Source organism: Myotis yumanensis, unplaced genomic scaffold (assembly GCF_028538775.1).
Source record: "Myotis yumanensis isolate MYYU_CA2020_CCGP unplaced genomic scaffold, mMyoYum1.0.hap1 SCAF_5, whole genome shotgun sequence".
NCBI lineage: Eukaryota > Metazoa > Chordata > Mammalia > Chiroptera > Vespertilionidae > Myotis > Myotis yumanensis.
This window is the reverse complement of record NW_027223756.1, coordinates 68,064,095-68,136,183: the sequence shown is the minus strand read 5'-3', so window position 1 is coordinate 68,136,183 and position 72,089 is coordinate 68,064,095. Positions and strand designations below refer to the sequence as shown.

The following is a 72,089-nucleotide window of genomic DNA, read 5'->3' as shown; positions in this document are numbered from 1 at the left end:
TCATGGATCTACCTATTTTATTATCAGGCAGTTGTTTACATAGACTAAGGACACTGAGACTGTCTTCCCAAATCAATGTGTTACAAGACCAAAGTCATCTTCTCTTCCAGCCACCACAACCCTCACCCTCTGCCATCTATCTGCAGCTTATACACGTTAAGGTAGAGGGCTGTGATTCGGGACTCTCCTCCACCACACACACTACAGGGCTGAGTGTGGGTCTTCCCACCCAGCCTGCCTGCTCACCACTTAGCAGCCATGTGACCTTGTACGAAGTCCTGAACTTCTCTAGGTCTCAGTGGCTCCATCCATCAAATGAGAATATTTATAGTGCCCATCTCATAAAGGTGTAAGGATGTCATTAAAGAACCCATGTAAGTTGTTTAGCTCAGTACCTGCATTTGTATGTGCTCAACAAATGCTGTATTGTTATTCCCAAGTGTTCTTATCCTAAAGTCTCCACTTGTGAGAGGCTTTGAGAGCCATGGTGTTATGATTTAATACATGCTTGATAATAATTGATACCTTCTATGAAAGAGTTTGAGTATGAGTTTGTTCCAATGCAATGATGCTTTCTGTTCCTGGATTTTGCAGGGACCCCACAGAGATATGCTCTCCTTGGGAGCCAGTCTCACACAGATGAATACCATTAATTCTATTGAGCCTGTGAAAGTCAACCTCTACCTACTTTGATCCATGAAATTTGTTTATATGAGGGCAAAGTCCTTCATCACTTAAGTGACAACACTTAGATTGTAAAAAATTCCTTTTCTGTGCACACCCTCCACCCTGGCACTAGGAACACTATGAACACAAGTGATCCTTTGTTTCCTTTTAAAATCTGTCTCAGTATCACTACAGTATACTAGAGGCCCAGTGCACAAATTCGTGCACAGGTGGAGTCTGGCCAGGCTGGCCCAAATCAGGGTAGATCGGGGCCAGGCCTGTCGGGAGAAGGAGATGACGGGAGGTTGGCCAGCCGGCCCGCCCCGATAGGAGCCGATCAGGGCCAGGCTGGCTGGGGGGGAGGGGTCTCGGGCAATTGGCTGGCGGGGCCCACCCCCAATTGAGGTCAGGGGTCGATTGGGGGAAGGGCCGGCCTGGGGGAGGGGCTGCAGGCCAATCGGGGTGGTAGGGGCCCATCAGGGGCGGGTTTGGCCAGGGGGAAGGGCCACAGGAGGTTGGCCGGCCAGCCCCACCCCCTGATCCAGCCGGTTCGCTGGCTGTAGTGGGCATCATAGCAACTGGTCATTCTGGTTGTTACGGCGTTCCTGTCGCTGGCTTTTTACATATATAGATAAAGAGGAGGCAGAAGCCTAAAGGGGGGAAAAAATTGTATACTACACATTCTTCTCTGTCTGACTACTTAGACAAAGATGGTAGTTGCCCTTTCTACATGTAAGATTGGTAGGAAAAGGTCCTTCTCTTCTTATCATGGTTAAACCCCAATAAACATAAACAAGGAGAACCAGCCAAGTGTGGTCTTATGAGAAAGCTTAGAAGAAAGACACAATTCTATGCAGGTGGTACAAGGAGGAAAGTATTGTCTCTGTAAAAGTTCTGAGATACTCTCCAGGCCAACGCTGTGTGAGTAAGCCATTGTTGATCAAAGCAAAGACCCAATGCAGAGAGAGCCTGAGGCTGACATGAGGAAGTGAGCAAGCCAGGGCAGGTCTGCAGGATGGGGCAACTAAGGACAGAGAAAACAAGAGATAAATGGGAGAAAGAGACCACTGAGACTCGATGAACTCTGCACCCTTTGGATTGCCACATAATCCCAGTCCATGTGAGTACACAAGATTTACAAGTATTTCAACAAGTCTGCACTCTTTATTACAGTGTAGCCTAAGCAGATTTAAAAGACCTGTGATTATACAGTCCCTAGGATATTACTTCACATCAGGGATAATGATTATTCAAATGATATTTGTACGACATCAATTACCTTTGTTCAAGAGCAATCTCAAAAAGTGGATTTCAAGAACAAAGAAGGGGGAAAAGTGCCAAAATATCTAAAATGATGGATAGAATATACTTTTTCAAAACTGAAAACTAGAAAATTGCTTTCTCCATGTGATACTGCGTAAAAATGATACAACGATCACATTTGAAATTTCACAGCTAAGTTAGCCAAGTCCATTAAATCGTGCATGCTATAAACTACATTTTCTAAACTAAGAACAAAAATACAAATAGTCGTGGTGATGTTGTGTTCTGCCACCATGTTCACAGAATCTTAAAACACATCATAACTCACTACCAATAAAGAAACTGCAGGTGTCTCCTCACCTCTCCTCAAATCAACTGCCCCGGCTTCCATAGGGCCACCTGTGAACATGGTGCCCCTCTGGTTGACGCCAAGACTTACAGCTGGACACCAGGACATCAGCCAAATTACCACAAAACCTTCTGCTACCACCCTAGCCGGCTTGCCTCATTGGACAGAGCGTCGGCCTGCGGACTGGAGGGTCACGGGTTCGGTTCCCGCGAAGGGCACATGCCTGGGTTGCTGGCTCGGTTCCCAGTTGGGGGGGCATGCAGGAGGCAGCCAATCAATGATTCTCGCTCATTATTGATGTCTCTCTTCTCCCTTCCTCTCTGAAATCAATAATAATATATATTTTTTAAAAACACACACACACACAAAACCTTTTGCTACCCATGACTGTCTCTTAGATGCTCTTTGGTTTAACATCAGGGTGGGGAACCTCTGTTCTGTCAAGGGCCATTTGGATATGTATAACACCATTCGTGCGCCATACAAAATTCTCAACTTAAAAATTAGCCTGCTGCCCTAACCGGTTTGGCTCCGTGGATAGAGCCTCGGCCTGCGAACTCAAGGGTCCCAGGTTCAATTCTGGTCAAGGGCATGTACCTTGGTTGCAGGCACATCCCCAGTAGGGAGTGTGCAGGAGGCAGCTGATCGATGTTTCTCTCTCATCCGATGTTTCTAACTCTCTATCCCTCTCCCTTCCCCTCTGTAAAAAAAATCAATAAAATATTTTTTTAAAAGATTAGCCTGCTGTATTTGGCCAAACTCCTAATGAACTCCCCCCAATGCCTTAGCAGGGCCAGACCTAGTGATTTCTGGGCCTTATATGGCCGGCGGGCCGGATGTTCCCCGCGTTTCCTGACAGAGCTCCTGGGGGTGGGGAGTACAGCACAGTGTTTCCGAGTCTAACATCTCTAGAGCCAGTCTACCCTGGGCCAGTCCTGGCTTTCCTCGGTGTCTCGGGAAAGCTACTTAACTTATTTTGCCTCTGTTTTTTGGGTTTTTTTTCATCTCTAATGGGCAGGCGATGCCCACTTCAGCAGCCACCCCCCACACACACCCTTTACCTGCAGTGCCGCTTCCTGTCCTTTTGAAAATACGGAATGGAAATGCCAGAAATAAACCTCCCAGGTTTTAAACTGTGCGCCATTCCGTGGAGCTCGATGAAATCTCGCGAGCCCTGGTGAATTCCCGCGGCGTCTGAGGGCGTGTCCACGCGGTGGACGCTCCCGCGACCCACAATCTCACAGTAGCCGATCTCGGTGCCTGTGTTCAAGTCGCCCGCACAGTCGCCTGACGCTAAGGCACGATGCTGACGTCATTCACCTCACTGCGTCTCATTGCATCATCACAAGAAGAAAGGTGAGTACAGCACGGTAAGATATTTTTAGACAGACCACCTTCACATAACTTTTATTACAGTATATTGTTATAATGGTTGATCTACTTTTTATTAGTTATTATTGTTCATCTCTTACTGTGTTTAATTTAGAAATTAAAATGTATCATAGGTAGGCATGCATAGGAAAAAATGTGATCTACTTAGGGTTCCGTACTATCCACAGTTTCAGGCATTCACGGGGGAAGGGTGGGGCGTCCTGGAACACAAGGGCGGACTACTGTACATCCCTTCTATCTTAGGACATGCCCTATCATTTCTTCACTATTTGCTCCTCTCAGATTCATTCTATACACCAAGCTAGAGAGATACTTCTAAAATGCAAATCTGCCTGCAACTCCTTTGCCGCTGATATTTCGGTAAATAAAGTGTGGAGCATTTTCCCACATAATTTCTGGGCTCCGCATTCCCATTTCCTTAGTTCTGGACTCATTCAGTTTCGTGAGACATTAATGTTCCATGGTCAGGAGATTGCCACCTCTGACTCCAACTCTGCCACTAGCCAGCTGGGTGTGACTGAAGTCATGGGACTAAGTCATCTTCACATCCCTTTCAGCTCTTTGACTTGGCAGAACCAGTGAAGTAGAATGGAGAAAGTCCGATTTAGTTTTGAGTCCTGGCTTTGCCAATTATCAGCTGTGTGGCTTTGTGTATGTACCATTAGCTTCATCACAAATAATATGGTGGTATATAACCATAGTATATAAAATATGCAGAGATATAATGGAGTTCTTCCAGTATAAATATGGTGATATAACAATATCTTCTAAATTGAGTTTTTAGATGAATTAGTTATATGGTAATAATTATTTACACACTGATTTCTCTTTTCAGTTAAACCTTGTTTGTTGTAAAATTGGTTGTCTGCCTTGTGGATTATCTGAGGAAATCCAGAACTTTGTATTCATTCCTACACCACATTAAGCATGAGTTACCAACAGAAATATTGAGTTGGTAACATACTGTGGAAAACATGAAGTGCTTTGAAAAAGTGCATGCTCTCATTAATTCTCTAAACCTGATGAAAATTATATTTTATTTCCTGGTACTTTAGATTATCCATGCCTTTATCTCTTTTTGTTGGTGGTGTTGTAAACAATTAAATGTTGAATAGCTTGTCTAATTGCTGAAGTTACTATATTAGGAATGATTCACTCTTCAAGCATTTATCGTGGGTGCCATGCCAGATTCTAGGAATATCTAATATAATAATAGAGGAATGTGCAAATTAGCCGGGAAGCCGTAATGTCACAACCAATCTACAAACTGCGGAGAGCTACAGGAAGGCGGGGCAGCGGGTGGAGAGCTACAGGAGGGTGGGGCAGTGAGCTACCAGCAATGGAGAGCTACCAGCGGCGGTGGGCGGGGTGGCCAGCTGAGGCAAGCAGCAGCAAGCTACTCATGCACAGATTCGTGCGCAGGGCTACTAGTAAATACATAAAGTCACTAACGGGTCCTGGCTGGTGTGGCTCAGTTGGTTGAGCATCATCCCATGCACCAAAGGTTTGCCAGTTCAACTTCAGGTCAGGGCACATGCCCAGGTTGCAGCTTCAATCCCCAGTCAGGGTGTGTACAGAAGGCAACTGATGATGTTTCTCTCTTATATTGATGTTTCTCTCTCTCTCTTTCCCTCTCTTTCTAAAAATTAGCTCTCTCTTTCCTAAGAGCTGCTGTTGGAGAAATACATTTTATTAGCTCTTCTGGGAGAAAAGAGAGAGAAAAATATTATGCACATACAATAGGCTTCTAAGCAGAAATGGCCTTCATTTGAAAGGATTGCGTTTATTGGTTGACATTTGAGAGATCTAATTTCACTTTGAATGGCCCTTCAACACCTTTTTCCTTGACCTAGTTGTTAATCACAAACTTCAAGGACTTCTTGAATGGCAAGCTTGATTGTTCTTATCCTGCAGGGTTAATACTCTAGGAGGAGGTAACTTTTTTTAATGTGGGTTCTGTAAATTTACCTTATTAATACCAATTAGCAAAAAATTAAGTAAGGCTATTAAGGCCTCTGCTTCATGATAGAAAACTATCTCTTAAGGAATTGAGGAATTAGTAATTCTGAGCACAATATACTGTATATGTGTACACATAGATATAGATGTAGATTTAGGTATAGGTATAGATATAGACATAGATATGTATACATATATTATTTACTATGATGACATGTTATTCATAAGTTATAAATACAAATTCCACTAATATCAGTTAGACTTGAATTCTAAAAATGTCACTGAAAAATTCTAGCAGTAGGTATAATTATTACTATTTTATAGATCAGAAAACTGAGGTTAGAAAGGCTGGAAAATTTGTCCAAGGTCACCATCTTACAGAGTCAAGTCTCATAACTCAGGTCTGTCTAGCTCTGAGTTCCTCCATTCTCCTCTCTGCCAAACTGCTCTGCCCATGGAGGGTACAGATTGCATAATGTGTCATTCTATCTGTTTGCATAAAAAGCCAGGCCCTGCCCTAGCCAGTTTGGCTCAGTGGATAGAGCGTCAGCCTGCGAACTGAAAGGTTCCAGGTTCAATTCCGGTCAAGGGCACATGCCCAGGTTGTGGGCTCGACCCCCAGTGGGGGGCATGCAGGAGGCAGCCGATCAATGATTCTCTCTCATCATTGATGTTTCTATCTCTCTCTCCCTCTTCCTTCCTCTCTGAAATCAATAAACATTTTTTTTTTTTTAAAAAGCCAGGCCCTGATGCAAAGGACATGCATGGAATGGGCCTATCATTCACTCATTTATTCATTCACTGAAAATGAGTTTTAATGAGAGACTACCATGAGCCAGGTACTAGGTAAAAGGGTGAATAACAGACAAAAACCTTATCCTCTGTAGTTTACATTTCAGTGGGGGTTGTTAGGCACTGAACTAGAAAACAACACAATAATTTCAGTTAGTGGTGAGTACCTTGAAGAAAACAAAAGAGATGATGTGATCGAAATTACTTAGGTTGATCAGGAAAGGCCTTTCTGAGAGGGTGGCATTTGAGCTACACCTCAATAATAAGGAGTCAAACACTTGAAGATGTGAGGGAGAGAAAAGTGAAAGTGCAAGACCCCTAAGGCTGAAGATTGACTGGTACGACGACCCATGGGGCAGGAATATGGTGAACCGGAGGGAGGAGATGTAGTCAGGGGCTAGCTAATGCAAAGCCTTGCAAGCATGGTAAGGAGTTTATGAGGGAAGCCACTGGAGAGTTTTAAGCAGGGGAGGGAAGCCATGATCTGATTTCTATTTTTAAAAGATTGCCCTACTATGTATAGAATGAATTGAGGAGCAAGAGTGAAAACATAAGAGCAGTTAGTAAGTTGTTGCAAAAATCTAAGCAAGAGCTGACAGTGTACAGATGTGAGCTGTATTTTGAAGACAGAACTAATAGGACTTGATTGACCTTGAGGAATGAGGAAAAGAGAAGAAACAAGGACCCCTTGGTTTGAGACTAAAGTAATTGGATGGATAGTGGTGCCATCTGAACTGAGGTAAATGTTTCTACATAGGAAATATTAAGTTTGAAATGCCTTTTAGCTACCCAAGTGGACACGTTAAGACGGGTATTCATGTCTAAAGCTCAGTGAAGATATCCCACTAAGAGGTCTGGGAATCATTGGACTAGTAATGGGTTTTAAGTTGTAAGCTTTCTTGGGAGTGTGTACAGAGGGAAGAGATGAGAGAATCAGCCCAAGAGCTCCAGTTTTTACTAGGTTTACCATCTTCCTCAAAGATTTTCCTATTTATTTGTAATTCTTAAGAAATGCTTCAAAAAAAAAAAAAAGAAAGAAATGCTTCATATTTGAAAGCTATAGAGCATACTATTTGCCATTTGACATTAGACATATTTCTTCTACATCTTGATCCAATAATAGCATAGAATTTAATTATAATTTCAATGCCTCGGTGCTTTCACCATTTCACATTCTTTAAATAATTCCACAATGTCATATTAGTTGAGGAAAAGGAAAACTCATAGCTGAAAGTTTATTTGTCTTCGTTTTCTCTTTGCATTTACCAAACACATTGTCTTTGTCTTTATTTATGCTGTATCTACATTTTATGGCCAAGTCTCCTGGCCAGATGCTAGTGTTTCTCATTTCTTTCTCCATATTCAGATGCAAACATGAAAAGGCATGATGTCATTTTGAGTACATTAGTACATTTAGATAAATTAGACTTATAATATAGCATTTTCTTGGAAGATGTATTATGATCAAGAGGAAACTTAGAATGTGCATTCAACACACTTTGGGATTTTTTAAAAATAACTATGCCAATAGTAGGCAAAGGATTTTATATTATATTCTGGACAACTATGTACACTAGGACTTATCTCCTTGATACTGTCCTTCACTCCACCATCCTATCTAATAAAGAGTAATATGCAAATTGACCATCATGCCAACACACAAGATGGCCGCCCCCATGTGGACACAAGATGGCCGGCAGGGGAGGACAGTTGTGGGCTATCAGGCCAGCAGGGGAGGGCAGTTGGGAGGGACCAGGCCTGAAAGGGAGGGCAGTTGGATGCGATCAGGCCTGCAAGGGAGGGCAGTTGGATGCGATCAGGCCTGCAGGGGAGGGCAGTTGGGGGCGACCAGGCCAGGAGGGGAGGGCAATAAGGGGCAATCGGGCCAGCAGGGGAGCAGTTAGGCGTCGATCACGCTGGCAGGGGAGTGGTTAGGGGCAATCAGGCAGGCAGGCAAGCAAGCAGTTGGGAGCCAGCAGTCCTGGATTGTGAGAGGGGCCCCAGATTGGGGAGGGTGCAGGCTGGGCTGAGGGACCCCCCCACACACACGCATGAATTTCGTGCACTGGATCTCTAGTTATATTATAAACAACTTGAGATTAGGGCAGGGCTATGCCTGTCTTTGCATACCTTGCATCATTAATTCATTTACCCATTCATTTTTTTTATTTAGTGTACTAACAATTATTGAAGACCTACCATGTGCAGGATATACAAGATGAGTCCTTGAGTTTATAGTCTAATGTGGAACTCAGAGAAATGAACAGACCTAGTATTCAGTGCAATCTGACAGGTGTTGTGATGGTGACATGGCCAGGGTATGATGAGAACACATAGGTGAAGCTCTTAGACATGGAGGTCTGGACTGCTTCACAGCTGCAGCTTACACTTCAGGGCTCCTCAACTGTGCCGACCCCTTCCAAAACCATGGTAATGTGTTCCCATGCTCATAAATCTTTGTGAATTTGGTACTTTTGTCTTAAATAGGAGTGCTAACATTGCCTTTGTTTCATGACCCACCAAAACTGAATTTTACCCAAAGAACAGTTCATGAAAATCTTCCAGAAGGAGATGACATAGGGCTGGATCTTGATGAGGATGGGTCGAGAGAGGAGGAGTCCAGGTGGGTGGAGGCAAAGTCAGGAGGGGCATTGGCATATGGAGGAATTCCTGGCATAGGAATATTCCCGGTGTAGAATGCAGTGTGGGGAAGCAAGTCTGTGTACATGCAAGCACCTGGGTGTTTACTGGAATCTTTATGCTTAGTCTTTAGACATCCTTGCTTAAAGGACACTGCAGATGCATGTGTCTTCTCAAGGATGCCTACCCTACTGATAGTATCGAATAGTTAAGTTTAGTTCAAGCTAGTGTTACAATTAAAGTCTGAAGGCAGGCGAATGGGGCTGTTTGGTTTCTTTAGCCAGGCAGTCCCTTAGCCCTCTCGTTCACAGAAACGTGTGTCAGAGTAATCATTCATCCATTGCTCGGGGTCTGCTGGTCAGCCCTGGCAATGCAGCATGTGCAAAGGCTTGGAGAAAAGAGCACAAGATCTCTCAGATATAAGCCCATATTTTACTGTGGCTGTAGCATAGGCTGCAGGATGACAGCTTGAAGTGAGACTACAAAAGTAAGCAGGACTTGGACGGTGAAGGGCCTTGCATGCTATGCTAAGAAGTTTGGATTTATTCTGAGGATTCACTGAAGATCTTAAACAGGAGAGGAACTTCATTATTTTATGTGTTAGAGAGATGACTCTGGCAACAGATTGGAAATAAGTTGAAAGGGAGCAAGAACGGAAAGCAGCAGTGAATTCAAAGAGGAGATTGTTGAATTATATGCTATAAACCTCTATTTGACTGGATAACCCCTACTAAAACTGCTGGTTCCAACATTTTTTTCTTAGAACTTTGGTGTCTTTGACTTTTATATTCAGCTGCTACCATTTCTTTCATTCTTTCTTATGAATACCCATGAATTCATTGCATTTTTCTACTCCTTTCCTATTGCCACCACTCTGTCCTCTGGATACCAAATCTACTCCATCTTACTTCCCTTGATTTTTTTTCTCTAGTCATTTTTACTTATCTAAAAATTATTTTATCTTACTACATTCTTTAAGTCTTTGTGAGTTTCTGAAGGAAAAATAGATCATTATTCTTGACAAACTTCTAGTAATCATCTTGCCTGTGGTTTCCTTCTGTATTAGATAGGGTAGGCTAAAGAAACACTGTTAAAAAAATTCTCATAGACTTAACAGAAGTTCATTTTTCAGTCAAACCAAATGTCTATAGAAGGTGTTCTACAAGTGGCCTTCCACATGGGGTGTCAGGGACCCAGGGTCTCTTAATCTTGTAGCAATGAAGCCTATTGTCAAAGCACTGCCTCCAGAGTTGCTGCAGAAAGAGAGAGGGAGGGAGAAAGAGAGAGAGGGGGAAAGGGAGAGAGGGAGAGGGAGAGGGAGAAGTATACGTGATGGTCTTTGTTTATCCAACAGCACTGAGAAGTTGCAAAACCAAACCAAAGGTTATATGAGTTGTAAGGTATGCTTAGTGAGGAAAGGCTCAGATATAGCCAAGAATATGTGGACTTACCTAGACATTCCAAAGGGAAAGTTAAATTAGTTTATTGGGCATTTGTTGCTAAAATAGCTTTTCTCATTACATTCACTTACATGTTAAGCACTAGTGCTTAATAATGACACAGTGAACATTTGCTAAATGTCCCTTCAACTCTGTGGGTTTTTAGCACTTAGGCTGAAATTAAATGTGTTTTAATGTGACCAAATGATATCAACAAAATTTAAACCAATGTAAATTGAAGTGTGACCCAGAGAAATGAGTTTTTTACTATTCCTAAAGATCTGACACAAGATATGGATAAAAACTATTCCTAGAACACCCTTTCCTATGAAGCAGCTACACTAAAAAACAGATGCTATTAGCAGAAGTGTTAAATAAAATTCCTGTGACAAGAGGGAGAAATAAAGTGTGGCATTCCTATGACATCTAAGGTAACTAGAACCTGGTAAATATGTGGAAAAATTATCAATCAATGTATTCATTTAGACCTTGCACTGAATTGCCCCAAAATATCATATGTCTCAGGGTATGGTTTGTTTGTTTTTTAATTTTCTATTGTGTCAAAAAAACATAACATTAAATTTACTATCTTAACCATTTTTAGGTGTTAAATATAAATCACATTGTTGTGCAACAGATCTCCAGAACTTTTTTTTATCTAGCAAAACTTAAACTATTCACATTAAACAACAACTCCCCATTCCCCCTCCCCTACCCACTGGTAAGCACCATTTTAGTTTCTGTTACCTCAAGTTTGACTGCAGTAGATACCTCATGTAAGTGGAATCATATGATATTTGTCGAGGGGTTCTCAACCTGTGGGTCTCGACCCCTTTGGCGGTCAAACGACCCTTTCACAGGGGTCGCCTAAGACCATCCTGCATATCAGATATTTACATTACAATTCATAACAGTAGCAACATTACAGTTATGAAGTAGCAACAAAAATAATTTTATGGTTGGGTCACAACATAAGGAACTGTATTTAAAGGGCCAGAAGGTTGAGAACCACTGTATTTGTCTTTTTGTAACTGGCTTATTTCACTTAGCTTAATGTCCTTAAGGTTCATCCATGGTGTACCATGTCAGAATTTCCTTCTTTTTTAAGGCTGAATAACATTAATGTTAATGCGTAAATGGACATTTAGGTTGTTTTCATATCTTAACTATTGTGAATAGTGCCGCAATGAACATGGGAAGTGCTAATATCTTTTCAAAATCCTGCTTTCAATTCTTTTGGATAAATACCCAGGAATGGGATTACTGGGTCATGTTAGTTCTATTTTTAATCTTTTGAGGAACCACCATAATATTATCTGTTGGGTAAGGGATTTAATACACTTTTCTCCAATCATTCCTCTGAAGAATTAGGAGCTACAATTTACTTTTCATTGAATGAAAGATAAAAGAGGAATTAGACCCAACTCTGAAAGGAAACATGGTAAGAGAACCAAGAAATTAATCAAAGACAAGGAGCCTCGAATTCATAGACCCACTCCCCAAAATTCTGATCCATGATATTCATGACTCTGGTGCAGACCCAGGCTTGGGAACCATTGCTCTAGGACAGGGGTGGACAACCTTTTTATAAGTGCGTGCCAAAACCAGCAAAATCTCTGACTCAAAATTTTTCTGTGTGCTAACCCTAATTTTTTGAGAACATGTTACACCTACTTGATATCTCTTAAGGTGTACGTATGTGGAGAACCTTGAAGAAATAATAAAATTCATTTGAGCGACAAAAACACACTATATGATGATGAAAAATACATTTATTTTTTAATGTATACATGTACACTGATAGTCCGACAGATAACTTTATGACTCCGTTTGATATTATCAGTGGGACTTTTGCTGCTGCATCACTGATGACAGAGATTTTACATCAGGTTTATATTTTGTGACCTTCAGAGATATGCACGAGCTACTACTTTCATCCGTCAGGCTATTCCTATTACGAGACTTAACAAAATTCATCACTGAGAACAAAGATTCACAAGCGTATGTGGATGAAACCAAAACACTGGTCGGATCTAGGAAGGCAGGGAGAGTTAAGGCAGAGGCATAGAAATTGCTCTTCCCCTCTCTCGTCAATCCATGTCTATGGTCTTTAAGATAACTTGTTATGTAAAATTATTTATTTATCTAAGATGCACCTACACTGAATTTATCTGAAAAATAAAAAAGTCGCTATTAAGAAAAAAATTGTAAATGGAAGATTATAAGAGAGGGTTTCGCGTGCCAGCAAAAGTTACTGGTGTGCCATGTTTGGCACACGTGCCAGGGGTTGCCCACCCCTGCTTTAGGATGTTACTAAGATGATTGTCACAACAGTCAGTGTTGCAGCTACAACAGGCACAGGTCTGGTGAGGCAGAGATTAGGCAAGGTCAGGTCAGAAGTAAGTCAAACAAACAGGACAGAATTTGATTCAGGCAGTGGTCACTGGCTCCTTTTTGACAAAATGGCAAGTGTCAGGGCAAGCAGAGCCTCGAAACAACTACAGTCAGGTCTACATGGTCAGCATGTGCTGGAAGAGTACAGCACCATGGATAGCTCCCTGTTGGCAACATTGATTCAAGCAAGCCTTTTATTATCAGAATAGATGAGTTTACAAAATAGTTTCCACCTAGCAAAAAGTTCCACACATATGCCTCATATAGTGGCTGTAGCATAAGGGAATTATACTTATTCCACCACCACTACCACTGTCCAAGCTTTTGATATCTCTACCAAATGGGAAATTTATCTTCCCAGGATGTACCTTTCCTAGGTGAATGCCAGGTTCTGCCAGTGTCCCCTGTGACATTTAACTCTATCAGTAATATTGAAAGCAACTGCTATCTGAAGAATGAATATAGATAAATTGATAGCTAGGTACTTTAACTTTGGATAATGATTATTTCCAATGACACCTTCATTTCAAAGGCAGGCCTCCAATTAAATGAAAGAGATCATAGTATTGAAAATATTCAATGAAATATGAAAGCTATTTTCACTATCCTCTCTCACACACAGAGGGAAAGTTACTGTTTTAAATGGGCATTGATACAAAAGTCCAAGAAGAAGCAATAGTATTTTAAACAAATGAGTTATCTCAGAATCCAACACCTTAAATACAAATGTATTACAGAGAGAAGATACTCACAATGATGATTCAAACATGACCTCTTATGTCATTTTTGTTCTTCTGACAGATCTTAACTCAACCTGCAACCAGCAGGCTCTGTGATACAATTAGGTGCAAAGTACTAGAATAGGATCATTAGTAGTTACCCGCTGACAAATCTGGGAGTTTTCATGAAATCTCTCAAGTAATATGTGCTATATAGACTTTCACTTGGGGAGAGTGAATTGATCCCTTTAAGGATGTTTCATTTAAATCAGTGGTTCTCAACCTTCCTAATGCCACGACCCTTTAATACAGTTCCTCATGTTGTGGTGACCCCCAACCATAAAATTATTTTTGTTGCTACTTCATAACTGTAATTTTGCTACTGTTATGAATTGTAATGTAAATATCTGATATGCAGGATGTATTTTCATTGTGACAAATTGGACATAATTAAAGCATTGTGATTAATCACAAAAACAATATGTAATTATATATGTGTTTTCCGATGTCTTAGGTGACCCCTGTGAAAGGGTCGTTTGAGCCCCAAAGGGGTCTCGACCCACAGATTGAGAACTGCTGATTTAAATAGAGTGGTAATTTCCCCAGATAGTTACAATGTAAAAAGTTCTTAAAAAGACATGGAAGAAAACATGCATTTTTGGTATCTCTAACAAAAAAATGTGATGAAGAAAGAGACCAGTCAGAAGCAGCTCATTCTGTTAGTCATACCTTCATATTCTTCCCCTTCCATTGTCCCATTAAAGCAAGAGCCTCAAAGATCCAGTCTACCTTGGGTTTTGCCCCAAGTAGAACAAATGTAAATAAATGGGGGAAAACATAATATTTTGCCTCTGGGTTTTTTTTTATTTATATTGACCCAGAATGACCGCTGCCTGGTGTGATTAGGTGAAATTGGGTGATCATACTGGCAACCATCCCCTCCATGCCTGAAACACACACTGATGTACGCGCCAGCAATGACAGTAGAGACACTAAGCTGGTAGTTGCCAGGGAAAACTGTGTATATCTCTGCTGCCCACAATGTTAGGAGGGAGGGGTTTGTTCTAAAGGAATAACTTGGAAAAATTAGTCTTTTGTCATCCTAACTGATTTATATATTCTATCATATATATCAACACTCACTGGTTTACTACTTTGAACAGCATCAGGCCCTTTGGTGTATTTACTATTGAGATACAGCATTTAAACCCAATTTTATAATTAACTTCTCCAATTACTTACACATCTCAATTACTACTCAGTGGTGAGAGGCTTATTTTTAAATGTTCTTTAGGGTTGCATACCTGTTTCCAAGGTAGTTATATTGAATTTGATCATATCCAGACCGTTTCCATGAATGCAGTTGTTAATGTAACTTTGGGCTGGTTTTATGTGAAAACCACCATCTCACAGCAGAGTGGTCCTTGAATACCTGCTTCAGAGTCACCCAGGACGCTCATTACACATGCAGAGCATCCTGGCTGCTGCTCCAAATGTATGAAATCAGTGTTTCTGAGAATGAAGCCTGAGAAGCTGCATGTTTAGAGAGTTCCCCAGGTGACGGTATGCACAGTACTGTTTGAGACCCAAGGTAATCAACTGTGCTCCTCTTCCTTTCACCTCTTGACTCATTCAATAGCACTAACTAAACAATATTTTTTAATTACAATTATGGTTGCCTTGGTTCTTCATTTATTTATTCAACAAATATGTCATTGCACAAATGCTATGAACGAGGCACTGGGCTGGGCTTTGGAGAAACATCAGTGCACAAGACAGAGACATTCCCTGGAAGCATGAAGCTAATTCCACCAGGGAAGACAGTCAACAAATAATTTCATAAGTAATTGCTCAATTACAATTTGGACAGGTGCTACTAAGGAGAAATGAAAGCTATTAATACCAAGAGGACCAGACTCAGCCCTAGCCGGTTTGGCTCGGTGGATAGAGTGTTGGCCTATGGACTGAAGGGTCCTGGGTTCGATTCCAGTCAAGGACACATACCTAGGTTGCAGGCCCTGATCAGGGTGCATGTGTGGGAGGTAACCAATCCAATCACATCAATGTTTCTCTCTCTCCCTCTCTGTCTCTCCCCCTCCCTTCCACTCTCTAAAAATCAATGGAAAAATATCCTCAAGTGAGAATTAACCAACAAACAAAAAAAAAAAGGAGCTGACTCAGTCTGAGAGCTCAGAGTGGTCGCCTCTGGGAAGGGAGGCTCAGACAGGGATCTGAAGACTCAGCTGGGAAGAGCAGTCTAGAACGAGCATTCCCGGTGGAGTGAACCTGTGCCAGGGCTCTAGGGAAGGAAAGACTAATGGGAAGAACAAAAGCGGTAAGAATGCAGCTGCCAGAGTAGGCAAGGGCCAGCTGATTCCAGCCTTTTTGAGTCCTGTTGAGAATTTTGGATTTTAATCTAAGAACAGTATGAGAATTTTTAATATTCTTGCTTTGTCAGTGAGTTCTGCAGCTGTGGACTGACGGAAGAACAGGAGCAGTCAGAAGACGGTGAGGGCTCAGGCAGGGTTTTGCCCAATGACATGGGGCCGGATAAAGCTTACAAGTGAAGATGTTCAAATCATGTCTGATGGAAGCAGGACCCTGGAACATTTTAAGGACCTTAAAATCTTGACAACCTAATTTTACTAACTTTAAAATAGCTCTGGCAACCTCAAACTGCCCTTTATAATCAGTGATAGTCATTCATGAGAAAAAAAAAAGTAAAAACACCAATGGGCATCCAAATTGTTCATTCCATGCCATGCCACTGGACTTTATGTGGTTTGTGGCTGCGGCCCTTTGTCTCTGAAAGAGAAGTGAGATTTGGTTGGGGCCCTCTCCCTGGCTGGGAGCACAGTCCCTGTTAACATGCAAACTGTAATCACGGTAGAGTTGAGGAACTTGGCACTCAAATCCTGGAACCTATTATTCTACAAAGTTAAACACAGGTTTAAGTTAAAAGGAATTGTGTTATTTTAAAAGAGTCATCAAGCACTATTTTAGTCAAAAGCACACAGTGAGAGTAACTAGAAAGAAGCTTCAAAGGAAACAGAATGAAATCATTTTGGAACTTCTAATCTATAATGGTCAGTCTCTCTTTTTATCCTGGGCTATCATAAACAACAAAGCCCTTTACTTTCCTTCCTCAGCACATCGATAATGTGGTTTGAAACTTTGATTTGGATTATACGCTATACTAGGTATATTTTGAAAGCATGGTCAGCTATCATTGAGAGTCTCTACTGTCAGAAAAGTCTATATAGAAATCAGACTTCAAAAACTTTATTTATTTGAACGCTACTAAACCAAAATTGGTGAGAGCCAATCTGATCTGAGGTTTACATTTAATGTGATTTTAATCAAAAGTTTAGTAAGCAAATTTCTAACATAAACAAAATTGAAAGAAAAAATTTCTTAAAATACAAAAGAGTTCAAGAGAAGTCACTGTAAAAATAGTTAATATACTATTCATGAGTGTCATCTGTCTAATGCATCAGGCCAATGAGACCTCTAATCAAGTTCCTGAATATATAGCAAGTTTTTTTCTGAGAAAAAATAGCAAGTTTTTCTTATAGCCATAGTTATATAATTAATTATTCTGATTAAATATATATTAGTATTTAAGTAATTACATATTACTATATATGAGTTAACTATATAAAATTAGTTACATATTAATTAAATACATCTGTATAGACTTGCCATGTATACTCCAAATTGCCTCGTTCTGAAAAACTGGATAACAAAAAAATATTATTTCCAGAAAACTAGCTAAATATAATTGAACCTTCTTTTTCTTGTTTATTTGTGTTTTAAATTTGCGCACAGTACAATTTTTTAAAATGTTGATTTTTTAAATATGTTTTTATGGACTAGAAAGAGAGGGGAAGGGGGAGGGATAGAGAAATAGAAACATTAGCCCTAGCCGGCTTGGCTCAGTGGATAGAGTGTTGGCCTGCAGACTGAGGGCTCCTGGGTTCGATTCCAGTCAAGGGCATGTACCTTGGTTGCGGGCACATCCCCAGTGTGGGGTGTGCAGGAGGCGGCTGGTCAACGTTTCTCTCTCATTGATGTTTCTAACTCTCTATCCCTCTCCCTTCCTCTCTGCAAAAAAATCAATAAAAATATATTTTTTTAAAAAGAAAAAAAGATTTTTTTTTTAAAAAAAGAAAGAAATAGAAACATTGATGTAAGAGGGGGGCTGCCTCATGCATACCCCCTACTGGGGATCGAGCCCACAACCCGGGCATGTGCCCTGACCAGGAATGGAACCATGGACCTCTTGATTCATAGGCTGACTCTCAACCACTGAGTCACACCAGCCGGGTTGCAGTACAGTTTTTGATGTTCATTTATTTCTATGAGCTATAACATATATATATAGATTCTTATAATTGCCATCACACACCGGATACAAAACCACTCGAACACCTCAAAGAATTCCTTCATGTTAAACCTTTGCAGTCTGATACTCTCCCCACCCCTAATAGCTGGTGACAATCTGTCTGTTCCACACTTGTATAGTCTTGCCTTTTTCAGAATGTTATATAAATGTTATATAAATATAGTATAGAATCTTTTGAATCTGGCTTCTTACACTGAGCACAATTCCTTTGTGATTCATCCAAGTTGGTTCAAATGTCTTCTTTTGATGATTCCCTAAATAGCACTTCACAGCCCTCATACCATTGATGCAAACAGCATTTATATATATAAACAGACAAACACATAGAAACTGTAGGAAATATGGTATAGTTAGTTGGGCAGTTCAACTCTAGTTGTTCTTTATATGAATAAGATCTCCATATCAACTAGCTTGTTTACCCTTTGTTTCTTTCTAATAAAAGTGCCACATAGAAAACCAGTGGTAGTTATTTAACTTGTCTGCTCAGCAATTTTCAGGCTTCCCCATTGCCTACCAACTTAAGTCCGAACTCCCCCTAACCTAAAGTTCTCTCAGAGCGTGTGTTTTTTTTCAATCTTATCTCCACCAACTCCCTCAAGTCATCTACTTTCCAGCCAATGCAGGCTCTTCATATGTTCCTGATACACTTTTCAGTTTTGCAACATTGTGCCTACTCATTCTTCCAGGGCCAGTTCACATGCCACCTTCTACCTATAGTCTTGCCTAATTCCTCAAGGCTGCCCGCAAAGGGTATTTAACCTCCACTTCACATTGCTTGAGTACCTCTCTATTTACATCCTGCCTGAGGTGAAGGAATCTGTACCTGCCTTATCCCTTCCTACCTCCTTTCCCTCACCTGCTCTCGTCATCACCCACTGGATTACATGTTCCGTCATGGAAAGGTACGTCTTTCTCATCTTTGTAAAATACAGAGCACCCAGCATAACATCTTCAACTATTATTCAAGTGACACTAAAGCGTCATATAACAAATAAGCGTCTGGCTCTGGAAGACACAAGAGAGAAAAAAGCAGACATCTGAAAACTGATGGCAAAAAAATGGCAATCTGACTATAATGCCACTGGAAAAACATTTTGCAGGATATTCCTGATGTAACCATGTGACAGCAATTTCTGGACAAAAATTTTATACTTGTAAAAATTTGGCCGTAGACCATGGGTATTATAACTTATATTACAGAAGAGAGAGCCCTTTGTATTTAAGACTCCTAATCTCTTTATAAGCCACATGTGCCATATTAATGAAATAAAACTGTTTTTCTCATTGGAGTGACTCATGGAAGCTGTTTCACCTGAGGATCAGAAAAATGGGCTACACTTTAGCTTCAAACACATCACTTAAGACTTGGTTGCCTATAAGGCGGGAGTCATCACCCTCTCATGGTTACTCATGTGATTGTTCTGCCTCCTTTAAGTGGTTTATAAACAGTGTATGTATAAGCAGGAATATATTATATATATATACATATATATATTATGTTATATATTATATTATTTTTATATGTTATATATACCATATATGTTATATACATTATACATTATATGGTATCCATTGAAACCTTCCCTGTCCCAAGCTCCTTCTGCCATGCATGTCACCCACATGTATATACTTCCTAGAATGAGATAAACTAAATGTAAAAACCACCCTGACTCTTAAAACATCTTGGCATTTGAAGTGTAATCTCAACCATTTCCCATCCCTTAAAGTTACACAGCCCTGCAAGGGTGCAGCCTCCTTCCTCCAGCTTCCCTTCTCTAACGGGTTCAAATCACAGCGACTGTCAGCGTGGCATTTGTGAAGGATGGCAGCAGTCATCTCACAGAATCAACCACAGCCAGAGAGATAAGAGAACACGGTTCTGATTCTGTTCCACCACTGACTGGATATATGGACCCGTGGAAGTCCATTTAATCCTGACAACAGAACTCTGAAGTAGGGAATCCTATTATGATCCCCATTTTACAAAGGAGAAAACTAAGCAGGGAGAAGCTAAGTAATTTGCTGAAATTTACATAACTAGCAAATCATCCCCATAGTCTTGTTTCAGGGCCTGTACTCTTTTTTTTTATTATTATTAAATTTTTATTGTTCAGATTACATTTGTTCCTCTTCCCCCCCCCCCCCCCGCATAACTCCCCTCCTTCCAGTTCCCGCCCCACCCTCCGCCCTCACTCCCCACCCACTGTCCTCATCCATAGGTGCACGATTTTTGTCCAGTCTCTTCCCGAATCTCCCATTCCCCTTCCCCCCTCAAGAATAGTCAGTCCATTCCCTTTCTATGTCCCTGATTCATTATAATCACCAGTTCATTCTGTACATCAGATTATTTATTCACTTGATTCTTAGATTCACTTGTTGATAGATGCATGTTTGTTGTTCACAATTTGTATCTTTAACTTTTTCTTCTTCCTCTTCTTAAAGGATACCTTTCAGTATTTCGTATAATACTGGTTTAGTGGTGATGAACTCCTTTAGCTTTTCCTTGTCTGTGAAGCTCTTTATCTGACCTTCAATTCTGAATGATAGCTTTGCTGGATAAAGTAATCTTGGTTGTAGGTTCTTGGTATTCAGCACTTTGAATATTTCTTGCCATTCCCTTCTGGCCTGCAAAGTTTCTGTTGAGAAATCAGCTGACAGTTGTATGGGTATTCCCTTGTAGGTAATTGAGTCTCTTTCTCTTGCTGCTTTTAAGATTCTCTCTTTGCCTTTTGCTCTTGGCATTTTAATGATGATGTGTCTTGGTGTGGTCCTCTTTGGATTCCTTTTGTTTGGGGTTCTCTGCGCTTCTTGGACTTGTAAGTCCATTTCTTTCACCAGGTGGGGGAAGTTTTCTGCCATTATTTCTTAAAATAGGTTTTCAATATCTTGCTGTCTTTCATCTTCTGGCACCCCTATTATTCTGATGTTGGTACGCTTGAAACTGTCCCAGAGGCTTCTTACACTATCTTCACACTTTCGGATTCTTTTTTCATTTTGCTTTTCCAGTTGGGTGTTTTTTGTCAAATCTTTGGTTTGATTCTTGTGCTCCTCTGGTCTGCTATTGGGTATAATATTCTTTATTTCAGTCCGTGTATGCTTACTTTCTAATTTCTTTATCGTAGCATCGAGGGTCTCATTAGTTTTCGTGAGGCTCTGCTCAAGTTTATAGCAAGCCCTCAAAATTGCGATTCTTAGCTCCATATCCTCCATTTCTGTCATGTTTTTTTGTCTCCGCATCTTTTATGCTTTCTTGGTGCACCCCCTTGTGGTCTTTGTGCGCAGTCTTGTTCTAGCCAAGCCTTAATTGTTGTAGTTAACACTAGAGGGATTTGACCACCAGGCCGACTGGCTGTAGGAATCAGCTGTGTGGAAAACTTCAGTCCTCTGGGGAGGCGCTAGTCCAGCCTTTGCCTGAGGCTATCAGCAAATGGCTGTGCGCAGGGCTTGGGCGGGGCGGGATCAGCAGGGCGGGCGGGGGGAGGGAGCAGCTATGGCTGCTCTCAGTCCGTCCCCAGGGGCTCTGCCTCTCTGTCCCCGCAACCGCTGCAAACCTCGGAGGGACCGTAGCCAGACAGTCCCGCTTCTCCCGTTTGAGTCTGGGTCCCTAGAGACTCGCCCGGATCTGTAGCCCAGAGTCTGAGACTCACTCCTGATTGAAAACTACAACCGTGCCCTCAGCCACCAGCCCGCTTTGCGCGCGCACCACCACACCACCGTACCTTTAAATTTTCCACACTGCGCCTCCTCTAAGCCTCGTAATGCTGTTGTTTTTCCTTCTAGTTGAAGAGTCTCTCCTCAGCCAGCCTTCCTGTGGTTCTGGGTGATGTCCGTTCTGTCTTTTAGTTGTATTTTTGAAGTGGTTGTTCGAGGCAGCAAACTCCGGTGTTTACCTATGCCGCCATCTTGGTTTCTCCTCCCAGGGCCTGTACTCTTAAACACTAAGCTCTACTGATGAGTGAGTCAGGAAGAAAAAAAACTAGGGCTGCCAGACTTAGCAAATACAAAAACAAGACACCCAGTTAAATATAAACTTCAGGTAAGCAACGAATAATTTTTATTTTTTTATTTATTCTTTTTTTTTTAAAATATATTTTATTGATTTTTTACAGAGAGGAAGGGAGAGAGATAGAGAGTTAGAAACATCGATGAGAGAGAAACATCGACCAGCTGCCTCCTGCACATCTCCCACTGGGGATGTGCCCGCAACACAGGTACATGCCCTTGACTGGAATCGAACCTGGGACCTTTCAGTCCGCAGGCCGACGCTCTATCCACTGAGCCAAACCGGTTTCGGCTATTTTTAATACAAGTATCTCCCGTGTAATATTTGAGACTTACTTATACTAAAAAAGATATTCTTTGTTTATCCAAAACTCAAATTTAATTAAGCAGCTTATCTGTAAATTGGCTACCCTATGGGGAAGGGATACCTGAGATGTGAGCCTAAGCCTGTCTGTTTCCCAGAGAATCTTCTCGTATCTGCTGCCATATTTGAATACATGTTTCTAAGGTCAAAATCATGCCCCAGCTCCAGACCTGGTGCTGGGCTTTGGTCAACTACTGAAGTTAAAAGGCAGACCAGTTTGACCCAGCATCAACAATAGAAAACAGCAATCCCATGATTTTCAGTCCTTAAAAACCCATTCAACTTCTGTGCCTGGTTTATAAGAAAAATTTGAGTAGAGACCTGTAGAGACATTAGGAAAAATTAAAGGATGAGAAATGGGTCATTTATTTTCCTATTCAAGAATGCCATTTTCTCATAAATACTCCAATAAGAAAAATCAGCAATGTTTTCCAAGTACTTAAGGAGCCCAGTTAGGAATAGGGCCGAGAATAGAGAAAAGGAGAAAAGCCGGAAAGGTGATATTTAGATTCCTGCTTATAGGTCATGTTTGAATGTTTACTCAAAACACATGTGCAGGCTCTAGACAACTATAGTAAAATGTAGGAATTTTTAAAAAGCCATCAGCTTAGCCAGGCCTGGCGTGGCTCAGTGGCTGAATGTACACCTATGAACCAGGAGGTCAAGGTTCAATTAAAAATATGTATTTAAAAGTCATCAGCTTAGTATACTTTTGGTGACTTCTCTTTTTTTAAATATATTTTTATTGATTTCAGAGAGGAAGGGAGAGGGAGAGAGATACAGAAACATCGATGATGAGAGAGAATCATTGATCAGCTGCCTCCTGCACGCCCCCCTACTGGGGATGGAGCCCGCAACCTGGGCATGTGCTCCAACCTGGAATCAAACCATAACCTCCTGGTTCATAGGTCTATGCTCAACCACTAAGCACACTGGCCAGGTGATGACTTCTCTTTTAACATTAAACGGTGTGCATTCTTTATGATTCAGTTAAGTTTCTCTGTGTTCCCACATGACTTGATCACACACAAGTGAGTAAGCAGAAAACCATCATCTTTACCACATTTACTATTTACTGACCATCATCCAGAAATAACTGTCCTTTTACAACTATAAAGGCTTTCCTCTCCCATCTTAGGACAAAACATTTTAGGGGAATAAGAGACTCTTGACAGAATTTTGATGTTCAAAATAAGGGTAAGAATGTACAAGTACACTCCCTTATAGAGAAAGAAGCATTTTACGCAGAGGCCCAATGATTTTACTCACAATCAGGCCAAATTAGTAGAATCCCATTTAGGGAGACTTACCCTGAAGGAGGATTTAAATTGTTGCTCCCCAACTTAACAGCTTTGATCTTATACAAGTCACTTAACCTTTCTCTCTAAGTCTGTTTTCTCACCGCTAAAGTGAAAACAGTGATAATGGCTACCTCACAGGGTTGTGAGCAATGAATGAGTTAGTCCATGTGGCATACTTTACACAGTGCCTGACCTTTATTAACATGCGATGAATGTTACTCATGTGTGTGTTCTTTTCCGCCTCCCACTTCCACCACTCCCAGCGAACACTGAGCCCTCTCTGCGAGGGCCTGGTCCCCAATCCCGCCTCCCCCAAGTCCCCTGTGGCCTCCGGACCGGAACATCCTTGTTGCAGAGCACCGCAACAGGGTAGAGAGAGTCCTTGGCCTCGTGTTACTGTTGCTATTAGTCCTTTGACTCCAAACAGTGCACCATGGGCCCTCTCAGTAGGTTCTCAGTAGAAAAGCATACTTTGGCCGTTGGGTCAGGTTCCTTTCCATAATTCAACTATCTCCTCAGGGTGGTCAGTAGAGTTGGCAGGTGTATAACTGAATTCTTGGTATGTAAGACTATATATATAAAAGCCTAAGTGATCAAACGACCAAACAACCGGTCAACCGATCGCTATGACACTGACTACCAGGGATAGACGCTTAATGCACAGGATCGGACTCCCTCCTGTCTGGATCAGGCCTATGGGAATTGGGCCAAAACCGGCTATCCAACATCCCCCAGGGGTCCTGGATCGCCAGAGGGCACAGGCCAGGCCGAGGGACCCACTGGTGCACGGCTTCTAGTATGTCTATAATTAGATTTCAGTGTTCTTATAAAATAAGTTCTCAAGCCACAATTTTTATATTTCTTTTAAAAATCTGATGCTTTTCCACAGATATTTAAATATTTAAAGTTTTCTAGACTATTAAAACAGTAATTTTTATTTTTAAAATATTTTCTATTTATTTTAGAGAGGAAGGTAGAGGGAGAGAGAGGTAAAAACATCAATGATGAGAGAATCATTGATCAGCTGCCTCCTGCACTAGGTTGTTGCTCAACCACTGAGCCACACCAGCTGGGCAGAAACAGTAATTTTTAAAAGAAAAGCTATTTCCTTTCTGACGTTGATTATGTGTTTAGAAAATAGATTAATTTTGGAAGTTTTTTTTTATCTCCTATGTCACTTAGTCTATTATACTTTTTCACACTAGTTAAGTTAGACAAAATTAGATTTCAAGGCAAAAATGATTCTCTGCCTTTAATTACACTTTTTAAAATGCAAATTAGGTTGTAAATAAAAAGGATTGGAGTTTCTGTTGCTTAAAAATAAATGGAGTTCCAAAGTCAATATCATATAAATAGGTGTCCATCTGGCCAACCTTAAGATAGCCAAATTTATTCTTTCAATTGTTTATATTTAACAAGAATTTAAACAGCTCCCTCTTGTGGCTTAAAGAGCCCTTGGCAATCTAGAGTTGGGTCAAATTATGTCATTTTAGTCACTGCACTTTCACTTAATAAATTACATATTGTCTGTTTGCTGCGGTGGTGGAGGAGAGCAGAAACGGGGGCTGAAATAAATGTTGGTGCCTGAAGATGTAGATTGTATGGATGTAGTCGCTTTATTTATTTATTTAGATTTTTTTTTTTTTTTTTTTACATTCATTTGAGAAAGAGAGGAAGGGGTGGGGGGGAGTGAAAGGGAGAGAGAGAGAGAGAGAACTTGTTGTTCTACTTATTTATGCATTCATTGGTTGATTTTTTGTATGTGCCCTGACTGGGGATGGAACCCGGGACGATGCTCTATCCAACTGAGCAACCTGGCCAGGGCAGATATAATCAGCTTTAAAGTTTCAGATTGGAATTCTGGAGTAGTGTTTGTGCTGCTTCTAATTCAGAGGCTGTATTTCTATAAAATGAAAGATTGAGCTATGACCAGAGCGGCTTATTGAGTGAATGGCTGCCTATATTGATTGGTTGAACTTCAAGGAGCTCAGAAATCCTGATATTCAATTTACCTATTTTCAGCTGAACAGCTTCAGATGCAAAAGGTATAAATCAAAAGTCCCATTAATACATTTTCTGTTAAACTTTTCTATAATTCCTGAAACTCCACGTTAACCAGTTGTTCATACCAGAAATATTTGGGGAGGTACCATTATGAACCAGACACTGTGCTAGACACTACAGTAAACAAAACAGACGTGGCCCCATGGTGCCCACAGCCTGGTGGAAGACAAGCATTAAACAAGCACACTGTGACCTGTGGGTTGTGACAATCACTGCAAATGAAAATGACAGGGAGCGCCACAAGAGGGGTTGAGGGGAGGGGTGAAAAAGGTGAAGGGGTTGAGAAGTACAGATTGGTAGTTACAAAGTAGCCATGGGGATGTAAAGCATCAAATACCGTATATAGTCAATATTGTATTAACTGCATGGTGCCAGGTGGGTACTGGATGTCAGGAGGAACATTTTGTAAAGTATGTGATTGTCCAGCTATCATGCTGTACACCTGAAACTAACACAAAATAATATTGGATTTAAACTATAATTGAAAAATAAATAAAATTTTAAAAAATGATAAGAGATTGAATATAGATAGGTACCGTAGAGAAAGCAGCCTCTGGGAGAAATGACTGAGTTGGAATTTGCCAGATTAAGGGAGGGTGGGAAACTAGTTCCAGTAGGAAGAATAACATACACCAAAGTTGAGAACAGGGAAGAGCTTGATTCTTTGGAGGAACTGGAAGCACCTAATGGGCTGGAGGAGGTGGTAGGAGAGGGTAGAAGGAGGTGTTAGGCAGAAGCCAGGTCATATGCAGCCCTATAGATCGCGTGCGGGCTTGGTGCATTATCCTGAATGCACTGGGTCTCCAGGAAATGTTTCAAATGACTAATATGTGCTAACATGCTTTGGTTGAAAAGTCATGTTGGATGCACGTGTAGACAAGGTTGGAGGGAAGCAGGAATGGAAAATTGCAGTATGTAAAGGTCACTGTGTTATACACCTGAAACTAATATCATATTGTATGACAACTATCATTTAAATATAATTTTTTTAGAAAGACAGTTGCAGCATTTAAGCTAGAAATACTGCTGGCTGGAACCTAGATGGTGTTTGAGAAGATGGCAGGAGGGAGCAAGATTTTAGGTCTATTTTAAGATTACATTTGACATGATTTGATGATGAAATACAAAGTAAGGCATGAGGGAAAAGGAGGCTTAAAAATGACCCCCAAAACAGCAAAGACAATGATCTACAACTGTCTGCAAAAATATGAATGAATCTCACAAATAATGTAGAGCCGGACAAAAGAAAAGCCAACGCAGAAGAATAACTCCCTGAAGCTCCCACCACCTCCCTTCTCGGAAGCTGCTGGGTGCCCACCAGAGCCTGTTCAGGTCATCTGCCTTCCAAAGTCATGCATAGAGAACCAACATGGAAAAATCAAAGCTAAAGATTTGAATAGTAGGAGGCAACCAACCAATGAAGAAATATATGTTAGACACCTTAGATGTTGAAGAAACTGTTTAAAATTCTGAGTAAGACAAAAATGGGACATGCATTTTTGAACATTATGTTTCATAATGTAACATAATCAGAACATTCTGGTCAAAAAATTGAGGGAAGTAAAAAGTAGAGACTTTATTTATTTTCCTGTAATGATAAAATTACTTTGTGTGAATATATGGTAAAAGATGCCATGCAACACTATGAGCAATATTACTTTGAATTTTCTGTGTATTTTTATGCCAACTGTCTCACAAATTTTTCAGCTGTTGGTATAAAACCAAAATAGATTTTTCTGGTCCTAAAGTAGAAAGCTTCTACTAGTCAAGAAAAGAAACACCGGCCTTTCCAATTGTCAGAGAGCTAGAATTAGCTTGAATAAAGAGCCCAAGTCTTTTAGCTGAGAAATTTGAATGGGGAGGGGGAATCAACTGAGGACAGTATTTAAGAATTTCCAATAGAAGTATCTAACAAGAAGTGGGGGATAAACAAAATTTCTATTTAAAACAGTAAACAGCCCTAACCGGTTTGGCTTAGTGCATAGAGCATCGGCCTGCGGACTGAAAGGTCCCAGGTTCAATTCCGGTCAAGGGTATGTACCTTGGTTGCGGGCACATCCCCAGTAGGAGGTGTGCAGGAGGTGGCTGGTCGATGTTTCTCTCTCATCGATGTTTCTAACTCTCTGTCCCTCTCCCTTCCTCTCTGTAAAAAATCAATAAAATATATATTTTTAAAAAATCAATAAAATATATTTTTAAAAAATAAAAATAAATAAAACAGTAAACAAAATATGATGATGAGGACAAGGAGTTGAATGTGAACTTTAGAGGCTTAATTTGATGGTTCGGTTCAAAGGAAGTTGACAGGAAAGTGTTTAAGCAAAATTGTTTTATTTATTCTGACAGTCCCCACACCGAATCAGAAATGTTATCACCTTAATCCCACAAAGGGGAAAATTCTCTTTATTATGGAAGGAAAGAAATGTTTCTATCTGCTCTCAACGGGGTATCAAATTGACTTTTTTCAGATTTTGATACATTGGTCTCATTCTTTATATTGGTTTTCAGGAAAAAAATAAAAAAGAAGAGCAAGACTATAAATCTGCAAAGAGAAGATAAGGAGATTTCACAAGTCAGGCAGAGTAACCATATCAGGACCCCATTTGGCTTATAACAGTTAACATCACAAGCTTGAATCTGTCGTGTACTTGCAGGTTTTAAGCAGGAAGCCAGAAAAGCAGATTTGGATGCAGCGGGCCAGTAACTAGCCACCCTAATCCCCCTTCAGACAGGGCTGGGAGTGCAGGAAGCTCACAGCTCTCCGGGAACCGGAACGTTGTCAACAGATAAAAGCCAGTTTCCTCAGGTCACGCTCTTTCTGGGATCAGCATGTACTCCGTGACTGGTTAATGTGGGGTCTGAAAGTCCAACCCTCACCCCTAAAACTTGGGAAATTCAAAAAGCCTTTCATTCCAGTGCTCCCTGTGGGGTCAGCTGAGGCCTTTCTCAAGCAAGATTCCATTCCAGTCCAACTTCTTCCTCAGCACAACCCCACTTCCTTTGCTTCCTGTCCACAGATGTAAATCCGGACGATATTCCCGCATCAACTTCCTACCTGCTGACCTCAGATTCGGCTTTCCAGGGAATGTGGCCGCCACACAGACATTGCCAAAGGCATATTTTTTATTTGTTTTCCTAGATGTAGGGGTGAGGAATGAGAGGTTAAGTTTGGATCCTAATCCCTTTCATCAGGAAAACATTCAGAATCAACTTCATGTGATTATCAAGTAAGGCAATCCTCAGCCTATAGATTAATCTATATAATAACAAGGAATCCAGGCTTATGATACTGCCCTCCTTCTTGACATTCTTCCTCTGGCTACCAGGACATGAAGTATTCTGTTTTTCTTCCTACCTTTATATTTAGTCAACCTCGCGTGTCTTTTATTATTTATTAATGAATAGTAAATTACCCAGGCATGCAGAAATCACTGAAAATATTAATTGTGATACAGATGCTTCTTTAGCATCCTCACAATAGTAAAAATGAAAGTATATCATTCACTTAATTAACAACTATACATTGAATAGCATCTGTGTATCATAGGTGGTTTCGAGTTTGGGGGGAAAATGAATAAGGGCTATTCTGCCCTTGAGAAGTTTAACATCTAGTGTATATTGTCTCAACCCTATCAAACCCAGGCTCTTTCTAAAACAAATATTTTGTAATGCCACCATTATAATTATGATGTAAAATTCATTGGTAGTTAATCTATAAATTTAAAACACCAATATAATGCCTTGGTTGTAATATAAATTGTAAAATATAATAAAATCAAAATACATTTTACATTTATAAACTATAAACAAAAGGAAAGCGAATTGTAATTTTTTAATGTAGTTTAATGTATAGGTACTATAGAAAAAATCAAATACTATGCCTTACAGAGTAGCACCCTCCAATCATTGTGACAACCAAAAACTTCCAGAAAATTTCTAAAATGCTATTAGCAGCTGTTCTGCCTTCATTGGAAATCACTAATTTAACTATTTAGGAGAAAAGAAGAAAACTATTTGCTATGTATCTGAAAGGTGGGAACTACTTCCAATATTTGAAGAATTATGTGTGGCACTTAATGTATCTTTATTCTAATTAGAACAAGACAAGACAGAAACAACATTTTCAAATAACACCCTGTTATGGGCTGAATGTATCCTTGCAGAATTCATATGATGAAGCTCTAACCCCTGTACTTCAGACTGTGATTGTATTTGGAGAGAGTACCTTTAAAAAGGGAATGAAGTTAAAGTGAGGTCATAAAGATGGGCCATAATCCTGTATGACCAATGTCCTTATAACAAGAAATTAGGACACAGAAAACACAGGTGGAAGGATGACCATGTGAGGACACGGTGAGAAGGCAGCCATCTGCAAGCCAAGGAGAGAGGGCTCAGAAGAAACCAGACCTGCTGACAGCTTGATCATAGACCTCTAGCCTCCAGGATTGAAGAAAGCACATTTCTGTTGTTTAAGCCACTCAGTCTGTGTATTTTGTTATGGCAGCCTTGGCAAACTAAGACAGTCTCCTAGATGAGTGTTGGGAGGTTCAAACAGCCCTAGATTTCCTGCCCAGAACTGGGAAATTGAGAAGGAAAATGAAGGGAATGGACTGAGAAGAAGCATTTGAGTGGAAGTAGCTGAGTAGGAGGCTGAATAGCTTTTGTGTTTAAGGAATCCTGTTGCCTGCTCATTAAATTTAGTACTGTATTCAACATTGGGGAAAAGAAAGACGTGATTCTCATAGAGAAGTCTTTGTCAAAGCAGTAAAAGAGAGCAATTGTGAGCAAAAATCTAATTTCCAATTGCATTCTCAAAATGTAGTGTGCGTAAAAAAACACACAAGGGAATTATGCATGCAAACGTCTAATAATTGCATGGTTAGCAGAAGTTTGCTCCAGCAGAAGGGAGACAAAATAACATATACTTATTGTATAAATTAATAAGGATTCATCTGTAAAGACTTGTTTTCCAGTCCTGCATTCTGTTCCACCACATGTTCATTTTGATGCATCGGTCTCATGTTGCTCAGGCCCATCAGACTGCGACTGCATTCTGTGTGCTTTCACCATCACTGCTGACTCACAGTAGATCTGAGTTTAACAACGACAAACCCTCACTCCTTGTTTCAGTATTGTTGACATGGCAGCAATGTCTTCCCTAGAATGTCTGTACCATCATATTCCAATGGGAGGTGTGGAGAAGTAAGGGGAGTAGATGGGACTAATCCCTTCTTACTGTGGAAATAACACACAAGCAAGAAGAATATAAAGACTGCATGAACTGGAAGAAGAAAATGTTTGCTCCATTGCACTAATTTTTTTACAGAAGCAATAAAATATTTATTAAGCCTTTATTATGTTCTGGACTCTACTAAATACTAAAGAAATACCCACGAAGTATAAAAGGACTTGCCCCCAAGAATGATGGCCTCTAAGGATGATCATCTATCTGGAAACACAACACGAGCATATATGAAGCAAACTCTTAGATACTGATCACAGGCCTACCCTGACTGGGGCAGCAGCAGCTGAATCAGTCCAAGTACCAGGAGCCAACACCTTCATTCAGTCAAGAACATGTGACAGAAGCACACCCAGGTCGCTTCATGTTTACCTGGCATTGAGGTGACACCTGTTAAAGTAGATTACATCATCCACAAGCAAAGAGGCATCAATTGCTGCTCCATTATTATCTCAGTTTTATTAATAGTATCTGTGTCAGCATTTCTAGTGACTGTTTTATTAATGAGTAATATTAAGTGTAGAGGGCAAGGACAGTAGATTTAAGGCAGCATCCATGAGAAACAACCCCAAACCCTGAGTAGAGACAATAAGTAAATATCTTCCCAGCCTGGTTTCTGATTCCCATAGATAATGCCAATAATATGTTTAAAACTCAAACATTTATCTAGACAGTGTGCTCAGTGGTTGAGCGTCGACCTACGAACCAGGAGATTATGGTTCGATTCCCGGTCATGGCACATGCCTGGGTTGTGGGCTCTATCCCCAGTGGGGAGAGTAGGAGACAGCCAATTGATGATTCTCTCTCATCATTGATGTTTCTGTCTCTCCTTCTCCCTTCCTCTCTGAAATATATATATATATAAAAAACCTCAAACATTCAGGGAACCACCGTGTAGTCTAGGAAGGTGGTAAAGATAAGGTAACAAGAAAGGAAGTAGACGAGTCTCCAAGAGTCAGTAGATTTCTGACGTCGCTGTATTGGTATAACAATACAGAGTTTCCCAAGGGCTTGCCAGCTTTTGCATACTGAAGGGTCATACCAAATTATAGGTAAGGTCAAACTGATTCCTCTCTTGCCCTTATAATGCAGGGCTTTGGCCTCCTGAAAAGTTTCCCTTGAGTGTTTCTGAGAGTGCTCAGGGATGTCTTGTATGTGCACAAATAAATGGTCCTCTCAAGTTCTTCATTGCAGCTGCCTTCCCCAGCACTGGTGCTGGTCCCTCCATGAAATCTGTGCTGTCTGTCATGCTCCTAAAGAGAGAAATCCTGGAGGTTCTGAAGCCTGGGGTTGTCGCTGCACCAAAGCCCTGTCATGTTCCTAAGGTATCAGGCAGATAGTTCTTTTTCCCTCTCTGCGCCACACTTTTTCAATCATAAATAAATGCAATGTTGCCCATGTCCCTGGGTCTCCCAGTGCCCCTCTCCTCACACAGCCCAGAAAGCAGTTCCCCAAAGAGGGCTGGAGAAACATAAAATAATATCAATGGCTGTCAGATAAAAACACATAATATGTGCCATGCACCGCTCCAGGGAGTTTACACAAATTAACCCAAAACACCCCTGAGAGGCATGTTTCTAATAATATCCCCATTTTAGAAATGGAGTCACAGAGATTAAGTAACCAGCCCATAAGTAGTAGAACTGGGACCTGACCCCAGGCCCTCAGGCTATAGAATCTGTGCTCTGAAAATCTACTGCTTGACAAACATCAAGCTGTCCTTGACATTCCTCTTTCCCTCGGGTACCACAAATCCTCCAGCCAAATCCCCAATGAGAATAAATCCTTTATGGTGCTGGTTTGAGCTGAGACTGATGCTACACTAGCATCTTCCAAGGTTTCCTAACCATTACAATTTAAATGCAGTTTCTCTCAAACCTCAAATGTGATGCATTCAGCCACCGATGCTCAAGAGTAGCATGAGCTTGATTTGTGTCTTTTCCGTACTGTTATCTTAGCATTGATAAGCTATCACAGAAGGACAGAAAAATCTGTGATAGGGGCCACTGCCCAGGAATTGCGAACTAGCAGGGATCTAAAGTGGGAAATAACGGGAGGCAGTGGGGACTGGAGGGGCAGTAATGAGTCACAGGCGAAAAGGATATTGGAGAGCTGACAAAACAAACATGCTGAGCTTAGTTCTACCTTTTGCCACTGAAACAGTGATTGTTATGATGCTACAGCCAAACCTGGCTTCTGTTGTTACTCAAATCCCTACGCATTAAAAGAAAACAAATGTACCTAGGTCCTATTTTGGTCAGCCCTCAAAATACATCTTTTCCTCCCCAAGATAATCCCAGTGAACTCTGAAGTGAGAGTTCACCATTTCACGTGTAATAATTTGTGAGCACTGGTCTCAGGTGCAGCTGATATAAATGACAATCTCAAGGGCTGGACAGCTGGAGGTGCAACCTGAAAACAAACTGGTTATAATAGCAATTCATTCAGTGACAGACACTTCATGGTGACTTCTCTGAAAGCATCCCACAGGATAAAATAGCTTCAGTTTGCACAGAATATCATGGCAACTGACAATTACATCCCAATAGACACATATATATATTTTAATATAATAGATTTTTGGAAGAATCAGAACTTCCCTGAGAGCCCTGGGAACTTGGAGTGCTTGCTCCTGACTTGTGCTATGAGGCCCAAGAAGCCAAAGCGTGGCAGTAACCCAGGGTGGTCATTGCAGGAGATGAGGGGGATCTTGTTCACCTTAAACAAATAGCCAACCAGATATTTCTCCTGCAAAATAGGCTGATTCAGAACAATAAAGAACTGCAATTTGGGACATGCAGTCTAATGGTGAACCTTGTGGAAGCCCAAGAAACAAAGAAGAGGAATCTCTTTTATGGACTAGGAAGTCCTTTTATAAAGGAAGAGTCCACTGGAGAAGAGTCCAAAAGTTCAAAGTATAGTGACTTTTCATTGGCTGAGTTATGGCAGCCTCCCATTGGCTATTCCGAGGCAAGGAGGAGTCTTTTCTTGCTCCTGCTGAGGTAGTGAAGTACTGTCACTTCCTGTCCGAGATGTAGGGTACTCATTTTCTGTTGAGGTCAGTCTCTTCTAGACTCCCAATTCCATTTTAAATGAGGCTACCGTTTATTAGTTTTTCACAGTTCTGTCACTGAGGCGGGGAGAGGGGAGAAGTTTGGGGTGAGAAAGAAGTAAAAGATGAGGAGTTCAAAGTGTGGCTCCTTCATCTTTTCTATATGACCTAGAGCAGTGGTGGGCAAACTCATTAGTCTACAGAGCCAAATATCAACAGTACAATGATTGAAATTTCTTGTGAGAGCCAAATTTTTTAAACTTAAACTATATAGGTAGGTACATTGTTATTAACTTAATTAGGGTACTCCTAAGCTGGCCTATATAGGTAGGTACATTGTTATTAACTTAATTAGGGTACTCCTAAGCTGAGGTCGACCCCTTCCAACTCTCCCATCCACACTTGTCTTGTATACTTGTTTCATCTATCTCCTTTCCAAAAACCAACTTCTGCGCTTGGGCCACGAAGTTTCAATCGCACTGTACGTGCGCACCTGCACGTGGTATTTTGTGGAAGAGCCACACTCAAGGGGCCAAAGAGCCACATGTGCCTCTCGAGCCGCAGTTTGTCGACCACTGGGCTAGGGGATGGACCCAATGCAAGCCCAGGAAAGCTTAGAAGTTGGTTGCGTATTTTGAAAAAGCTCCTGGTTTTAACCCCAGGGGAACAAAGAGCATTCTCTCACCCCCTCCTCCTCTTCCTCTCTCCTGGTAACACACTGGTCAGTTCATTTATGTGCTTTCCAACCCAGGAACACGTGACCTTGTGGGTCTAGCTAGCTGCTACCTGGTTGCAGCAGACAGCATAGGCTCCAAAGGACTAAGCCTTAATATGGGACAGAAACAGTGGCCTCTGGCTTTGTTTTGGCCCTAAGACAGGGCTGGACTTTTTCCATGGCAGGACAGAGGGAGATAGAACATTTGAAACTCAGGAGGGGAACTCCTTTGATTTTTGCATAGCGAATAAATCATCTTGCCACACCACCATCTCCCATGTGGGGATCCTTGGAATGCTTTCCTGGCAATCCACTGAAAGAACCTGTTTTCCACACACAACACCTGCAAACACTTCTACTTCTCGCTGTTGTTCAACAGGTCAAGGTCAACACTAAATCAACCTCATGGAACAATTACATTAGCAGCAGGAGTCCTGGGGTGAAATCAGAAAACAATCTTTTCCCACTTAACTATTCAAGTCCACTATTTCGGGCAGGCTCTTTGTCTTGCATTTGAATAAAAACTCATAAGTCACTCTCAAATAACAAGAAGTCTTCCGGCAATGTCACGTCATTAAACATTAGTCTTGATTCAGTTATGCATATGTTCAGTCTGGTGCAATAAGTTAATATTTTATTCTTCATTAAACGTTAAGGCTAAGGCATGCCTGGGAAAGTGGGGCTGCAGCTTCTCTCTCCTTTCTGGCCTCCCACTCCCACACCTGGGCAGCCACTCACTCAGGTGCTGGGGTCTCCAGGGGCTGAATTTTCCAGAAATCCTCTTTACTCCTTCAGGCATTTTTAGGCCTTCCAAGTGAGTAATGGATTAAGAGGAGCAAAACTGGTTTTTGACCACCTAAATCATTTATTCACTCAACCAATTCATTAAATTATCCATTTGACTTTTTGATTTAATAATAATTTATGGGATGTCTGCTATATACAGAACACTGTGCTAGATACTGCATAAGACACACTCTCTGCCATCCAGAAAATGTCTCTCTAGTTCAGATGAGAAAACATGCACACAAAAGGCTATGTATTTATATTAAGGCCCTATGTATATTAAGGCTGTAATATATAAAAATCAATTATATATATATACAGACTTATTTTATGATCATAAGTGCTGTAAGAAATTAACAAAGAAAAGTATCCTTTCCAACATGGATTAACAGAGAAGACTTTATGAGGAAATGGGAAGTGAATTTAAAACTTGAAGGTTATGATACGGAATTTTTGGACTGGAACCTAGATTCTTTGTCTGCCGGAGTTGAACAAGTACAGACTCCCACGTGGGGAGGGGGAAAGAGTCCCACAGAATGGACTCCCCTGTGGGGAGGGGGGAAGGGTCCCACTGAGTTCCTTTTCCCTGTGGCTTATAAAGACTGCAGATCCTGGTGCCTTGATATCCGCAATGATTGGTCACTATTCCCTTAGATTGGTTACTATAGTGACTCCTGAGTCCCTCCTCCCTCATTGTCCTATTCCTTCTGGGCTTTCTTCCTCCTTCTTTATTTTGTGAATATAGACCTTTCTTGGCTACTTCCAGTTCCCTTATTTTATGGAGATGTAACTGCACCTGGCTTCCTTGTGTTATGGAAATGTACCTTCCCCCAGTCTGTAGCCCTGTGTTTTTCCATGGACCCCAATTCTAAAAATTCCCTAAACCTGCCTATATTCCTTTATAGTTCCTGTTTCAGTTGTGTAATACCAATAGCTCAATATGATGTTTTACATACATATTATTACTTAATCTCTTCAACAACCTTGGGCAGTGGGTACTATTGTTATTTGCAGTTACAAATGGGGGAAATAACGCTTAGTGATATCAAGTCATGTGTCCAATTACATAGCTGGGAAGTGAAGGGTCGGGGACACAAACCAACATTGTTTTCTTCAGAACTCTGGGAAGAGCTTTCCAAAATGGAAGTGGAGATGAAGAATAACATAAACAAGGGAAGAAGTGAGGGAAGCTAAAGGGTGGTCAAAGTAGGAGCTAATATAACATCTCATTTTGACTGAAGGGAATAATGTCAGTAGGAAAAATTGGAAGATGACATAAGAGTTTGCTGGGAAAAAAAAAGAGTTAGCTGGGACAGGGAATTCAATCATCTTCATATTTCAGTAGCCCTTAAGAAGAACCTCTAACAGAAGAGCATGTCTAGCAGATACATGTCCCAGTGTGTTCTCCCACAAGTTTTTCCTGAGTTCGAGCTTGTGTTTGTTTCACCTCTTCATTTCTTTTTTTTTAATTTTTAACATATTTTTATCGATTTCAGAGAGGAAGGGAAAGGGAGAGATAGAAACATCAATGATGAGAGGGAATCTTTCATCGGCTGCCTCTTCCACGCCCCTTACTGGGGACCAAACCCACAACCTGGGCATGTGCCCTTGACCGAAATCGAACCCCGGACCTTTGAGTCCGTAGGCCGACGCTCTATCCACAGAGCCAAACCGGCCAGGGCTCACCTCTTTATTTCTTTATCATGGCAGCAGGATTTGATCTGACATATCTTTACATAAGGAGCGTCTATTTTCACAGTCCCGTGTTTTAATCTTTTGGTCTGTTTAAAGAGTATAGGGGAGAAATGTGAAAGAGGGAAAAGAATAGTCAATAGAATCACTCTAGGCAGGGAATAAAATAGTGGAATGACCTGGAGGGTAGATCTGTCAAAACTAAGAAAAATTGATTTATCTGCTCAGAGAAAGGCAATCACTTATGAATTTCAGGGAATTGTTAGGAAATGTGATATAAACTGCTATTTAGCCACAAAAATGCCTTTTTGTTTTTTTTAAAAAAGTGCATATTACCTATGTTTGTTGATTTGTAGAGTAATATCCTTGGGAAATGATCAGGACTAGTAATTTTTCTTCAAAACCAGCAGTTCACCCCTGGCTGGTGTGGCTCAGTTGGTTGGAGCATCATCCCACACACCAAAAGGTTGTGGGTTTGATTCCTGGTCAGGGTGGCAGGTACCCAGGTTTCGGATTCAATCCCTAGTCAGATTGCATAATGGAGGCAACCAATGGATGTTTCTCTCTCGCATAAATGTTTCTCTCTTCTTCTCTCTCTCTCTCTCTCTCTCCCTCTCTCTTTAAAATCAATAAAAGTATATCCTCAGGCCCTAACCGGTTTGGCTCAGTGGATAGAGTGTCGGCCTGCAGACTGAAGGGTCCCAGGTTCGATTCTGGTCAAGGGCATGTACCTTGGTTGCGGGCACATCCCCAGTGAGGGGTGTGCAGGAGGCAGCTGATCGATGTTTCTCTCTCATCGATGTTTCTAACTCTCTATCCCTCTCCCTTCCTCTCTGTAAAAAATCAAATATATATATATATATATATATATATATATATATATAAAAGTATATCCTCAGGTGAGGATTGAAAAACAACAACAAAACCTAGCATTTTGAAGTGTGGCTCCTTCATCTCTTCTATATGACCTGAGGGGTAGATCTGTCAAAACTAATTTCTCCCCCTAGAGCCAATATCTATCCTCATGTGCTTTTTAATCCTCAAACATAGTCATCACTGAAATTTTATACTTACTAGACTCTCTGGCTACTTACTACATTTTTTCCAAATTAAAAATAAACAAATAGCCATGCCCGGGTTGTGGGCTCAATCTCCAGTGGGGAACGTGCAGAGGGCAGCCAATCAATGATTCTTTCTCGTCATTGACGTTTCTCTCTCTCCCTCTCCCTTCCTCTCTGAGGTCAATAAAAAAATATATTAAAAAAATAAATAAACAAATAAAATAATGAGTTTAATCGTTGATAGCTGCTGGAAAACAAGAACTTCAAAACTCTGGTGTGCAGATTATTGCTGGGTCTGTCCCTATATTGTAATTCCTATAGGAGTTGCTGAGACTTCTGTGAGTGAGATCCAAGTGGAAATACCAAAAGTATCAGGCATAGAATAATTTCTATTTCCCATATTTTTTCACCATTTCTCAGAATAGGTATGGTCCCAGACTTTACCTTCTCTTTTCAGATTTTTTTTTAATACAGTAACTTTTGAAAACTTGCTTTCAATCCCTAAAGAAGAGACACAAACATACATGATACATTGCTCAAAGAGATTCAGAGTGAGGTGCTAATAAGTTCTGCGGTAAGGAATTGCATTCAATTTTGTTTCACCGGGGAGTCTCATACTTTTCTTCTTATAATAGCTATTATCGTCCTGTGGACAGATGTTAGGAAGCACTGTTACAGATGAAAATAAAGATATGCAGCATCTGGCCTGTCAGACTGGATTATAATAAAAGCCTTTTTGGTTGACAGGAAAAAAATATAATGGATAATGCATAACGGTAAGTGTATTTTTTATGCATTAGACACCCATAAATTGCATATCCTGAACATAAACTGCTGCTGTGAGTTTTAAAATGCTTTAGATAAAAAATAAATAAATCAAAGCTTAATCATGTCTGGTCTCATTTTTGTGCTATTTCTCACAAAATACATTTTCTAGATTTCCAGAAAATTATCTGGAATTTTTTAATGAACATTCTAAATGTCTCTGAGCTATATGCCCTGTCCTGTTATTTCGCCTTTATAAATAGTTATGAGCTATTGAAAACTGCAGAGATACAATTGTGTGCTAGGACAGTACAACTGCAGAATGGTTTTCCCCCCACAAACGGCAATGGAGCCCTCCTGTGGCTAATTTAATCCAGCAAATTTTCCCGGAGCTAAGCAGAAAAGCATATAAAGAAACAGTTTTACTGCAGTGATCGCCATGGCAATGTGCTTTGAGTCTAAGAGCCTTGGGAATAAACAGCCCAGTGAAAACTATATATTTCCTTAGAATGAGAAAATAAAGCCTAAGGACAGAAGAAACAGAGTTTACCTCTTTATTTTGCAGTCAGCATCTGAAGCCGCTCTCATCAATTGCATGGTGGTGGTTTCCCAAAAGGAGAGGCCTAGAATTTAGAAGCTATGTCAGCAGTGAGAAAATGTATGAACCTATAAAGAGGAAAACCACCTATTTTCATGGGTCAAATATACCAGATGTTAAATGAAAAAAGGATTCTCCATTTATCAAAAAATAATTTCTCTGGAAGTCTCTATAGTTTGAATGTTTGCGGCCTTCCTCCCGCCCGCCCCCCCCCCCCCCCCCCCCCCCAACCACCACCAATTCCTATGTTGAAAACCTAATGCCCGATGTGGTGTATTAGCAGGTGGGGCCTCTGGGAAGTGATTAGGACTATGTGTCCTTATAGAAGAGGCCCGAGAAAGCTCCTTTGCCTCTTGTGCCATGTATGATTACAGTGAGGAGACTGCTGTCAATAAGAAAGCAGATCAGGATCCAAGTGGCTAGAAGATTGGAATGTGATGATTTTCATAATTCTGATGCCTCTTTTATCTGAGTAACAGGAATCCTGAATATATACATTGTCTACAGGACTCTTCCATAGACCATGGGCTCCAGGAAAATAGCAACTACATCATCTTGGTTTCTCTAGTGCCTAACATAGTTCTGCTGTAGAGTTGGCACTTACATATCAACTTTGAACAAGAACTGCAAAGCAAACAAAAAGCTTTATTTGGGGGTCGTTTTAGGAATTGCAAATCCAAGAGATAGAGATTTGGGTAGAAATCCAATTGTGTTCCCAGGGAGAAAGAAAGGGCAGAGTTTATAAAGACAGAAAAAGAGGGGCTTCCAAAGAGGGTTACAAGTTGCTTTCAAAGAGCTGTGATTGGTGCTGGCAAGCAGACTTACATTATGCTGTACATGATTAATGTCTATTGCTAGGTGGAATTTTTATTTTGTAATAGAGAATTCAGCGATGCAGTGCCAGTCCAGGACCTGTTGGTTTAGCTCAGTTCAAAAGTTCAGTTTCATATTGAGGGAGTGTGTTAACTCAGTCTCCTAGAAACCTCCTGGATCCACTTTAGATTGTTCTCTTGACAATACCAACTCCATTTTACTGTTTTTCTTTCACATTATAAATGTTTCAAATGAATAAATGACTTAATGGATGAAAGGAAAGGTTAAAAATTATTTAATGATAGTGATTGCAATTCACTAGTGAAAATCAGCCAATCAATTGGTACTTATTATTATTCTATTTTAGTATGTTTTTATTGATTTCAAAGAGAGGAAGGGAGAGGGAGAGGGAGAGGGAGAGAGAGAGAGAGAGAAACATCAGTGATGAGAATCATCAATCAGCTGCCTCTTGCATGCCCCCTACTTGGAACTGAGTCTAAAATTCGGGCATCTGAACTGACCTGGAATCAAACCATGACCTCCTGTTTCATGGGTCGACACTCAACCCTGAGTCACACTGGCCAGGCAATATTTATTATTTATTGCATACATTATGTGACAGTTTGTACATGAAGCTATATTCCAAAAAACTGTGGTAAAAAAGCAAGTGGATTGGTGATTCACCTGGACTTTTCATCCAGTGTAAATGTGAAGATTTGGGCCCCTTTGAAGACTTATTAAGATGTCTTTGGATCAGTGCTAACTATAGGCTACATGGTCCCGGCTACTGATATGGATTAAACAGAGTTGGGCAGACCAAGCATAATTTGATCGTTGTTTAATCAAGTGGTTTGCCAAGGTCAAGTGGTCACAGATAGAGCCAGCATGTGTTGTCCAAGGTTAATGCAACAGTTCATGCACAGCCATCAGTGTAGCAACCTCTAGGATCAGCTCTGCCTGAAGATTCTGCTGACTTTAATCTGACAGTTTAGGCAAAAATTGACCTTTCCAACATCTCCGTTTCCTCTGGACATAACACAATAACCTGATCTCCCTAATTAGATTCCTCATGACCAATCATCCCCAAAAGCAGTTCCTCTTATCCAGGGGACTGAGAACCTGAATGCCCTAGGGCTCTGGGCCTTCTCAAGCAGATGTTATCCTCTAGGGGTGGGCAATGGCCTGAGACATGGGGACTCATTTCATTCCTGATTGCTAGGGTGAATGGTTTCCACCATTTAGAACAGCGGTTCTCAACCTGTGGGTCGCGCCCCCTTTGGGGGTCAAACGACCCTTTCACAGGGGTAGCCTAAGACCATCGGAAAACACACATATAATTACATATTGTTTTTGTGATTAATCACAATGCTTTAATTATGTTCAGTTTGTAACAATGAAAATACATCCTGCATATCAGATATTTACATTGTGATTCATAACAGTAGCAAAATTACAGTTATGAAGTAGCCACGAAAATAATTTTATGGTTGGGGGTCACCACAACATGAGCAACTGTATTAAAGGGTCGAGGCATTAGGAAGGTTGAAACCACTGATTTAGAGCCTCATGAATTGGCTTGTTAAAGCTGTAATTCCTTACACATATGCCAGTTTATGTGGTTATCATGCCCTGAACACTGCTTCAATGCTAAGTCTGGCTGTACCCCAAGACCTGGAATCCTGAGGGGCATCCTGTCTTGACTTTAATTTGCAGCAGCTCTCATAACAAATACAGAAAGAAGTGTTTATTCAAGGAGCTCGATGCAACATCTATGGTCCTGAAAGCATGCAAAAGATTAGAAATAAATACTCCTTTTAAAAAATTTATCATTGATTAGGAGCTTGAAGTTAGCTGACTACTAGAATCAATCACTCTTTTAAAGAATGAATAATAATGCTTTATTCCATTTCCTATGTCTTTTAGTACTTCCTGTTTCACTAACACCCAACCACTTAAATAGTGAATCCAGTAATATATATTTTAAATTCAGTATATATATTTTAAAAGAAATATATATCTATATATGTCTATATATAGATATATAGATATAGATACATATATATAGATATATATATAGATATATTTCATAGCTACTATTGTTGCAGCATTTTCTCTATTGTAGTTAGGATCCTTTTCTTTTGTAGCTAATTCTAGTTGGTTGATAACCTTGAACTATGCCATCTTAACATTTTATTTACTTGTTAGTGCATGTAATAGTGCATGTCTGAACTCTCAATCTTTAGAATGCTACAGAATCATGTCCATGTACCTCCTTTTACATACATTTTTATAAGAGCATATATTTAAAATATCGTATAATTCTTTATTGGAAAGTCAAAGGTCCTGGCAATCACCCATCACTTCTGTTTTTTACAGAGAATTTTTCTGTAGAAGACCTCCAGCACCATCACTAACTTTCAGAGATACAAACCTCAAGAGGATCTTATGTAAGACCGATTCCTGAGAAAAAAACAAAGGGTTGGAAAGATAAAATTTTTGTAATTTCAAACCACTCCCACTGAATTTTATTTGAGAACTTCCTGAAATCATATAGACATAGGGAAAGCACCAACCAGCCCTCATAGGCAAGAAAGTAAGTTATTTTCCCCAAAGAAATCCCCAACCAACTTAAGGCAGCAGAAAAAATTTAATTGTTGCATATCCTTATTTCCTCTTTTACTGACTTTTTCTAAACAAGGGACCCAGAGCTCTGTCCGGTCCCCCAATTAAAGGGAGGTTCAGAGGATACAATAAAAAAGATGTATCCTTTAGATATGAATTTTCTAAGTTATTTCAAATACGATAAAAAATGCAAGTGGCGCCCTGACCAGTTTGGCTCAGTGGATAGAGCATCAGCCTGCGGACTCAGGGGGTCCCAGGTTCGATTCCGGTCAAGGGCATGTACCTTGGTTGCGGGCATGTCCCCAGTAGGGAGTGTGCAGGAGGCAGCTGATCGATGTTTCTCTCTCATCGATGTTTCTAACTCTCTATCCCTCTCCCTTCCTCTCTGTAAAAAGTCAATAAAATATATTTTTTAAAAAAATGCAAGTGGCGCCCTAACTGGTTTGGCTCAGTGGGTAAAGCATTGGCCCCATGGACTTAAGGTTCCCGGGTTCAATTCCAGTCAAGGGCATGTACCTTGGTTGCAAGCTCGATTCCAGACCCTGGTCGGAGCACGTGTGGGAGGCAACCAATTGATGTGTCTCTCTCACATTGATGTTTCTCTCTCTGTGTCTCTCCCTCTCTTTCCACTCTCTCTAAAAATCAAAGGAAAAAAATATCCTCACATGAGGATTAACCAAAAAAAAGGGAAAAAATGCAAGTAGCTTTCTGAACTATAGACCTTATATAATTTAGTGCAATTATATAATTCTATAAACTTCACTGATTGCTAGAAAGACAGTATCACATAGTGTTGAGAGTACTCTGGAATGTCAGACTATTTGGGTTTGAATTCTATCTCCTGTGCTTGCTGTGTGACCTTGAATAGCTCATTTAACCTGTCTGAGTGTGAGCCACCTTATCTGTCAAATAATAATTACCTTAAGAATTATTATCAGGATTAAATGAGTCAATACGTATAAAGCACTAAGAACAGTACTGTTGCAAAGTAAATACTGTGTTATTATATATGCTAAATTTCACTGAATTCTGTAAAAAATTGCTATGCATGTGTGGGCTTATATATCTAACACATTTAACGATAAATGAAAACATTTATCAATAATTGCTTTGTTTAAATTATTGGTGCACTGATACTCTAAAGAAGTATAGCAAATTTGGTGAAATTTATCAGTTTCTTCAAAATCATTGTGGAATAAACATATAAATAGAATAAGAGAATGAGACATTAAATGTCAAATGTTAAAATATACATTTTTATTCACATCAACAAAAATGGTTAAAATCAAGAAGAAGGACAATACATATTCAGAAAATAGAGAATTCATCTCAGGAATGAGGCACAGGACATTCCCAGGATGGCAGGGAGGGAGGCCCCAGAGCATCAGTTGAATGTAAACTTCGTTGTGCAAAGGAATCACTGGGGGATCTGGTTAAAATGCAGATTCTGATTCAATAAGTCTGGGTAGAGCTTAAGACTCAGAATTTTTAACGGTTCTCCACAGGATGCTGACGCAGCTGGTTCGGGGACTACAATTTGCACTGCAGAGCGTAAGGAACAAACAGTCCAGATTGTCACAAGACTGTAGGGAGAAAGAATGGGAGAGCGAAATGATTTGCTTCTGGGAGATCATTGAGGATGACAGTGTTAGGCCGTAATAGTACATACAGTACAGTAGAAAAGAAAGAGGGATGAATAGAGGGAAAGGTTAATCTTTACAAATCAAGGGGAAACATGGGCTGGGGTGAGGGCAGTGCCATATGTCCAGGTGTTTATTTGCCCCTAGTAAACACCTGAGGTGGAAGGCCGCACCCCCTGAACGGAAACAAATTGGGGGGTCGGTATCTCAGGAGCATCCCTAGGAGATGCTCTGGAGGGCGGGGATGCAGCCGGGTAGGGGGCGGAGCCTCGCCCGGCCTGACTCCGAGCCTCAGGGGGCGGGGCGTAGGCGGAGTCTTCTCCCTAAATAGGCGCGCTGGGGGGCGGCGCAGGCATTCGGATTGGTGGTTCTTGAACCCGGAAGCAGTCGGCGGCGCTCGGAAGCCTCGGCGGCAGGCGGGAGTCGGCTGGTCCAGCAGCTGCAGAATGGTCGGCGGCGGCGGCGGGAAGCGCAGGCCCGGCCGGGAGGGGCAGCAGGTACTGCCACGGAGGCGGTGCGGGCTCCGCGGGCGCTTCGCGTGGTAGCCGGGGCGCCAAGGGGCTGCGCATCGCACTGACCCAGTGACCACCGAGCGCCGGCCGTGTGCGCGGGGTCGGGGGCCGCTCTTTCCCAGAGTTCTGCTGGGTTTGGGGCCAGAGACGTAGCACCTCGGCATCTTCTCTCTCCCGGCGCGGGCAACCAACAGTTCATTCATTCATTCAACCAGCCAAATTGATCCGGGTGCCAGGCAGGCGCTGTGCGGGCGCCGCGGGTTCCAGATGAGCCCTGCCGCCCCTGGCCCTCGTGGAGCCCCCAGCCTCGGGAGGCGGGGCACCAGCGAAGATAACGTGTTGCCGTAACGCTTTTGTTGGCTTTGTAACCAAAATGTGTAGCGAGTGCTGTGGGAACATGGAAGGGGGATTTTAACCAGTCCCTGGGAACTATGAAGGAAGTCTTTTAGGGCAGCTCACCAGTGTGAAAGCGTTCGTGAAGGCGGAGAAGAGAAACAAGGGCTAAGAAATCGGTGCAGAGGATGTTTGGGCACCGCGGAGGGTTCCGCCAGGCTGGAGCCTGGGAGGTGGGGGGGGATCTGATCCCAAAGGCACCAGTGGGCGGGGGGCATGATCTGGGCCTTCATTATATTTGGGTCAAGGATCAGCGCAGCCTCTGAAGGGCACAGCTGTCCTAAATTCTAGTTATTGGGGATGTGGAGATGCTGAATTGGTGTGTGCTCTAAGGCAGAGCTGCTAAAAATTTTTAAAAATCCTTATCTCCTTTTGGTCAGTGGACCGCTTTGACAGAGTGATAGTGTTAGAAACGAAATAACAAAAATAAAGATGACTCTATAGAGACTACAGCTAACAATAATTGCCAGCATCTATATATTACCTGCTAAGACTTTTCTGTGTATTTTTTTAAGTAACTTAAGCTCATAACAACCCTATGATGCAGGTGGAGTACTACATATGCCCTGTTTGTAAATGAGTAAACAAGGCACAGAGAGAGGTTAAGTAACTTGCCCAGGGTGACCGAGCTGGAAATCAGAAGTCAGGTGTCCAGTCAACCCAGGTCACCACACCAGGTCACCATTATGCAAAACTGCCTTTCGGCAAGGTAGGTAGACTGAGGCTTTTCTTTCTAACAACTTAAGTCTGAGCCAGTCTTTGAACCAAAGATGGTTATTAAAACAGAAGGGAGGAGAGGTCAGAACTAGGTATGTTCCAACTGTTGTATTTGCAGTTGGAGAAGCAGCATGAAGTGCTGTGCTCAGGAGCCAGCCCATCTGGGTTTAAATAAATCCCGGTTCTTTCATTTTATACTCAGGGCCCTAGGGGTAATTACTTCAGTCTCCTCATCTGTAAAATGTGGATAATATCTTGCTCATAAGGTAGTTGTGAAGATTAAATGAGTTAATCCATAGAAAATCCTTATTAGAACAGTGGCCTGGCACATAGTTAAGTGCATAATAACTACTTTTTTTTATTATGTATTGTTTTTATTATTATCTTTATTAGTTGTTTGCTGTTATCATCATCCATTTTTGGATTCATATTTCAGCACCTTTTTTGTTAAATTTAATTCGTTAGGACCTCAGGCACATTATAACCCTTGGCTCTTTTACCTTGTTTATTTAATGATATAACAAACACCTGTAAAGCCACTGTCCAACCTGAGAACTGAAACATTGACAGTAACTCTACATCAGTGGTTCTCAACCTTAGCTGCACATTAGAATCACCTGGGAATCTTTTTAAAATCCTGATTTCTGGGCCTCATCCTCCGGAAATTCTGTTTCTTTGTTATGGGGTGGGGCCACAACATTAGTAACAAAGAAACAGAATTTCCGGAGGATGAGGCCCAGAAATCAGGATTTTAAAAAGATTCCCAGGTGATTCTAATGTGCAGCCAAGGTTGAGAACCACTGCACATCTACTTGTGTTCCTCACCTACCCTCTAATTTCCTATCACCCACAATCGATGTAGCTACCATCCTGAATTTTATGTTGTCCCTTGCCTTCTTTTTACAGCTTTATCAGCTATGAGTGTATGCCTAAACAACATTTATTTATTGTTTTTGAACTTCACAAAAAGGCTATGATGCTGCATATAATCTTAAAGGACTTTTTGTTTCACTCAACATTCTATTATGAAGACTGATTCATATTATGTGTACCTGTATTTCATTTTCACAAAATGAAATATTACATTGTTGGAAATTCTGTAACTATCCCTTCTCCTGTCAGTAGGCATTTTCATTTATTCTCTGTGTTCTGCTCTTAGAAACAGTGCTATCAAGAACATTCTGGTATGTGTCATCTTTGTAGGCTTTGATGCTAACTAAAGTAGCATCAATAAACTTGAGTCTACTGGGAAAATTGAAGAATATAAGTATGAGAAGCATTTAAGGTTAAAATTTTTCAACCTTGGCACTATGGACATTTTGGGCCATTTAAGTGTTTGTTAAGGAAGCCCATTCTGTGCGTTATAGGGTATTAGCAGTATCCCTGGCCTCTATCCCACTAATTGTCAGTAGCACCTCTCCAAAAACCTCTCCAGACATTACTAAATGACTCCCTTAGGGAGTTGGGGCGGGCGGGCGGGCGGGCAAAATCCCTCCTGGTTGAGAAGCATTGACTGATGGGAAGAATAAGAAGAGAAGAACTTATTCCAAAAGAAAGGCTCTAAAAAGAAAATCAGATTGCTACTTACAAAACTAAAGTAACCTCCAACTGAGTATTTTATCATTATAGAAATTTATCAAATACCTAACATGCATTATAAAACTTGGCATACTTATATAATGCACCTATTTTACAGACATGTTGGAGATAAAGTTTTATGACCTAGTCCTGGCATTAAAGGGCATTTTGTGAAATTATTGTTTAACTAGTAAATTCCCTTGTATCCAGTTATTTTGGACAATTGCATTTGATGTGATAACTAAATATATATAAACAAAATGCATGATGAATCCTATTTACCAAAAGAAGGCAAAACCTGCCTTTTCCTTATTCCTCTTTTCCCACTTTTTACCTTTTCTTTTTACTTTAGTTATTTTGTTGTTTATATTTTTTGTTTCTATTATCTTAGAGAAATACATTTAAAGACTTGCTGTATGAGTCCTCTCGACTACTATGTATTATAAACTTTTTTTTATTTGCTTAAAAGAATCCACAGATTTTACTAAAAAATACCATTTATAGAGTTTTAAAGTGTATCTCATAGAGTTGGGTAAACAGAAATAAACAATGTTGTTATTTAAGGAAAGCTATTGAAATTACTGTTTGGAGAAAAAACATTTTGTATGCCAATTTTCAGTGTGAAAAAACAGTTGATGTGAAGAAGAGTAAATCCTGTGAAGCTGATGTCTCTAGTGACCTTCGAAAAGAAGTAGAAAATCATTATAAGCTTTCTCTGCCTGAAGATTTCTATCACTTCTGGAAGTTCTGTGAAGAACTTGATCCTGAAAAGCCAGCTGGTGAGTTGTTCCAGAATCGTTCTCCTACTTCTACCAATTGAAAAGACAGTAGGAAACTAAACCAAGGATCTAAACAGTTCATAGAAAAGGAACCTTTTCAAACAGGTTTCTAATAAGAGAAACATAAAATTATGCTAAAATTATACCACTATCTCCTATTATCCTGGTAAAGGTAAAGAATTTCACAACATCCTTTGATGAGGGTTTGAAAGAAAACAAGTATTTTGATATGTTGTGGGAGTTTTAGTATGACTTTTAGCAACTTGTCTTATGGATTATGTGAACCCAAATTATGTTCAATGATATATATTGAAACAAAAAATAAGAAATGGCTTAAATGCCCATCAGTAATGCATCCATTCAGTGAGTATTCATTGTTTTACAAGAGTGAATCTGATTTTTAGGCAATGATAAGGTATCATGCCTGAAAAATTTTAAGTGAAAAAGAAGAGTGTATAGAATATTCAGAAGTCAAGGATGCACACACACATCCCTATATACTTCCTATGTACTTATACTATCTCTGAAGGGATACACAAAAACATGATGTTTTTGATGGAGTTACTTTTCACTCTTACCATTTTGTACCGTTTAAATTTTGAGCATGAGGTGGGGGGAGAGAAACACTCATACTCAATTGATGAAAATGAATTATATTGGTAGATAACTGAATTTTGACAATATATCAAAATACTTAAACTCTGCAGCTACTTCTCAAAAAATATTCATGGTTTTGTACAAATATGTATTAACAAGATGTTCACTGAAGCATTGTTTAGAATAGTAAAAAAGTTAAACAGTAAATATCAGTAGTAGAATAGTTATCTATCTATAATGGAACATTGTGCAGGTATTAAAATTATGTTAAAGAATTTAATTTCATGGGAAAATATTCAGAAAATTTAAGTGAAAACAGGATGGAGAACAAAAAAAAAAATTGGGAAACAGCATGATCTCCCTTTAAAATATCTATTTGTTTATAGAGAGGGGAATGTTATTATTGTCTACCAGACTACTAACCTGGTTATCACTGGCTAGTGAGATGGGTAGTTTTAGTTTTTATATTGCTTTAAAAATTAGGGTGTGCTGTCTTAACTTCCCGCTAAGCTGAGACATCTTCCCCTTCCAAGGAAACTGCTCTTACTCACATTGTTACCTCTTCTAAGAATTTTCTTCCTCTCTCCAGCCCCACCTCTTATATATCCATGGAATTCCTGGAATGCTTACTTCCCTTTTAGAGGAACAACCAGACCCATCTTATATAGTTAGAGTGAACATTTGAACAGACTTCATGACTGGTATTATTTAACATTCACCCTCTGTGGTCTGAGAATGGAGATAGAAGGAATCATACAGCATTTGGTTGGCTAGATAGATTATCAAGGAGGCAAAGGAATCCCACAGTGATAATTAGCTGAAGTGGAGGGAAGGGGAAAGAAATGTTTTCATTAAATAAATTATTTATGTTCCTTAATGCACACTCATTTGTTATCTATCATGTTTCTCCCTTAATCTGGGTGTGCTACAATTATCTAAGGCTCACAACAACCTAGTAATGACACAGGGTAAGTGTTTGCAGCTCTAATATGCCCATAGGAAAACAAAACAGTCTTGCTTTGGCCAAAATAACAAATGGCAGGAATGTTTGAAATGTATTCAGTGGTAAATTTAGGAGGAAATCCTAAATGTAAGTGCCACATTTTTATTGCTTTGATTTCTTTTCCATTGAGTGTTTATAACTAACATCTTCACATGTAACTACATTTTTTTCACTTTAAATGGTTTTTTAAGATAATTGCTTAGAAATAGTTTACTAGTGAAAGGCACTATGTCCTATCTGCCTCTAGAAAGTTATTTTCTAAATAAACTTATTTAATTTATAGATGCACTTTCCGAAAGCCTTGGACTTCAATTAGTGGGTCCATATGACATCCTTGCTGGAAAACATAAAATGAAAAAAAAATCATCGAGCCTGAATTTTAACCTTCACTGGAGATTTTACTATGATCCTCCTGAGTTCCAGACAATAATTATTGGAGATAATAAAACTCAGTTCCACATGGGGTATTTCAGGTAAAGGATCTTTTCCTCTAAAATATAGTTACTGTCCTTCTAACAAGCATAAATAAATATTCAAGGTGAACGGCATATTTTTCCCTTGTTGGTGGGTACATGGGCCATCTGTTCTGCTATTGCTATCCTAACTTACCCTAGGATGGGTGAACTCTAGGTTTAACCTCACTGGTTTTTCCTTTGTGGTTATAAACTTTTTCTGGGGGGAAGGGCAGTTGAGAAAAGCTCTTTTAGCTCAAGGAAGATAATTTAGAGCAGATGCTGTGACTTTAATTAGCCATGTGCTTCAAGGGACCATAGAGACAATCAATAGTTAAGAATGTGCTCTAGCCCTAACCGGTTTGGCTCAATGGATAGAGCGTCAGCCTGCGGACTCAAGGATCCCAGGTTCGATTCCGGTGAAGGGCATGTACCTTGGTTTCGGGCACATCCCCAGTAGGGAGTGTGCAGGAGGCAGGTGATCGATGTTTCTAACTCTCTATCCCTCTCCCTTCCTCTCTGTAAAAAATCAATAAAAATATATTAAAAAAAAAAAAAAAAAAGAATGTGCTCTAGCTCTTTCCCTTCGGCGTGCCACTAAAGATCCTGGTGTCGCCCTGCACTTGTGACAGTCTTGATGCTGCCCCCACCTTATACCCACCAATAAGTCGATTTTCTATCAAAAAGAATGTGATCTGGAATCGGGTCCTACTGACTGGTCCTACTGTTTGTTATCTGACTGACCCTGTGTCAGTCATTAGTGATTGAATTTCTGTGACTCGGTTTCTTCTGTAAAAATGAGGTTAATATACATACCTAATAGAATATTAAGGGATCAAATGGCTATGTGCCAGGTACTTAAAATGTTAAAGAAATAGAAGTAGGTTACAGGGAAAAATACTTGTACCAGTAGAGATGCTGTCATTTAAAGTAAAGATTAACTGTAAGATAAGAGAATAGAGGAAGTGCAGGAAAGGTGCCAAGGGAGAAGCAATGTGGTACAGTAGAATGTACACAGTGCTGGAAATTGGGTTAGCATAGATTTCACTTCTGCTTTGTCATTAATTTACCAGGGTGTTGGCCAAGTGCTTCATCTCTCTATTTTGGTTTCCTCAATTGTAAAATAAAAGAATTTGGTTATAAGTATACTAGCGGCCCGGGGCATGAATTTGTGCATGGGTGGGGTCCTTCAGCCTGGCCAGCGTTCGGGGCTGATTGAGGCTTATGGGGGCTGGCCGGCTGAGGGTAGGGACCGCTGAAGGTTGGCTTACTGCAGGAGGTTGGCTGTAGGAGTGCACTGACCACCAGGGGGAAGCTCCTGCGTTGAGCCTCTGCCCCCTGGTGGTTAGTGCGCATCATAGCAACCAGTTGACCCATCATTCAGTTAGGTCGTTCATTTGCTTAGGCTTTTATATATATAGATAAATCAGATCCTTTTGCATCTAATGTTTTCTAATCCTGTTTTTCTGTCTTTTTTTTACAGACTATAAGGGTTGAGTTGATGGTGTATATAATCTTCCCTACTTCTTTTTGATAGGCTTTACTCCCCTTTTCTTATATTTAGTTATACAAGTAACTAGGTCTTAGGAATGTTTTTTAAAAAAATATGTTTTTATTTATTTTAGAGAGGGCAAGCCGGGTATGTGCCCTGACTGGGAATCAAATTGGCAACCTTTTGGTACATGGGCCTGAGAATCTCAATTTTAGGTTCTGTATATAAGCAAGATTTGTCATTGCTATTCCTAAGAAACTTAGAGCTTAAACCTGGCAAATTCCAATCAAAAAGCAAACAAACATGTAGATATAAATTGTTGTCTATAGACCTAAAAATACTACTTGTCTAATGTAAATTATGGGCAGCTAAATTTTTAATATCTTTTGCTTAAACAGGGATTCTCCTGATGAACTTCCTGTATATGTTGGTACAAATGAAGCAAAGAAAAATTGTGTAATTGTTCAAAATGGAGATAATGTGTTTGCTGCGGTTAGGTAAGGAAATTCTTTATTTCAATCCCTTTCTAATTATATTTGTTTATAATTTTTGTGCTATATGAGGAATTGAAGTAACCTAAAAATTCTAGATTTATAGAGATAATTTCTGACTTTAGCAGGTAGTCTTATACTTTTATTCTACTTTTCACCCCCCCAAAAATATCTCATATATCTAATTATCTTATTTAATGAAATTATTCCTTAATGTTGACCTCAGTTGTCCTATGGGAAAAGTAAAAATTTTTTTAGTGAAAACTGATGATATTTTAAACACCATCACTATGGATTCATAGTAAGAACTCACTGTATCTAGTTCAAACAAGTATTTAATACAGTAAAACAGGTGCTCATAACATCCTCAGAAGGGCTGATGGAGCAGCCTGAACCTCCAGGAATGAAAGATGTGGGCAGAACTGGCTCACCAATGGAGTTTGTCTCTGCCACCATCAGGAAACTGGAAATCGGCATCTGCTGCCATGACAAGTGGCTTTGGGACCACACTGTCTTTGCTATATCCTGGGCCAGTAAAATGGATGCCCTGCCCTCTGCCTCTCAGCCCTCATGCAGCTAAGGACCAGGTGCTGAGATCTCAGCTGCAGTTGCTCCAGAACAGTTAATTGTCTCTATAGCTATGCTCACTGGTGGACAGCAGAAGCACAGCCTCCTCTCCCCGGTATCTCTTCGGATTTCAGAGTTGCATCTGCTTGAGAGAAGCTAGGTCCCATGTGGAGTCTGAGCTGAAGAATAGTATGGGAAATGCAGCAAGGTCTCTTGTGGAAGGGGCTTGGGATGGAGCTGAGCGAGCTAGTCCACAATGCACCAGCCTCAGACAGAACTCAAAGCTATTTGTTAGCAGCTATACAGTTTACACTGTACAAAAATGAAGAAAGCCATCTTTATCATTTAAATACAATAAGTAGATCATGTTTTGTGGGACCTCTTTTTATACCCACTTTTTAAAGACTTATGCCTGTGATTTAATGCAGATTTGCAATAAAAAATTCAAACTAACTGGACTGCGCTGCTATGTATATGTCATACATATCCATGTATTTAAAGGGCAACTCGTAGACATCCAATAAAGGTTCTTTCTCTTCTGATGCCTCTGAGTTTTATAAAATGTTGCTTGTCTTTGTTATATAGTTCTTATAGTATCTGTTCTTATAGTAAATGTTATAATTTACATAGAATTTACAGTTCTTTTAAGCCCTTCAGATTTACCATTCAGTTGAAATTGGTGCCATGTTTATTAGAAATGATAGCTGTTTACTTGCCTACTGTCTGTCTCTTGCATTAACATGTAAATTCCATAAGGACAGAGGCTTTCTTGTGTAGAGTACCTGCCCCATCGTAGATGCTCCAAATATTTTTGACATGCAAAAACACCTAACTTTTCATTAGTCTTATTAAAAATCTCTTTAAAAAGGAAAGTCATAGTGGTTATCTGAAATAATCCAAGACTGTTCTGGTATTTTTTAGCTTTTTGGAGAACACAGAAAAGAAAAAGAAAAAAAATTGGTGATAAATTTATAATTTAGGTGAAGACCAGCAAGTAACTATTTGAGCACCTATTTCACTCAGATGTTTTCAGTCTCCAATAATTTATCTCAAACATAGAGGTAAAAATACTATAATGTCTTTCAACTGTTAACAACTGTTTTAGTTTTTAAGATTTTTCTTTTCTTAAAAAGCTACTCTAGAACATTTAGTTTAACTTATTTCTATACCAGCCTGAGTACGGTCTTTGAAGTGAGACCATCCTAAAAGCATAGTATGCAAATGTCCCCTGAACTGGAAGTTCGTCCTGGAGTTTGACCAGGGGGTGGGGCTGACCAGGGGAAGGGGGGGAGTACCCAGCTGGCAGCCGCTAGGGACCCTACCAGTGCACACATCCTGTGCACTGGACCTCTAGTTTGTTATAAACAAATTATTTTTATGCCCCAGGAAACTAGTTCACTTTGTGCAAGATTGAATAGTAGTCAAAGAAATGCAAATTAAGCCAACAAAGATTAGTCAAGATTAAAGAGTGATAATACCCAATTAGATGATAAGAAACTACTGATTTAAGTGTTAATTGGTAAAACTTTTACTAGTATAGAGAGCAATTTGAATAACCTTATTCCAAAATTTCATGACAGATTTATTAACATTGCCAGGTACTGTGCTAAGAAAAGAAACATTTTTACCCTTAAATCAGCAATTCCATTTCTAGCTAGTTATCTATAGAACTTCTGGACAGGTACACAAATATGTGTGTATATTACAGGTTATTGATAAAAATGAAAAATTGGAAACATCAAATCCAGCAATAGGAAAAATTAGGTCAGTAAATAATAGAACGTCCATACACTATAATGCTAGGATCCTTGTATGTTGATTCGGAAAGATGTTTGATATATGAAGAGGCCAAATAATAGAATAGTGTAGAATGATTCCTTTTTCATATTGTTTAATGAACATAGGAAAAAATCTAGATATACTCAAAGTTTCCATTTATCTTTGGACAACAAAATTTGGAGTGAATTTTTCCCCATTCTGTTCTTTTAGCAGTACTTTTGCCCTCACAGAACTCCTAAAAAGAACTCAGGGATCCCCAACGGTCCACAGTCTATTTTTTTTGATAACTGCTATTTAGTTAATGGTTTTAATCATGACTTCATATCAGAACCTCCTGAGTTACTGGTTAAAAGTATTTGACTTTGAGCTCTTTTGGTCCTGCCTCTAGAAATTCCACTTCAGTACATATAGAACAGGACTAAGGAATATATGTTTTTAAATACACATTCCAGATATGTCTAAATATAACACAAAATTATACTTATCTAATTTTGATACTTCAGTTTTTAAAATTTATTTACCCTACATTTAATGAATGCTTAATTTTTTCAGGACTGAAAAACTAAGCAGATTTGAAACTTATTAAGAGAATGAATTTATTTTATCCAATATGTCAGATCTTGGGTGATCTTGTTAAATAATCTTTTTTCCTCTTGCCTGCTGCCCCATCTTTCTCTGCTGCACTGTACTGGTAATGTGAAACCATTAACTAAGTAGCAGTTGTCAAAGAACTGTGTGTGGACCCTCAGGGGGTCTCTGACACCTTTTTAAGAGGCCTATGAGGTCAAAACTATTCACGGTATAAGATGTCAGTTGTGCACCAGTGGCACAGAGGTAAAGAAAGGTGGGTAATACTTGTTAATACCTTGACAAGAATCAAGACAGTGGTGCCAGATTAGCAGTCATTACATTATTGAGGCAGTAATATATTGTGTGTCATTTAAGAATGTCAGCGATGAAGCAGTGAAAACATTAGAGTTCTATCATTGAGTACACATCCCTTAACATTTTGTGTGATGAAATGGGACATACCTAGAAAGAAAGCCCTTCTGCATACTCAAGTGTTGGTTTGTCTCAAGGAAGAAGCTCTTGTGTGACAGAGCTGTGAGCTGAACTTTCTCCACTTTTACTTGAGAGTGACTGACACACTGGTTATTCAAACATGAGTATTTGGCAGACATTTTCTCAAATGAACCAAAGAAAACAGCTAACTATTTGTTGCCAGTGGTTAAAATTCAGGGTTTCAAAAACAAAAATTAGAATTGGGGAAACTTACAAGCACCATTGTGAGCTTGACAGCTTCTCACTACCTAACAACGTTTCTAATGTGACTAGTGGTAATAGTAACGAATGTGATTTTTTCATATTGTGATGTATTAGAGTGAATATGATATAATGAAAAGTTTTAATATTTGGAAGAAATGCATAATTGAGTATTTTCTAAGTGATCACTGCTGTATTTATTCAAAGTTCAAGGTACCTCAATGGATTTTAATGAAACAGAGTACAAAATGTTCCTGGTTATTATTTCAGTTTGTACTTGGCAACTGTAAGCATCAGAAAGCAAAGTATTGGAGAGTAAGTTGAAGCTGAGAGACAAAAGCTTCATACATTGCTACCAAGATAATCATAATAATGTGATAAATGTGGAAGACAGCAATTAAGTGCCTTAAGTAGCGATGGAGTCTTCACAGAGATATTTTATCTAGGCTTAGAATGCCTACGAACTTACTAGAAAAATTGGGAAGAAGGATGTTCTAGGCAAGATAGCAGTATATGAATGAAAGTATGAAAACAAGAGGCGCATAGTATTTGAAGGCCTGTATGCCATGCCAGAGAGGTTGAGGAAGACTGAAATTGATTCACCTAGACCTGATGTCTTTAATTTGCTTTTTATGGTTGGTATAAACATATTCTCATGATACACAACTGGTTATGACTGAAGGTAGCATTTGGTGTAAGTATGTGTGCTGTCATCAGAAGACAGTGATTTGGTGGTCTTGGTTTCTGTGGCACTGTAATCCGCCCCTACTAACTCTGAACTTGAGTAAATGGATTGTTCTCTGTCCTCAGTTTCCTGACATGTAAAATGGGGATAAGAATAACACACAATAAACGTTCTAACCTTTTAAAATGCCAAGTCAACAGCAAACTGTCAAATGTCAGTAGTAATAGCACGACTTTCCTCCTGGGAGTCTGGCAGTGGCTACAGAGGGAGGGGGCTGACCTGTTTCTCCAGCTCTCCATTTTACTCTCGCCCTCCTGTTCTGCTGGTTAAAGTCTTAACTTGCTTATGATAAAACACAGTTATTTCCGTAACTGGCAGTAACATAATGTACTGTTCTCATGCCTTTTGTATTGTGCTTCTGTATAAGCTTATAAAGTAGCTTTGCTTCCCTTTTATATTTTCCAAATTTATCTTAAAACAAATTTGAAGGTAACATTTTTAAAAATCTGCTGATCTTCAGTATTATAACGGTGTCCCCTGGCTCTTCAAAAATAAAAAATCCTTTTGTGTACATTCTACTTCTTGTAATGCCAGACTCTTCCACAGCAGTATGTAATATCTTAATATCAAGTAATGCCACATAATACTTGGCTTAATCTCAGCTTTGTAAATATCCCTTATATCTTTATTGTAGACAGAGATAATACACATTTCAATCGTTCGTTGGTTTTGAGGCTGAAAGCTTTTTATTGATACTGCTTTTCCCTTGTTTGAAGAAATCTGTTGGGGATTATGAGAGAGCTGTTGGTAATTATTCTGCAGTCTTTTTCTTAATGGAATTTGATGTTTTTAACTTAGCTTCTTTCACTTTCCCAGGCCTGTGTACTTAGTACAGTGGCCTATTGTATAACGAGGGCTTTTAATTCTTTTTCAGATTATTTTTGATGAAAAAACTTAAAGAAGTAACAGATAAAAAGAAAACTAGTTTCTTGAAATCCATAGATGAAAAGCTCACAGAAGCAGCCAGAGAACTGGGGTACTCACTGGAACAGAGAACCGTGAAGATGAAGCAGAGAGACAAGAAAGTAAGATTTTTAAATCTGTTAATCGCTGGCTGTTTTGCTATTTTAATAGGGTTTTTTCCCCTGCTCTTGACTCCTTCCCACGTGCCCCTTATCCTTGTCTTTTCACCTGCTGCCTCATCCTAAGGAGAGCTGGATGCCAACCCCAGGACTTCCTCCATGGCTGTGTGACAGACACCTGGACTGCCATGAGGACTGCACTGGAGCAGGGCTTGGGTGGTCTGTGGGTCGTTACAGGCCGAGTTATGTGCTATGTTGCTGCTGGGGTTGCCTAACTCATGCCAGTATTTCCCACGCTTTTAATCTTGTTTTACCAGTTACTCATTTAATAGAACTGACTGAAGGCAGCTTTGCATGTAATTTACTTAAATTTCTTTTTTTAATGGGTAAGGTCATTGGCTAATGATTTAGTGCAAGGTGTCCTTTGGGAGTGGATTTGTAAGGCTATGCCTCAGAGTGCTTTCCTCAGGGCCTCTAAGGTGGTTGGTTCCCTTCTGAGAGACAGTGTGTATCCAGATTTGTTCATTTCCTCCAGTAAATGTGGGTCTTAGCAGTCCTCTCACCTTATCCCTTCAGCATATCCTGTTGCATCTCTCCTAGTGCCTGTAGAGTAGTGGAGTGTTTTGTAAACAGCAAATACTTTGGCAAGGTGTTGGATCCTTTTGGTTTATCACTTACAGATTTCAGAGTAAGTTACCAGACAAGCTAGAATTCTGCTTTGGGGTAAATGAGAATTCTAGAGGAGTTTGTTCCTATAACCTCTGGGGAGGAAGGACATTGGTCACTGGAGAATGAGAGCACCCCAGTCTCCTTCCGCCTCTCACAATTGTCTGCTGTAGCTGGTTCCTCTGAATGTTCTAGGCCAAATGAAGTACTAGTTACTCTGAAATAAACTAGTACTGGTGATGAAGTACTTTACTGTACTTGGTTATTGAAAGTCCTACTTTAGTTCCTTCCCTGATCGTGACTCAACTATAGGGTGATGTTCTGGTAAATTAGTCACTAAACTGCAGTGTTAGCAGTTCTTTCTTTACTCCTATAGACCAAAAATAGTTTCTGAAAATATACATTTGAATAAAACTCACTGCAGTAGAGCGTTTTTAACATTTTAAAGATTTTATGTTGCCATTTTACCTTTCTAGTTTTCATAGGGAGCCTCTCCCACTTGTAAGTAGAAATAGGGGTAGCATTTTTCATCTCGTTATTATGTATTCCTAATTCTTTTTTTTATATCTTTATTGTTCAGATTATTACAGTTGTTCCTCTTTTTTCTCCCCATAGCTACCCTCCACCTGGTTCCCACCCCATCCCATGCCCTTACCCCTCCCATTGTCCTTGTCCATAGGTGTTCGATTTTTGTCCAGTCTCTTCCCGCACCTTCCACACTCCCCCCTCCCCCCGAGAATTGTCAGTTCACTCCCTTTCTATGCCCCTGATTCTGTTATATTCACCAGTTTATTCTGTTCATCGTATTTTTTATTCACTTGATTTTTAGATTCACTTGTTGATAGATATGTATTTGTTGTTCATAATTTCTATCTTTACCTTTTTCTTCTTCTTCCTCTTCTTAAAGAATACCTTCAGCATTTCATATAATACTGGTTTGGTGGTGGTGAACTCCTTTAGCTTGTTCTTATCTGTGAAGCTCTTTATCTGACCTTCAATTCTAAATGATAGCTTTGCTGGGTAGAGTAATCTTGGTTGTAGGTTCTTGCTATTCATCACTTTGAATATTTCTTGCCACTCCCTTCTGGCCTGCAAAGTTTCTGTTGAGAAATCAGCTGACAGTTGTATGGGTACGCCCTTGTAGGTAACTGTTTTTCTCTTGCTGCTTTTAAGATTCTCTCTTTGTCTTTTGCCCTTGGCATTTTAATTATGATGTGTCTTGGTGAGGTCCTCTTTGGATTCCTTTTGTTTGGGGTTCTCTGAACTTCCTGGACTTGTAAGTCTATTTCTTTCACCAGGTAGGGGAAGTTTTCTGTCATTTCTTCAAATAGGTTTTCAATATCTTGCTCTCTCTCTTCTTTTGGCAGCCCCATAATTCGGATGTTGGTACGTTTGAAATTGTCCCAGAGGCTCCTTACACTGTCTGCTTTGCCGGTTGGGTGTTTTTTGCTTCTTCATATTTCAAATCTTTGACTTAATTCTTGCGATCCTTTAGTCTGCTGTTGGATCTCTTTATATTATTCTTTATTTCATTCAGTGTATGCTTAATTTCTAGTTGGTCCTTTATCATATCCTTGAGGGTTTCACTAGATTTATCGAGGGTCTCACTAAATTTATCGGCGGTTTCTAGAAAATTCTTGAAAAACCTTATAACCATGGTTTTGAACTCTATATGCAGTAGTTTGCTTTCCTCCATTTCTGTCATTTGTGACATGTTTCTTTGTCTCTGCATTTTGGCTGCTTCCCTGTGTTGATAGAGTGGCTTTGTGTGCTAGGTGTCCTATAGGGCCCAGTGGCTTTCAGCCTCCCTAATCACCTGAGGTATATGCTCTTGGTGCACCCCTTTGTGGGCTGTGTGCACAGTCTTGTAGTTAAGCCTTGATTGCTGTTGGTATCACTGGGAGGAATTGACCTCCAGGCTAATTGGCTGTGAGGACCACTTGTGTCTACAATGGGAGAACTTCTGTGCTGGAGACACCGGTATGGAGCAGGACTTGCTTCAATGGGGCTTTGATGCTCACTGAGTCTGCCCCCTGAGTGTCTCTCTTATGGATCCGAAGCGTTGTAATCTGGTGTGGTCTCACTCTGACCACTGGGTACACTGGCTGTTGGATCTCCAAGGATGTGCAAAGTCAGCCACTGCCTGAGGCTACCCAGCAGGAGTTACAGAGATCTGCAGATTCCTCCTCTTTGTTTGGAGTTTGGAGGTGCCCAGATGAGGCACAGCTGTGAAGCAATGCAAGCTGCTGACGAGCCTTAGGCCTTCTTTTGGAAGCTCTGGGGTTCTTTGACCCAGCTTCAGTTTGTTAGGTTTTATATTGCAAAAGCCTCTGTGCACAGCTTGGATGGGGTTGTAAATTGGGTGGGGCAGGGTCTCAGGGAATCACAGGGCGGTGCAAATAGCAATGGTTGCCTGTCGGCCCTGTCCCGGATAGGTCCTTGGGTCTCTGTGTCCCGCGGCCCCATGCAGGAACAATGAATGCTGCAAGCACCTCTGAGAGAAAGCCGCCCTTGTGTTCTGGCCCAATGCCAGACAGTCCAGTTTCTCCCCCTGTGAGTCTGGGTCCCCAGAGTCTAGCCCAGAATTGGAGTTCAGAGCAGTAGGGAGTTTGTATCTCCCTCCTGATTGAAAAAGACCACAGCGTACCCAGTTGCCAGCCCATATCTCGCGCCTACATACCTCCGCTCTTCTGCACCTCTGCACCTCCTACCAGTCTAGATGCGCTTTTCTCTTTCTCTCTAGTTGTCGGACTTCTACTAAGCCAGCCTTCCCATGGTTCTGGATAATATCCATTTTGTCTTTTAGTTGTAGTTTTGATGTGGTTGTGCGAGGCAGCAAGTTCAGGTGTTTACTAATGCCGCCATCTTGGTTCCTCTGTATTCCTGATTCTTGAGTAAAGACTGAGCTGGTATGTACACAACAGCTGTTATCAATTTCTTCCATCAGAGCCTTGCTTTATTTTTCTACCATCAACTATCATTTATTTCAGGTAGGATTTCCATAACTGTAAATAAGATATGATTGGGGTTTAAACTTCATAGGCATATTTATCCTGGTCTATTCCCCTGTGGTTTTGTGCTTGTTTGTTTGTTTGTATTTGTTCTTTTTATAAAAACAGCTGGTAAAAACATAAATATAAAGAAGAAAAGAACTTATAAGACCACCATGATTTTTATCCTGCCAAAGACAACATATTGGTTACACTTTCAATTCAAGATTGTTCTTTGTTATTTTAATCTCCATTTAATTCGTACTTTTCCAGTATAATAGACCACTATACAGTACATTAGAAATCAGTGTTTTATACTGACAACACCTTACAGTGCTTTGCATTGCAAAGTCCTTATGATTTACCTCATTTGACCTTCAAAGCAAATCTGCAGAGTAGGTAGGAATTATCCTATTTTATAGATAAGTAAATTGAAATTTACAGATTTGTCCAAAATCATAATTGAGACAGATCTGAGACCTGAATTCAATTTAGTAATTAGCATTCTTTCCACTCCATCCTCTTACTAATTGGCTATAAGCCACTTTGCCTTTTTTCATTCCTAGATTTCATTATTAAAAAGGTACTTTGACTTAATGATATTGTAAAATAAGGGTATACCATTCTATCCACCCCTGATCCTTATGCCTTAGAATATTACCACCGTGGTACAGAGTTTTCCTAAATTTGTATTTCTATTGTCCATAATAAAATTACGATTCTGGTATTTTGCTAATAATTGATACTTCTTTATAGACAGTACAGTTTATCATCTGTGGAAAATGTGAAAATACACATGATGGTTTTTGTTGTATGTCAGCGTAAGATAAGTCAGTATATCACTTTTTTATCAATACTGTTTTATGACCTGCTTTTTATGCTTATGAATATATTGTGATTATTGCTTCATATTGCTAAATTTAAGATATACACACCTCATAATTTTGAGTGGCTATGCTTATGTTCAAAGTTTAGGTTGCTTAACATTTTTCAAACAACCTTGCCATAAATATCCTTTTATACCTTTATTTGCACACTTATCTGATTTCCTTAGAAGAAATTCCTAGAATTAGTTTTGTCAGTTATACATGGTTTTAGATGATTGTGTGTGTATGCTTTGTTTTTTAATTTTGGGGGTTTTGTTATTTGCAAAACTATCCTATATATGGTGTTATATCCCCACCAGCAATGTATGAGTACCTATTTTCTCCATATCCTCACCGGTACTGGGTATTATCAGGTCTTTTAATAATACTTCCTTGTTTTAATTAGCTTTAATTAGTTTTAATTATTTGATTATAAAGAACATTAAATATTTTTTTACTTCTCTGTCGGTCATTTGTATTTCATTTGTGAACTATAAAATCTGCCCATTTTTCTATCGGGGGTTAGAATTAGTCTTTTTTCTTATGTTTTCCTTTATTTTTAAGACTCCTTTACAGTTGAACTAATATTCTGGCTTGCCTCCTGTAATAGCATGCCATCCTTCTTCCCACACAACTCAGGCTGCAGACTTGTAATGATGACATGAGTAATAACAGCCAGTCAGTTCATTGTTTTATAATTGCTTGAAGTCCTTATGATTTACCTAATTTTAGCTAATTTTAAAAATAAGGAATGTTAAACTTTTGCCCTGGCATCCAAACTGACTAAAATAAAATGTCATTAAGTTATATTTTGACAGAAATGTTGAGGGTTTGTGTGTGTGTTCTGTTAGGTTTGGGTGAGTTTTTGTTTGGTTTGTTTAGTCTATTTACCATGATTAAGTTTTATTTTTTTTTTCTTAAACTTAGGTCGTGACAAAGACATTTCATGGTGCAGGCTTGGTTGTTCCAGTAGATAAAAATGATGTTGGGTACAGAGAGCTCCCTGAAACAGATGGTAATGTATTTCTCATGTGTATATGTACATATATATGGTAATATCTGGAGGAAGGCTTTCCTTCTATGGAACAGTAGATGTATACATGTGCCTTTTGTGGGACAGTCACTAGACCTTAGTGATAAGGAGCAAGCTCCGGTTTTAGGGTTAGTCAGGCCTGAAGTAAAATTGGGTTTGTACCTGTGTAACCTTGAGCAAATTATTTAACTCCAGTAAACTTTGTTATTTTTATCTGTAAAATGGTTAATGGTGAATACCATTTATAGGGAGGGGTGTTCGGGGTATAAAAAAAAGTATGTAAGGTCTTAGCACAGTGCTTGCCTTAATAGTGCTTAAAATATAATAGTTACCCCCAACCGGTGTGGCTCAGTGGTTGAGTGTCGACCTATGAACCAGGAGGTCACAGTTCAATTCCCGGTCAGGGCACATGATGGGTTGCAGGCTTGATCCCCAGTGTGGGGCATGCAGGAGGCGGCCAATCATTGATTCCCTCTTATCATTGATGTTTCTATCTCTCTCCCTCTCCCTTCCTCTCTTAAATCAATAAAAATATATTTAAATACACACATACACACACATATAGTAGTTACAGGCATTTAGGGAATTTCAACCTAGTGCCTAGGTTACATTTTCTGAATTATTTCAGAATCTTTGACGTTGGTCAACATACAAGATAGTAATTATTAAAATAGTATGTTTTTATGTATTACTTTGCAAAAATTTTTTCATCTGCAAATAAATTAAATTAGCATTCAGAAGCCCAAGATCCTGAACTAAATCATTTATGGGTATGAAAACACTTTGAAAATGTGCTATTCATACACAAAATATAATTAAATTGCTATGTTAAGAAAACAGAATCACTTCTCAACTCTTTCCCCTTCCCTTTATTCTCTTATTACTTTGAACATCCCTGTGGGCATTGCCTTAATTATCATCCTGTTCCAAAGAGGATACAACTTAGAAGTCAAAATTAGCACTTCCTCAAGGAAGAACCAAATATTCCTTCCCAGCTTATGGATTTGGCCGTCAATTTATTTTATTTTTTTTTATTTCAGAGAGAAAAGGGAGGGGGAGAGAGAGAGAGAAACATCAATTGATCGGCTGCCACCTGCACACCTCCCACTGGGGATCAAGCCTGCAACCTGGGCATGTGCCCTTGACCTGAATCAAACCCAGGACCCTTCAGTCCGCAGGCCGATGCTCAATCCACTGAACCAAACCAACTAGGATTTCGTTGTCCATTTTTTTAAACAGAACCAACCGGCCTTGCTTGGTGTTCTCTGGGGTTAGCACCTGGAAATCTGCATTCCTAGTGAGTTCTCTACAGCGGCTGTTCTCAAACTTTATTGTGCTGCAGAGTCTTTAAGCAGTAGATTGAGGTCTCACAATTATTCAGATATATTACTTTGTCAGCTTCTCATCATTAGAGGAGTTCCATGAGGAAAATGAATATGGCCGGGCTATAGAATAAGGTAGCTGTTAGTCATATGTGGCTGAGCACTTCAAATGTGGCTACTGTAACTGAGAAGATGAATTTACTTTAATTCAATTGTTTCTATTATACTAGAGGCCCGATGCACGAAATTCATGCAAGGGGCTCGGCCCTCACAGCCCCAGCTTCATCTGGAAGGTCATCCGGAAGGATGTCTGATCTAATTAGCATATTATGCTTTTACTATTACAGATACAGAAATGATTGTTTTGGGTAGTTGGATTAAATTAAATAATCTAAAATAATTAATTTCACATTTCTTTTTTACTATGGATATGAGAAAAACTTTAACCTGCATTGTATTTGTTGGACAGGATAATCTGTCCCACTGTTCCACATTTCCTCCCTGAGTCCAGAGGTACTCCGTCTCTACTGGGGAAGGCCTGTGGGCTTTCCTTACTGTCTAGTCTTCTGTTTACATTCTTCTCTTCAGCCTCTGCGAACTCATCTATTCAAAGTTTTGACAAGTAGAATTATTGTCTTGTTTGGGAAAGGTTGAGAACATCTGTTACAGAAATAGCAGTCTCTAAAACTTCAGGGTTGGTGGGTTTTAAACTGTAGTGTCTGGAATAAACCCTGTTACCCTCCCCTGGTTGTGGTCCTGGGGTTTTATGTCCAAGATCTTCTTTATTTCCCTCAACTGTTTTCTAACATCCTAAACATTAAATCCTTCAGTGGTTTAATTATTTTTGAATGAGAAATGGTAGCAAGACCTAAAGGACCTAAAATCATCTTGCTCCTGCCTACTGTTATTTGCTAAGAGGAGTAATTAATTGACTGGCAGCTTGTCAGTGTGTGACAGTGTTCAGCAAATCACAGTACGATAACCATGCCAAAGTTAAAAGCCCTAGTATATCTTTACCACCCCTGATAATCCTTATATTTGTAGTTAGTACCAATAGAATATCGGGCCTCATACATGTAACTTGATAGCTATGTATCATTCTTAGGTGTGATTGTTAATGTTTAAACCAATCCTTGTCTCCTCACTTAATTAACCACTTAATTTAAAGATGTGTTTTGTTGGTTTCAGTAATTGCCATTCTTTTCATTATTGGATAATCCTCCAGGAGGTACTTTCTCAAAAAGGTCTAATTAGATGTTCAGTACCGTCATTCTCATATGCACCCTGAGATCTGACACACTTTGGCATCCAGCAGATAGTAAGAAAATGTTGAAAGCCAAAATAGCAATGTTAAGCCACTGTTCTTTATATTTAAACATTAGACATTCTCCTTGTTCTTTCTTCAAATTACACTTCTGCATAGCTGCACTTCCCCACTTGGGTAAAGGTTTGATTTTGAAATGTTTTATTGTTGTCTTTTCCTGTATTTTTTAAATAAGAAAGGACAGGGCAAAAAGGGATGAACTTTACTGTCTGTTTGGATTTTATTTAATCCAACTGCCAATAAAGACTATCCCAGGGGTGCTTTGCATATGATCTCTGTTGCCATATTCTTTTGTTGTTGTTTATTTTTTTCCAACCTTTTAAAAACAGAAAAACATTCTTAGCTTGAGGGCAGTTAAAAACGGGGGTTGGGCTAGGTTTTTCCATAGTTTGCCAATCCCTGGACTAGCCTACTGAATATCGTTGAAAGCTTAGTGAAATCATGATTGCAATTAGTTCCACTGAAATACTCACATTTTGCTAATACAAGAAATCATTTTGTTAAGCCATGTTTATGCTTGAATCTTAATTAGAAAAATTATAAAATTGCCATTCTAAATTACATTGCCATCCAAGGTTATATCAGTAGTATGAAAAGTCCTATGAAGAAAAAAACCCAGCTGATATTTTTACTTCTGAAGATGATTATAGATAATTTTTAATATCATTGATTTCTTTCAGCCAACCTCAAGAGAATTTGCAAGGCAATTGTTGAGGCACCAAGTGATGAGGAGAGACTAAAGGCTTTTGCTCCCATTCAGGAAATGATGACCTTTGTGCAGTTCGCTAATGACGAATGTGACTATGGCATGGGGCTAGAGTTGGGAATGGATCTCTTTTGTTATGGTTCACATGTGAGTAAAAAATCACCACCAAACATCCCCTGTCTCCCCCTCCCCCCCACACGTGCACATTACATATCCAAGTTTTAGCACAGGTAGGGTATGTATTTCAAAAGGAGCTTTCTGAAGTGATTTTAAAGCAGATATTTAAAAAATACCTTTTATTTGAAATTCATCTTATATTCTGGCAAAGGTGACTTACCAAGATTATTTGCCTTCAGGTTTACATTAAAGTGCATTTACTTTAGATATATTAAAGGAACATGCATGTGTGGGTACGTACATACCTTTCCCAGGGCTCCATTTCATTTCCTACTGTGATGGAGGAGTTATTTTTTTTTTTTTTTTTTGATGGAGGAGTTATTTGTCCTTGTGCTTGAATTCCTAGATGAAGAATAAATACTATTTTAAAATAGCTTTAGCCTTGGCCAGTTTGGCTCAGTGGGTAGAGTGTCGGCCTGTGGACCAAAGGGTCCTGGGTTCAGTTTTCCTCAAAGGCATGTACCTTGGTTGCAGGCTCCTCTCAGGCCTGGGCCCTGGTAAGGGCTCATGCAGGAGGCAACCAATCGATTTGTTTTTCTCACATCGAATTTTCTGTCTTTCCCTCCCTCTTCCACTCTCCCTAAAAATCAATGGAAAAATATCCTCGAGTGAGGATTAACAAAAATATTAAAAATAGGCTTTAAATTACTTAAAATATATGAGATGCTAGTTAATCATTAGCTAATTAAATAGGACAAACCTACCCAACAGTTCAGTCAGTGCTTATTCAACTATAGTTGCCTCAAGGTCAAAGAGGCAAGAAGGTGTAGTGGCTTCAGTGTGTTTCTAGGAGTTAGCATCTAAGTTAGTGATTCCCAAACTGTAAAGAGCATAGGAATCACCTAGAGATATTCAAATGCAGACTCTGTTTCAGTAGATCTGGGGTGAGGCCTGAGAAGCCACGTTTCTGAAATGCTCCCAGGTGATGCTAATGCTGCTGCTGTGCACATACTGAGGAGCTGGACTAAGCCAGCAGCTCACAGTAGCGTACATCAGTCATCTGCAGGGTGTTCAAACACAGATGGCTGCATTACCCGCCTCCCCAAAGTGTTTCTTGGGTCCTGAGAATTTGTAGGTCTGGTGAGTCTCATTTGAGAACTCTGCTTCCTCTAAACCACATTACTGTCTTTCCTCTGCCTTCCTCATGTATGCTTACCAGTAAAAATAATCCAAATATTTAACAACCAGAATGACAGCCCTTGACCAATCAGAACAGTGCTTGGCCTGCCAGGAAATGAACCAGTTTGATCAAAAAAACCTGATTGTTGTGAAAAGTTAAGTAACATATAAGAATATATGAAAAAGTGTTATTACACAGAACCTAGCACATAGTAAGTGCTAATTCATGTTTACCAACAAAAGCATTGCCAGTTTTTCTTCTAGTAAATAACAGCAGTAGGCTAAGTCACTTGATAACCCAGGCAGGAGCTTAAAGGGTAGAGGGTTTTACATGGTAGGTGGAGGAGAGAGAATTTGAAAAGGGATTGGTTTGAAAACTCAGATTCAGCATACCTCTTCGTAATAAGGTAAAAGCATTTGATTGCATAGTTTGGAGCAGAAAAAATAAAGGTTGATCAACCTTATCTAAGGAAATAGGGAAGCTTACGTTTTTAACTTGGTTTTCTTCTGAATTTCCTTCAGGATATACCATTAGTCTTTTAGAGCTACAGAATTGCCTCTTGGACAGAATGCCAGTTGTCTGTCTCAAAATTCAGTCCTAATCAATTGAGAAAGTAGCTACAATGATTTGGGGACTATGCTTTGTTAAATGAGTGCTTTTTAAATCTATTTTCTGTTACCAGGGCATCTGCTTTATTCTCTGCTTAATGTTATTTTATTTTTCAGTATTTTCATAAAGTTGCTGGCCAGCTTTTACCTCTTGCATACAATCTGTTGAAGAGGAATCTCTTTGCAGAAATTATTGAAGATCATCTGGCAAACAGAAGTAAAGAGAACACAGACCAGCTTGCAGCGTGAGAGCTGGCTTTCCTTGGTGTACAATATTTTAAAGCATTAATATTAAACTTGTGATTTTTGTTTGTTTTTAAGGGATACAGAAAATAAACTGATGGAAACATTTACTAAAACTTTCTATAAATCTCTTCTGGTTTTGTTCTGTTTTTTTTTAATTGTTGACAGAATTACAGATGTCTCCCATTTTCTCCTCTTTTGCCCCCTCTCCAACGAACTCCCACCCTATCCTACCCCATCCCCATCCTACTGTCTGTGTCCATGGATTATGCATGTATGTTCTTTAGTTAATCTCGTCCTGTACCCTCCCACTGAGATCTGATCTCATATATAAGAGAGATAATGTGATATTTGTTGTTGTCTTAACTGGCTTCGCTTCGCATAATAATTTCCAGGTTCATTGTTGCTGTCTCAAAAGGTAAGAGTACCTTCTCTTTTTTATTCCGTGGTGTAAATCTACTTTTTTTAACCCATTCATCTACTGATGGGCACTTGGGCTGTTTCCAGATCTTAGCTCTCATATAATAAAAGCCTAATATGCAAATTAACCAAACGGCAGAACAACCTGTCACTATGATGCACACTGACCACCGCAGGGCAGATGCTCAATGCAGGAGCTGCCCCCTGGTGGTCAGTGTGCTTCCCCAGGGGCTCCTGGTGAGCGCAGCAGCGGGAGCCTCTCCTGCCTCCACTGCAGCACTAAGGATGTCCGACCCCCCCCCCCCCCCCCCAGTGCATGATTTTTGTGCACCAGGCCTCTAGTTGTAAATAATGCTACTATGAACATAGGGGTGCATATATTCTTTCTGATTGGTTTCAGGATTTTTAGATATATTCCCAGAAGTGGGATCACTGGGTCAAATGGCAGTTCCATTTTTAATTTTCTGAGGAACTTCCATACTGTTTTACACAGTGGCTACATCAGTGTGCATTCCCATTAGCATTGTACTAGGGCAGATGGCGAACCTTTTGAGCTCGGCGTGTCAGCATTTTGAAAAACCCTAACTTAACTCTGGTGCCGTGTCACGTATAGAAATTTTTTGATATTTGCAACCATAGTAAAACAAAGACTTATCTTTTTGATATTTATTTTATATATTTAAATGCCATTTAACAAAGAAAAATCAACCAAAAAAATGAGTTGGCGTGTCACCTCTGACACGCATGTCATAGGTTCACCATCACTGTAGTAGGGTTTCCTTTTCTCCACATCCTTGCCAGCACTTATTGTTTATTGATTTGTTGATGGTGGCCATTTTGGCAGGTGTGAGGTGATCCCTCATTGTAGTTTTAATTTGCATCTCTGATGTTAGTGAAGTCAAGCACTTTTTCACATCTATTAGCCATCTGTATGTTCTCTATAGAGAAGTGTTTATTCAGATCCTTTGCCCATTTTTTAATTGGATTGTCTTCCTGGTGTTAGGTTGTATGAGTTCCTTGTGTGTTTTGGAAATTAACCCCTTATCTGATGTATAATTGGCGAATATGTTTTCCCATCAGTAGGTTCCCTTTTCATTTTGATGGTTTCTGGTGGGGTTTTTTTCATGTGCAAATAAATGGTAGTCAAATCATCTAAATGGTGAGATCCTAATCACATTTGAAAGTCATCCTCTAATGTCACAGGAATTGACCACCTAATGCCTAGATAACCAGACTATCCTCTCCTCCCAGGAGTCCTTTTCAATATTTAACATGGGCAACTAATAATTTCTGAGACTTGAGTTAATAGCTGTAGCTTTAGAGATTAGATTTATGAAGGGTGGGAAAGGCACACCCATGATACTGTACAGTATTCTAGAGTGCCTGACCCCATCTAACGAAACTGCATTTTAAAAAGGTCTCCTGGTGATTCATGTTTTCTCCCACTGGGAATATTCTTTAAAACAATTCTCCTCCTACTCAGTCTGTATTACTAATCATATTCCATAGTATACTTATATAGTACTAGGGGCCCAGTGCACAAATTTGTGCACCTTGAAAGGAACTGTGGGCCACGAAGCTGCAGTGGGCATAGGGGCGGGTCTCGGCCCATCACCCATGCCCCTGCCCAGCCCCTCCCGCCCCAAATGCTCTGGCACCAGCTGTGGGTGTGAGCGGGACCATCACCGGCAGCAGGTGCGAGAGGCAGCTGCCGGTCCCGATCGCCCCTCACCAGCAGGGGGAGGTGGAGAAACCCTGAGGGGCGATTAGGGCCGGCAGCTGCCGCTCACACCCACTGACAGTGCCAAGCGATTGGGGCCGGCGCTGGGTGCCGGCAGCAGATGCAAGCGCCAGGTGGGACTGCAGCGCACGGGAGCAAAGTATTTTCAGTAACTGCCAGAGGCTCGCCCCAATGACAGCGACCAGCACCTGCCTCGGTCTGGCGCCCCCGCTCACCTGCTCCACCACGCTGCAGCTGACACCTGCCATGTTCCTTGCTCTGCCACCTGCTGACGACGCTTGCCATGTTCCGCACGTGCCCTCGGCGGTCAGAGCACATCATAGTGACCGGTTGTTCTGTCTATTTACATATTAGGGTTTTATATCCTATATAATAAAAAGCTAATATGCAAATGGTTGTCACACCATAACAGCTCAGACATTCAACACTGGGGAGAGAGGAATGGGGACCAGCCAGGCTGCGGCCCAGGAGAGGGACAAGCTGCCTGCCCTGCAGTCCCAGGTGCCTGTGGCTGTGGCCTGGGCGAAGCCGCCTGCCCATGGTCCCCTGTGGCTGCAGCTGACCCAGGTGAAGACGGCTCAGGTCCTGGGTGCCTGTGGCCGGCCAGGGGGAGGGAAAGTCCCGGGTGCCTGCAACCAGCCGGAGGAGGGAATCCTGGGTGTCCTGGGTGCAGTGTGGGGCGAGGCAGAGGCAGTTAGGGGCAATCAGGCCAGCAGGGTAGCAGGGGCGATCAGGCAGGCAGCGGTGG

At 40.2% G+C, this 72,089-nt stretch overlaps 1 protein-coding gene across 1 annotated transcript; it reads left to right on the top strand.

Moving 5' to 3' along the window:
• The first annotated feature begins 45,135 nt into the window (after positions 1–45,135).
• HPF1 (histone PARylation factor 1) lies at positions 45,136–69,296 on the top strand. Its single transcript, XM_070415464.1, has 8 exons — positions 45,136–45,232; positions 48,555–48,714; positions 50,598–50,787; positions 52,657–52,755; positions 57,978–58,128; positions 63,575–63,662; positions 67,007–67,179; positions 69,055–69,296. Exons 1-8 carry the CDS (start codon positions 45,182–45,184, stop codon positions 69,184–69,186), a joined length of 1,044 nt encoding a protein of 347 aa, XP_070271565.1. The 5' UTR covers positions 45,136–45,181; the 3' UTR covers positions 69,187–69,296.
• Positions 69,297–72,089: the final 2,793 nt, after the last annotated feature.

Coding starts and splice junctions, on each gene's coding strand:
- HPF1 (XM_070415464.1), top strand. CDS start 45,182: ATGGTCGGCGGCGGCGGCGGGAAGCGCAGGCCCGGCCGGGAGGGGCAG. Junction 52,756..57,977: donor AATGTGTTTGCTGCGGTTAG/GTAAGGAAATTC, acceptor ATTCTTTTTCAG/ATTATTTTTGATGAAAAAAC. Junction 58,129..63,574: donor TGAAGCAGAGAGACAAGAAA/GTAAGATTTTTA, acceptor TCTTAAACTTAG/GTCGTGACAAAGACATTTCA.